The 72,089-nt window shown below is 40.9% G+C and overlaps 1 protein-coding gene across 1 annotated transcript; it reads right to left on the minus strand.

The window, feature by feature from the left end:
- Positions 1 to 3,966: 3,966 nt before the first annotated feature.
- LOC127574651 (cytochrome b5) lies at positions 3,967 to 22,792 on the minus strand. Its single transcript, XM_052023858.1, has 5 exons — positions 22,615 to 22,792; positions 10,151 to 10,279; positions 8,012 to 8,041; positions 6,880 to 6,911; positions 3,967 to 6,260 (listed from the first exon to the last, which is right to left on the minus strand). The coding sequence occupies exons 1-5, from the start codon at positions 22,738 to 22,740 to the stop codon at positions 6,179 to 6,181; spliced, it is 399 nt and encodes a 132-aa protein (XP_051879818.1). The 5' UTR covers positions 22,741 to 22,792; the 3' UTR covers positions 3,967 to 6,178.
- Between the last annotated feature and the right edge of the window lie 49,297 nt (positions 22,793 to 72,089).

Here is a 72,089-nt window from a genome sequence, read left to right on the forward strand (position 1 = left end):
CACCATTTTGTACGCAGACAATATCCAACCCCATAACTGGGGCTTTGGAAACAAAAAGCACATTAGGGAGGAGGTTATATTTAGATCAATCACAAAGTACATCCACTGTAAAATATTTTATTTATACACCAACTTCATTTTATAGAACAGGAGTGCCAAACTGAGGTTATAAGAGAGAAACCCTAGAATTTAAAGGCCTATTAATCTTGTATCAATGGTAGAGGAGTTACTTGTCTTAAGTTTTCAGTTCAAGTGCTCTGTATGTCATGACATGTAGAACTCTTTAAAGATTAGAGGCAGACTGTTCAGGAGTGACATCAGAAAGTAATTGCTTACAAATAGCTGTGAAACCACCATCGGACCAGGCTGGAGAGGCTGCATGGCTCACAGTTCCTTTGACCTTTTCTGGATTTGAAGATGGGCTTGGATGAATGAAAAGGAGAGGTTTAGCGAGGGAATACTAAAAAGGTGTCTAGGGATGGGGAAAAAGTGTTCTCAGAAGGGAGAAGGGGGAGACCAGATTGATTCAGCATATCAAAAGGTGTAGGATAGAATAAGGTCAGGGTCAGCTTCCACAAGTGAACACAGCAATATGGACAAAGGTTTTAAATCAATTGTGTTCAAGGATAGGAATCCAGGTCAGCAAGAGTGAAACTGATAGGCAAATGTTAGAGTTCAGAAATGAAAAGCTGGAGTTTATGGGGCATTGACAGATGAAGGCAAGTGAGGAGAGCAGTGGAACGATTAAGTCCAGAGGTGATGAAAGAAATTACTTAATTCACACATTAACAGGGCAGGAAACCAACAGTTTTGACAGTCAATACACATATGGTTCAAACATGACTGGCTTGGTTGTTCCATACAAGTGCAGAAACAACAATCTAAGGATTGTGGGGAAGAAAACAGAAGACTTGCAGACACAGTTGCTGCCAACCATTTACCACTTTGCCAACTGCACTCCAATCCTGAAGTTATGGAGGGAGTAGCTGAGGGGGAGGAGGTTTCACATGCTAGCAGGGTGTTGCAGGAGAACCCCCTACCACATGTGGGAAATTCACATGAAGTTGAAATAAATTGGTTCAGGAAAAAAAGGGACTCAATATTAGTTTTAAAAACTAAATGGATTTTAAAAAGTTTAAATGTTCCAAATCATTTAATACATGTAGTAGTTTAAGCATCAGAACAGTCAGAAGCATTGTCAGAAAGCCAATTACAACTTAGTTAAAAATCAAAGGTCTTAGTTTTATTGTTGATAAAACTTGTTCAGCTATCCTCAAGCACCACCCGTGGCCCCATCCTGCACCCCACCCTACACAAGATCCTATTATAGCTACTTCTACATGTACCATTTGTTTTTTCGTAATAAATTTTATAAATTGAAGATGGGTACCCCAAAGAATCAATAGCTACATAGCAAAATTTCACAAATTTAACATTTGCAAGTTGTGGAATACCCACAAACAAAAAGGTCTTCTCATCTATAAGCTCTCACTATGAAATATCAGGCTGGCATTATGCACCAGTTGCTACTGGAAGGAGTTTTAGGGCAAGCACGCTGTTATTTCACAAGCCAGCAATGAACACAGCTGTGGACTTGCCACTGCCTGTAAATTCTGGCCCATTATTTGATATTTTTGATTTCCTCACATGATCAGCCATGATCTTGATGAATGTCAAAACAGCAAAGGGCCAAATGGCCACCCCTTCCTATAAAATACACCAACAAAATAGGATTAGCATACCTCAGAGTCCAAAATGTTATGCTTTTGAATATTTAATATTCCTGGGGTCATAAATAATTAAAACTGGAGAAATTATTTCAGGTCTATGGACCTTAATAGTACAGGCGACCCCCATTTTACAGCAGATCAGATAATGAAAATTCACAAGTCACTAGCAAAATATTTGGGATATGGAATAAAAATCCACTTTAGAAATTTGTGAAGGTAAATAAACAATTCCTTCCCCCCCCCCCAACTAATTTATTCATTTCTTGACACATGCACAGACAGTTATGTGTGTTACGGGAAAAAAAAGGACTGTTTTCTAGGAACACACCCCCACCATGAGGTGGCAGTCGCCTGTATTGCAGTTGCTTTTGTATTTCATCCAAATGATGACCAAGCTTTTTTTTAAAAAAAACACATCTGCCACCTGCTGCTAGAAACCAAAACTACATGCAATCTCTGTTGATGAAGTAAACAAAATTTACTAAAAAAGGTTATCAAATTCAGGAACTACTTGCACAGGTTCAATAGTCATTTCTTACAATTCACAGTTCAGCCTATTAAGTGTAACGGGCATTTCATATCTCCTATTCCTTAGAGCACCCTATATAAAAATGTTGTAATTAATGTATGGAATTAGTTTAACATCTAGTGGCAAGATATAGTACTGTCATTTTTCCAATTTCTAAATTACACATTCCAGTGAAAGTTCTGTATTGTTAGAGATGGAATCTTTCAGATGGGATATTGATAGCTTTAGAGGAGTTTCACGCAGTATCTTAGCTGTTACGGACTCAGTGAAAGTCCCTTTAAGATAGAGAGTGTGTGTGTATGGGGCGTGCTTACGTCAATAGAAGATAAAGGACGTAATGATGTTGTTGAAGGGGGGGGGGGGGAGAAAAGAGAGAGGGAGAAAAAGAGAGAGAGAGAGAGAGAGAGAGAGAGGGAGAAACACAGAGAGAGAGAGAGAGAGAGAGAGAGGGAGAAAAAGAGAGAGAGAGAGGGAGAAAAAGAGAGAGAGAGAGGGAGAAAAAGAGAGAGAGAGAGAGAGGGAGAAAAAGAGAGAGAGAGAGAGAGAGGGAGAAAAAGAGAGAGAGAGAGAGAGAGAGGGAGAAAAAGAGAGAGAGAGAGAGAGAGAGGGAGAAAAAGAGAGAGAGAGAGAGAGAGGGAGAAAAAGAGAGAGAGAGAGAGAGGGAGAAAAAGAGAGAGAGAGAGAGAGAGGGAGAAAAAGAGAGAGAGAGAGAGAGAGGGAGAAAAAGAGAGAGAGAGAGAGAGAGGGAGAAAAAGAGAGAGAGAGATGCTAGTTTTCTCTATCGATTGATGAGAAACAATAACTGTCTGCCACTGAAATCCATGTATGGAAGTTGGAAGTAATCTGGTGGAGTTCACTTTGTTGCTGACCTGTAGAAGAAAACAGGTATTTGTGTGTGTGGACGACCACGATTCGGATGCTTTTCGGGGTGAGGAAGTCACTACCGAGTAAACACTGAAGGGTCACTGGGGTTCCATTGTGGAACATTTGGATTTCGTATTTACTCTCTCTATGTTTCTCTATGTCTACGTCTTATCTTCAGACAACAGTGGTTGTTGAAGAAGCCCTTGCTCATGTTTCACCTTATGGCTTGTGGAACTGAACTTTAAGAATCATTCCTGAACTTGGAGTTTGGGACTTTGCCACACACACACACACGAAGAGTTTAGTTTTGGGGTTAACGTTCAAGGTTTAACATTTTTGAATTCTAACATATTAACATTTTTACTTTTATTTTACGTATTATCATTAGTAGTGATTAATAAAATAGTTTTTAACACTGAATCATGCTCAGTGTTTCTTTTGTTGCTGGTTCGTGACATAGCTAATATTTCCCTCAACTGGATTAAGCAAGGCCTGTCCACAACATCCAAACAGGCTAGTAATATTCTTACCATAGCTTACAAATAGCAATGTATTTTCTTTAGCGTTGTCAAGGAGACCCTAAAAAGAATAATTTGTTTTCCCAAAGTGTGGCCTTGAAACTTATTTTACTTTAACAAATTATTTTAAAGCAATAAACTTTGTAAAGCAACACTTCTTAAAATTACAAGGAAGGTGCTCGATACTGCCCATGAAACAAACTCCACAAAGCATTAGCAGTGCAGGAAGGAAATTTGAGAAACAAAGTACAATGTGAACTGTTTAAAGGCACACAATTCAAATCTCACCTTCTGTTTCTGAAAGATAGAACAAGGGTGCTTTTAAAGTATTATATTACAGCATTTATTTACATTTCATCAGGTACACTGTTCTGTAGTAATGTTCATGGAAAATTACTTTTTGGCAAATATGCTTTGTTTTACAGCAACTGTTAGTTCAGAATGGCATTACTTTGCACATCACCCAAAAGGCATTGTCAAAAATCAAGACATGTTGAAGAACTTCAGCAATTCATCAAGAAAAACCTTCCAATGGGAACAATCTGATTATGATAATCAGACAGCTACAAGGATTATTCCCTCCCAAGTTACTTTGGCAACTCTTCTTAGTTAAATGTAATCACGTAAAGTTGTCCATTGGCTATTTTTCTCCCTCTGCATGCACCCCCTTCCCCTGCCAAAGTACACAGGATTTTAAAAAAGTTGTCTAACAACAGAGAGAACAAATGACAAATCAAATCCTATTCCTCATATGATATTCAAGCAGAACCCAATCTTAACCATCTATTGCAATAATAAAAACAGAACTTGCTAATCTTTCACATTTAGCAGTTCAGGGTCAAAAATCAATTGAATATTTTTTCTGATCCACACAAGTCTCATCTGTCAGACTACAGTAAGACCCACATACATAAATATCATTGCATCAATGCCCATTTGATACAATGAATACATATTATTTCCTTTATACAAAAGACTTTTGTGGAAAAAGTATTACTGAACTGCATTGAACCGGGAGCAATAAAATTCTTTGTAAGATATAGAACCTCTAGGCAAAGCCGCTGAGGTGCACAATTTTACCCAAGTGCAATTTTAACTAAGGGATTTATTCACTTGATGAATGAGAATGTGGAAGTGCGGCCACAAGGAATGGTTGCAGCAGACATTTAAAAAGGGAAGACCTGATGCTCCTGAGGGAAAATGGAATGATTATGGGGCAGTATGGGAAGACCATGAATTAGAACAGAGTACACATAACAGCATAGCTCAGTTAGAATAATTTGAGTAATTCTATCTAATTCTGTGAACAGCCCATTCATCACTATTAAAAAAGATACCCACCTATACAATTTGAATGCAGACAAAATCCATGCATTCATCATTCTGCATTCCCATAGAGATACATTACTCAGGTAAATGAAACAAGAATACAATGCAGTAGTCAATATCAAGCATTATTACTACGTGTACAAACTCTTGCATACAACATAGGCTCAGAAAATTCATGTTGCACTGATCTACAAGTTTAGCAGTGTTAATAGGTCAGTGTTCAAAATTAAATTGAATAGTTCAAAATTCACTTGACACTTTCTCCTAATTAGAAGGAGCAGAGCAAGTTATAATATTGTCAACATTTATTAAAAATCACAGTAGTATCAAAAGGCATCAAATGTATTTGAGTGGCAAAGTACAGATTATAAACCAAATGAGTAAATTTTCTTGTAACCGATACTAGGAGATAAAAAAGGGTAGGGGTCTGGGGCTATTTGTTACAATGGGATTTTTACTAACTCTCAAGGAAAATTCATGAAGGGGAGGTAAATTGAGGGATTATGGGTACTAGATGGGAAAATACAACAGCAGGTAGAAGTCACGCAGAGAATAAAAATGGCATAATCTAGCTAGGCAAATTCATTAGATCAAAACAAATATGATTTGTAACCACTGCACATAAAAACATCTATGTTATGGTCCTATTAATTAATAGAATTTCAGGTGCAAACCTATCCCTCAGGTTTCGTCAGTGTTTCCTGGGCAAACAACCAGCACTTCTCATGCATTCATAAGCAATTCATCCACAAAAGAACATTTTGGGCTCCAAGCAGTGGTCCTGGGGTAGGTTGCTAGGTGAAGATTAGCTTGAGCACTGGAAGTGGGCAATTGTCAGGACCATTACTTCCCCATAGAAAGATGCTACTCCTCCCCCCCCCCCCCCCCCCCCCCCCCACATACTCGAGGCTGGTACCTGCTATACTGCCATCTAATTTCTCAAGAGATTCTTCAGGGAAAAAAAAAGTTGGTTCCCTTATTAACCAATTTGAAGGACCCAAATATCAGCCTGGGGTGCTGACAAAATAGCATTCAGAGATATTGTCAATGGAACCAATACCTGTACAGAAATATGGGCATGCAAACATAACAATTTCTATTCCAAAATTCCTTCAGTGAAAGTAATAATTTGGCATTTCTTAATAAACTGATTTGCAACAGATTTCAAATCAATGCAAAGTAGTGCCAATATCCCTTCTGTGCGTTGTTCAGTGATCTGCGATGTAGATGCGATACAAGAGAGCCATAGTCATGCCTGCTATTGCTGGGATTATCCAACCATACCACCAACTGCATGAAAAGGAAAACAGACAGAATTAAAAACATAAAGGGCTGAACAAGTCCTTTCTTACAAAATCTAACCTTGTGCTTGCAGGTTCTTTCTACTGTAAGCAAACCATTGCCTTTCTGTTTATGAGTAAATGCAACGTCAAGTTTGAGAATAAAGAATTTATGACATTGGCACCATTTCTTCCCCCACCAAGGTGCATTGTTATGCCTAAGAACTTGCTTCTCAAACATTATAATGTACAGAGAACAAGTGTTTGCAATGCAAATGTCACATGGGTGCAAATGAATAAATCAAGTTTACCAGAAAAAAAGGAGTGAAAGAAATGAATTTGAAAGAAAAATATTAAAAAATTAATCCTAAAATTCATGGTATGGAGGACAATGTTGGTGAATTATTCAGAACCTGCAAGCAACCTAACAAATAAAACAAGTTTTTATTTATAGCCATGCAATAGCACAAATCAGAAGTCAGACCACACAGCAACATAAACATTGATAAACAGTACACCTCAAGCTTTGTTTATTATGGGAGGTTCAATGCTCCAATATGCTTTTTGGCAGAAAAATATTGATCATTAAAACAAGCAAAAAATTCCCTGATGGAGAGAGAAAAAAATACCTCAATTCGGCTGACTCTACAACAACTGGCTCCTGTAAGAGAAGGAAGGGGTCAAAGTTCATTAACAAGCAACAGCATTTCACCCAATTTAAAGAAAATAGAAAAGCCAACACGAGGTTTGGGAGTCGGGGGCAGAAAACAAAGAAAATACCTACTGCATGCACTCCACTCCCTTTTATGTTCCACATCATGCCAATTTTCTGTTTATATCGTAGCATTTAAAATCACTTGACAAGACAGCCAAATATTCCAGAAAATTAAATTCAAACTCACACTGCAAATAAGAATTCAGAATAATCCTCATTTTAAAAAAAGCTTCATTGGTTCTTCAAACATTTGTTTACCATTTCTTAGGAAAGGGAAATTGCTGTCATTATCCAGGCTGGCCCAAGTCTCCAGTCTCACATTAATGTACTCAACCGTTAACTGACTTCCAAGTGGGAGAGGATACCACTTGTCCAAGTATAGTGCTGTTGCAGAGCAGGCCAAATAGACAGCATTCCCACTGTCCCACCTCTGGGTAACCAAGGATGGGCAATAAAGGCCAATCACACCTACAAACCAATTTTTTTCTTCTTTTAAAATATAAAAAAAAATTGTTGTCTGTGATTCACACACAAGACAATTCTCCACTTTCCAAATGATTTCGTTTTCCATTCTCCTATCCCTCCCCAAAATCTTTGAAAGCAGTGTTGTGTTGTAGTAATATGAAACTGTTGTTGCAATGGCAATTGTATTTTGCACCAGTGCATCAAATTTCCTCTCAGGCCCTGCATGAAGTGTAATAAAGGACTGGCATTAATTAAATTGGGAGACCAAAGAACATAGGGGCCATGCTTTTTCTTTGCACCACTTTGACCTAATGTTCAACAGATCAAAGGCACCTATTGGCAATAACCAGAAATGAAGGAACCTACAAAGGATGCAGTCATTTAAAACCAAGTTGCATTGGAACAAGAACAAACCAGCGGGAAAAGGCCACTTGGCTTCTTAAATTAGCCTCATCATTGAATACGCTCACAGCCAAACTACCCCAGGCCTCATTTCCTCTTTCACACCAATTCTCCAATCTTTCAGAATTGTTTCTACTTCCGACATCCTTGTTCCAACAGAAAACAAAAGATCACTTTACCTTTGGCTTTACAAAAGCACCTCTGTCATCCTGGTAGAAGAAAATGAAATAAGTGATTAAAAAAAAAGTGTATAATACTTTAATCCTGATTGAACTGTGGGAAGCACAGTAAGCAACCTCAAGAACAGACAAAGTTTAGTAAGTTGGACAAGTGGATTTACATGGAAATTTAGTGTAGAGAAACACGAGATGATAGGCATTTGCGCAAATTAGAAAGCAGTACATAGAAAACCTAATGGAGGGCAGAAGTAGAGGATTTGATATCAATGATGCAATTAACACAGCAAAATGATTCGTACATTAATTTCCCTGTTGATTGTGCCTGTTACTGCAATTCATGGCCTTTTCAAAATAAACCATATCAATGTAACAATTTCCACTGATTAGTTAGTTGTCAACTAGACAAAACAAATTTAAGGAGCATCATAAACAGCAAGGATAGGAGGATTTTTTTTTTGAAAAACTACTGAAAACTGTTGTTAAGACAATTAATAGCCTTCCAAAACACAAGCTGTTTTTCAATATTTTAAAAGAAATAAATGGAAATTAAGGGATAAGAGGAGAATGGGACTAAAGAGCCAGTTCTTTGAGACACCACAATGGACTGAATGGGCCAAATGACCTTTTCCCCCATGTTGCAAAGTAATATTGATTCTGCATTGCAGCAGTGCTAAGTGTCACAGACATGAGAAAGAAATATTGCTATTAGACTTCAAAGAACATTTAAACTAAAACACTTTCTAAAACAGAATGCATTCAAATTTTTTCAGTGAATTAAATGCATACAGTATAACCAGCCATTCTCTGTCAACATTAGGGAATTCTAGGAACTTAGTTGGCTCTCTACACAATGTCACTGTTGCACTTGGAAAACAGTCCCCTAAATGATGAAATTGTGCTTGAAGTATATACACATCATTGAATAACAAATCTATTTAATATTTGGCCAATAATTCCAGCCTCCAAGTCAGTAAATTGTTATATGGGGCAACATCAAAGTCACTAGATAAGTGATACTTCTGGAGGCAGGTGACCAAACTGCAAGTCAGCAAGGAAGCACTACACTATGCATCTTTTTTTTTAAAACCTCAAATGTCAAACTGAGGCTCACTTACTTTCTGATGGATAGAGAGTTCTGCCTCCAGTGACCAATTTTTATATCTTCTCCCTCCCCCAGAAGAAAACAAAATTCACTAAATAAACAAATTATTAGACTCTGTCGGACTTTGCTCTAATGTTAGATGCCAAATTTCCAACATCACTAAACAGCAACACATTAAATACACCTCACTAGCTATATTCTTGCAAACATCCTATGTGGCGAAATTAACTATACTAATGCAAGCCTTTTTTGTTAAGACAGTCCCATCACCAGAGGTCTTAGAGTAGATTGTGAACTTAGATATCTATATTTAAATTTTCTTTTAAAGCTACCACATGGAAATATTTATAGCAATCAAAGAGCGTGAAGGCAGTTTGCCCATTAAGTACCATGGTTGTTACAGTGTGTTGCTCTGTCAGGGCACAAAGTTTGAAACCTCACCCACATTTGATAATCTTGGCCAGAGGAATTTCTCTTTCACCACCCCCCAGCTTATGCTCCAGAGAAATGGAACACAGCTGAACCCTCATTGGTATCATTCTTAGCTCCAGATTCTCAAGTTTTGCTTGCTTTACTTTTGTTCTTCACCTTATGTAGACCAGCTCATCCAAACTCCTGTATCAGCAACTCGCACTTAACCCCACTTCTGCATTACTGAACCACAGATTCCTAGCCACAGTTCCTCAAAATTAAATTCATAATTTTTGCATTCAAGTTTCAATTTATTTCTGTAACCTTCAGGTAAATAATACAACTTCTAAACACCATTCCAATAATGCTGACCTTCCACATATCACCTCACTTTGCTTCATCACTGGTGTCAATTCATTCAATCCCCCAAGACATTCATTGTGGGACAGTCCCCCAATTCTCACATTCTCCCCTTAAACTCTGACCAGCTGGAAAACTCTTAATTTCTTTCCCTCGGTCTCTGAAGTGTCATTATTCTACTTAAGAGCAAGCAATGATCGTTGCATATTTAAGTATAGTTTTGTTTAATCTGTGTAGCATTTTTGAGAAATTATTACAGAACTCACAGGGTGAAGCTCTCCTATGAGGTACTGCTTGGTCATTTCACGTGCATCAGTAGAATGTCCAACATCTTCAAAGGCTTCTGTAGCATCACCTCCTGCTTGTTCTTTCAGCACCTCTTCTCCACCTGGATGCTGCAAGACATGAAATAGATTCAGGATTAGTCATTTAATAGAATGATCTGCATTTATAAATGCCTCTTACCTCCCCTTCTGGATGGCCCAAAGCCTTTTTAAAAATTACTGTTTCAACATCAAAGAAAAAAAACTGGCAATTTACTCAAAGCAAGCCTATGATGGCCAGAAAACCTTTCCTCCCTCCTCCTCCTCCCCCCCCCCAATAACATTTGGTTGAAGGTTAAACTATTGTCTGGGAGAGTGGAGGCAACTCCTGTACTTCTCCCCTTTAAAGCACTACCAAGAAAAAAAACAAACAGCACCACCAGACTTTTTAATATCCGCTTGAGAAAAATGGGACCTAAACTCTCATTCCCTGATAACATCAAGGAAACTGCAGATGCTGGAAATCTGAAAAAAAAAACAGAAAATACTAGAAACACTCAACAAGTCAGGCAACATCTGTAGAAAGGAAAAACATATTGTTTCACATTCAAGACTCTTTATCAGAACTAGGAAAGAGGAACAAATTAGTTTACAGTAGCAGAAAAGGTGTGTGTGGGATTAGGGGGTGGGGAGAGAGCGCAAGAGGGAGTGAGAGCGTGACCAAAAAGAACCTCTCCGATAGGCTGGGCACATCCCACAGCCTTATTCTTTAAAGGAGGTACAACAGACAAAAGGAGCATGCTGTGCTTTTAATTGCAACATTAGGTCTCACCCAGTCAGAGATATTCCCTCACCACCTTCTTTAACTACTGAAAACTACATTGTTTTCCTTTTCCTAGTTCTGATGAAAGGGCCTCTTTCCTGAAAAGTTAAAATATATAGCATCCTTCTGACCAAGACTTACTTGCATGACTGGATACATGGCACATCCGTTACACTAGTCAGATCAAAACCTGGTGCTGAGGTTCATTTAAATCCAACCAGCAAGCCAAAATAAATTCAAGAAATGCTATACTTTTATTCCTGATGTAGAAGGCCCACGTCCCATTCAACAAGGACCCTGTACACCTGGAATACAGGCTTTACTGATATAGTGCAGTATATAATAATAATATAGGGCAGGCACTGTAGTGTAGCAATTAGTGTAACGCTATTCCAGCACCAGCAACCTGGGTTCAATTCCCGCTGCTGTCTGCAAGGAGTTTGCACGTTCTCCGTGTCTGCGTGGGTTTCCTCCAGGTGCTCCGGTTTCCTCCCACATTCTAGGAAGTTGCGGGAATGCTATGTTGGCACCAGAAGTGTGGCGACACTTGCAGGCTGCCTCCAGAACACTATGAAAAGATGTATTTCACTGTGTGTTTCAGTGGACATGTCACTAATGAAGATATCTTATGTGGTTAATGCACTTCTGGTGCTAAATGAATCCATGCACAAAATTGGTTATTATGTTGTTATAGAATTACTAGGCCTCAAAGCAGCATTTTAAGAAAAAATCAGACATTGCACAGGAAGGCAACTGAAATCGCTAAAGTTTGGCTTTACATGCACATACTTTCCAAAAGCCAGTAAGAGGAGAGTATCGTAAAGCCAGATATCAACAAAACAGAAAATAGTAGTAGGTCATTCAGCCCACCTTTACTCAATCCCTTTGGCATTAAGAAATACATCTACCTCCTTCTTGAATATGAACCTAATGGGAAAGAGAAATTTTAAAACAAGGATGGGGAGAGAAAGAGAAACATGAAGTGTTTTTCATTTTATTTGGCTTTATCTATCTGATCACCCCAGTTCCTCCACTTCCCATCCTCCTCCTCCTCCCCCCCATTCTCCCCCCCCCCCCCCCCAGCAAATTCCCCATAAATGTGTTAAATCCCACCCCAACACAAACAAGCCTGCTTCTAAATTTAAACACCAGCAGGGTAGGAGCATCCAAATAACCCCACACTGGAGAGATTGGTACATGAACATTTGGAAAAATGAGGGGGGGTGGGGTCAGATTTAGTCAGACATTTAAATATTAAATGTTAGCTCCCGCGTTTCCAAGGTCAGAGAAGCCCTAAGGGGGACTAAACGTTGGCAGAACTAGTGGTCAAGTCCTTTTTAGAGCAATGCTTGGCGGGGGTGGGGGGGGCAGGCCGGGAGGGGGTGGATTGGGAAGAACTAGAAAGCTCCTCCTGCCACAGCCTCAAGCAAATGTTTTGCTGTGATAATCCTATTTGCCCCCCCAATGGCAAAAATGAGAGAGCAAGGAAACCATTTTCCATTTGGAAGCAATTTGAAATATACTACCTGAAAAAAAGGTAGCAGAATCCAACTTTAATGACTAAATAAAAAAGGAGGAAGTTGGGCAAGTGCATTAACCACGATATTAGTAAAGGCTGTATTCTAGGTATACAGGGTCCTCGTTGAAATGAGCTTCAGTTTTATTTTAAATAAAACATAACAGTTCTCAAACCTTCTCATTCTCCCCACATCCACATAAGGGGAAAAAGAGTTGCAATGTTTTAAACAAGTCCATTCTTTTTCCATTGGACAAGCAAAGACAAAATAGAGCCAATGCCCTCCTTCTGTGCTGCATGTTTCTGTAGGGAGCCATCTTCAGAAGGCAAGAAATAGCCTTTTGAGAAGAGATAAGTGATAAATTCTTACAATTTGGGATTCAAAAAGGAATGACCCAATTCCTTGGGTGGTTGTTTATTTTGTTCAAAATATGCCTGACAGAGTCATGTCAGGATGACAGAAACAAACCTGAGTCCACAGTGTTATCAATCACTCAGTTACAGTCAGAGGAAACCCATTTACCCACAGGAAGAACATGCAAACTTCACATAGAGGTCATGATAGAATCCTGCATGCACCAAGTAAAATGGGCTATAAATTTTAAGATGAATTCAAAGAAACTGAACAGCAGAATCTCAAAATTGATTTGCAAAAACAACTCAAGTTTCTGGTAAAAGCTACAACATCAATAAGAAAAGGAATTTAATAGAAACAAAATCAAATATAGTGCCTTCAAAAGTGAACAGTTCAATGCAGTTTTATGATGTTTCCATTTTGAACAGCACAAAATATCTATGAGGTCAGGCAAGGAAATGCACTAACAAGACTTTGTTGTTTGAATTCAGAATTGGGCTTATACATAGAAGAGGGTAGTGGTGGAAATGTTATTCTGGCTGGAGAATGTGAACAGTGGTGTTCTGCAAGGGTCAGTGCTGGGACCTTCGATGGGTGGACACAAAAATTAGTGGAGATGTAGACAATGATGGAGGTTGTCAAAGGATACAGCAGAATCTAGATAATTTACAGATACCGGCAGAGAAATGGCAGATGGAATTTAATCTGGGCAAGTGAGAGGCATGCACTTTGGGAGGTCAAAAGACAAAAGGGAACATTTACAGTTAATGGCAGGACCCTTCACAGCATTAACATACAGAGGGATCTTGGGGTTCAAGTCTATAGTTCTTTGAAGGTGGCAACACAGTAGATAGAATTGTAAAAGCATATGGTGTGCTTGGCTTAATTGGTTGGGGCATTGAGAATAAGAGCAAGGAAATCACATTGCAGCGATTTAACTTTGGTTAGGCCGCACTCGGAGTGTTGTTGCCAATTCTGCTCACCCCATTACTCTTTCCAAAACTTCCACACATTCCTGTACAGAAGATTTTTTTTCAAATATATAAATACACAGTGGTAGGTGCCTGAAGCAGGCTGTCAGGGGTAGTGGTGGAAGTAGACAGGATAGCAGCATTTAAGAGGATTTTAGATAGATACACGAGTACACAGAGAATGGAGGGATATGAATCGTGTGCAACCAGAAGAGATCTTGTTTAATTTGGCATCGTGTTCAGCAAAGACATCACAGGCCAAATGGCCTGTTCCTGTGCCGTACAGTTCTATATTGTAAGAGTAAAACAAACTTCCCAGCCAAAAGAGATTTAGCTCAGTTCTAAATTTGAAATATCTTTTACACAAGGCTAAACCCAGATGCAGAATTAACATTTTAAAACAAAATATAGATCAAAGTACACTTTAGATAAAATCCAAAATATCCCAATAACAAGTCCAAGGTCCTTCCCAGTGCCTCACAACCAACATTTACTGAAGGATGATTACTTAGCATTGCAAAGGATCAGCAATAAACATTAACTTTTTCAGTACTCTACACCACAGAAATTCAAATGCAAGATCAAATCTGGATCCTAATGCAATCTGTTAGTTATTAATAATGATGTTGAAATCAAGAGAGCTTTCCACCCATTTCTCACAATGGCTTCAGGACATCTTTAAAGGGAGTTGAAACTAAAATATTTTACATATTTCACTACTGTAGATGTAGTTCACAAAGAATTCAATGTTTTTAATGACAGATAGACATTGCAATGGGAAAGCAGTAATACTGAAATTCTGGAGGAATGAGGTCTGTTTCAAAAAATAATATTCTTCATCTAAAGCCCTTTGTATAATTCAAAACTGCCAAGTGTGTCATGTTTACCTGGAAACCCATTCAGATTGTATATTCCCATCCAAACATTCAAAAACATGGACATGGTCTAAAAGATAAACTAATTTTAGATTCTGCTGAAAGCAAAACATTAAATTATAGAAATAGCTAACTCTTAAAAATAATCAATACTTTTAAATAAACTTTTAAAAGTTGAATCCAAATGTTGATCCCATACCACTATATAGTTAAGGAGATGATAGCACGTTTCATCTATCCTCACAACAATTTCTGCTCTTTTATGTTCTACACTTGGAAATGGAAGTATCAATAATCTAGACAAAAGAGTTCTAACTTCTGCCAATTAAGAAAGATAACAATTTAAAAAAATGCAAAACAAGTAAAAAGCCATTTATCCAAACCATGCCCAAGAGATTCAGTTAATGCATTTCTGCACAGACTTTCCAAATTTAATCTCTTCGTGGAAGTCAAGAAAATGATCAGAAAATGCCATAGATTGCTAAAAGGCAGTAAAATGGGCACAATTATAAAGTACATTATTCAATGACTAATGACGTTTGGTTTTAAAATTAAGCTATCCAGTAAGTCAGCCTAGGCATAGTATTCAATTGTTTCTAGGTTGTCCCTTATGCTAATGAGATATCAACAATAAGTGTCAGCCAATATGTTGGAGTTGGGTCATTGCAGCTAACTGCTTATTACACATAGTCAATTTGCTCAGAAAACAGTTCTCCCAACTAAGCCAGAAAATAAATGATATTTATATGCCAAAGGCAAAACAAAAAGTCAATCTTGGTCACTTACAGCAGTATATAAAGAAATCACTAAACTTGGAATTACCCTAAATGACAAAAAGGTTTAGAAGTCGAATTCCAGCATTCACTACATCAGTGGTTTTCAACCTGCGGACCCCCAGAACATGTCCTTGTTAGATGGCGGACCCCCAAAGCCCACAAAATCAACCAATCGATAATTCATGCAGACAACACTTAAATTACTGCACATAGGCCCTATTGAAATAGTGACTATTTCAATCACTGATAATTACCAGTGGTGTCTTTCAGTGTTCAGTTCAATGTGAAGGTTGTGCCTGTTTTGCACTGCAGAGTTTGTCCAAACGTGGTGGTATGTGCGACAAACATATGCATATATGTCATCCCCAATATTCAGTCTTGATCTGTATTTGGTTTTCATGGCAGTGACTGCAGAAAATGCTATTTCGCACAAGTAAGTGGTTGCAAATGGTAACAGAACATTGACGGCTTTGTTGATGAGCCCACCAGGGGATCAGCTGTTTTGGATTGGGTGCTGTGTAACGATCTGGAGGTGATTAGGGAACTAAAGGTAAAGGAACCATTAGGAACTAGTGATCACAATATGATTGAGTTCAGTTTCAAATCTGAGAAGGAGAAGCTGATAACTGGTGTATCGATATTTCAGTGGAACAAAGGAAATTACAGTGTTATGAGAGAGGAGCTGACTGAAATTGATTGGAAGAGTAAGCTAGCTGGAGGGACAGCAGAGCAGAAATGGATAGAATTTCTACAAGAAATAAGGAAAATGCAGGATAGATATATTCCAAGAAAAAAGGTTTTGCATGGAAAAAAGGCACAAATGTGGATAATGAGAGAGGTGAAGGCTAAAATAAGAGCAAAAGGGAGGGCATACAAGGAAGCAAGAATTAATGGGAAAACAGAAGACTGGGAAACTTTTAAAAGCCTGCAGAAAGAAACTAAGATGGTCATTAAGAAAGAAAAGATGAATTATGAAAAGAAGTTGGCAGATAACATTCAAAAGGATACTAAGTTTTTTTTAAAAACATATGAAGAGTAAAAGAGAGACACTGGTTGATAAAGGACCAATCAATAATGGTGTGGGAGAAATTATAAATGGATAATAAAGAGATGGCAGAGGAATTAAATGAGTATTTTGCATCGGTCTTCACTGTGGAGGACATCAGCAATATACTATATAGTCAGGGGTTTCAAGGAATGGAACTGAGTTCAGTTAAGATTACTAGAGAGAAGGTGCTAGGAAAGCTAAATGGACTAAAGACATAAGTCTCCAGGACCTGATGAGGTGCATCCCCGGGTTCTGAAGGAGGTGGCTTTAGAGATTGCGGAAGCACTGGTGATAATTTTCCAGGAATCGATAAACTCCTGCATGGTTTCAGAGGACTGGAGGGTCGCAAATGTGGTTCCGCTGTATAAGAAAGGTGGGAGGCAGCATAAAGGAAATTACAGACCTATTAGTCTGACATCGGTGGTGGGAAAGTTATTAGAATCGATCCTCAAGGATGAGGTTATGGAATACCTAGAGGTGCAAGGCAAGATAGGTCCAAGCCAGCATGGTTTCGTGAAGGGAAGATCCTGCCTGACCAACCTATTGGAGTTTTTTGAGAAAATCTCAGGTAGGGTGGATAAGGGAGAAGTTGTAGATGTTGCGTATTTAGACTTTCAAAAAGCCTTTGACAAGGTGCCGCACAAGAGGCTGATTAATAAGATGAGAGGTCATGAAATTACAGGTGGGATATTGGAATGGGTGGAGCACTGGCTGGTAGGCAGAAAGCAAAGGGTGGGAATAAAAGGATCCTATTCTAGTTGGCTACCAGTTACTAGTGGTGGTCCACAAGGGTCAGTGTTGGGGTCGCTTCTTTTTACTTTGTACATTAACGATTTGGATGATGGAGTAAATGGTTTTGTGGCTAAGTTTGCAGATGACACCAAGATAGGTGGAGGAGTAGGGAGCATTGAGGAGACAGGAAGATTGCAGGGAGACCTAGCTAGTTTAGGAGAATGGGCAAGGAAATGGCATTTGAGATTCAATGTTGAGAAATGTGCCGTTGTATTTTGGAAACAGAAATAAACGGGCAGATTATTATCTAGAAGGGGAGAAAATTCAAAGTACAGAAGTACAAAGGGACTTGGGGATACTCGTGCAGGATACCCTAAAGGTTAACCACCAGGTCGGATTGGCAGTAAGGAAAGCGAATGCTATGTTGGCATTCATTTCAAGAGGTATAGTGTATAAAAGTAGGGAGGTGTTGATGAGGCTCTACGGGGCACTAGTGAGGCCTCATTTGGAATACTGTGTGCAGTTTTGGGCCGCATATCTTAGGAAGGATGTGCTGATGTTGGAGAGGGCTCAGAGAAGATTTACGAGGATGATTCCCGGAATGAAAGGGCTTACATATGATGAGTGTTTGTCGGCTCTTGGACTGTACTCATTGGAGTTCAGAAGAATGACAGGGGACCTCAAAAACGTTTAGAATGTTGATAGGACTGGACAGAGTAGATGTGGCCAAGCTGTTTCCCTTGGTGGGTGAGTCCAGGACCAGAGGGCACAGTCTTAGAATTAGAGGGTACAGATTTAAAACAGAGTTGAGGAGAGATTTCTTTAGCCAGAGGGTAGTGAATTTATGGAATTCCTTTCCACATACAGCAGTGGAGGCCCGATCATTGGAGGCATTTAAGGGGGAAGATAGATAGTTATCTAGTTAGTCAAGGTATCAAGGGATATGGGGATAAGGCCAGAAATTGGGGCTAGAAAGGAAGTTTTGTTTTGCTCATGGAGCTTTTTTTTTGCTCATGGACATTCCCCCATTTCTCATTTCTTTTTCTCTTTCTTTTTGGAGCAGACTCGATGGGCCGAATGGCCTACTTCTGCTCCCTTATCTTGTGATCTTTGCTGGACAGCAGCGTATACTGCTGGGAACATGCTGTCCAGAATGACAACAGTGACATTCAGTTGAACTGCAAGCACAAATCCTGTCAGATGACAGTTCAGCCAACTCTTCTTGTTCACGTCCAGTTAAATCAGTAAGCATGTATTCAAACGGATTTCGAATCCAATCAAACATGCTCGTGTCATCGTCGCCGAAATACTCATGGAAATAATGTGACAGCTGTTGAATATGGTTCAAAACGGTGCTCGCAATGGCCTCTATCTTAGTCTTGTTCACTGTCAGAAAGTCAGCCAGCAACGGAAACATATCATAGACACCTTGCTCACATCTTCCCTTCCAGATACAGAGTTTTTTCTGGAAGGCATTGATTTTGTCATGCGTTTTCAGAACATTTGAGCCAGGTCCTTGCAATGATAAGATTTAAGCTGTTCAAAATGTTGAAAATATCTTCAAGATAAGCTAATCTGGCAACCCACGTCTCATCTGTCAAGAGCTGTGCCAAAGATCCGTTATGCTCATTTAGAAAAATGAGCAGTTCATCTCGCAATTCATATACACGCTGCACAACGCTGCCTCATGACAGCCATCTGACTTCTGTATGTAGCAACAAATGCTTATGCTCGGCTTCCATTTCACGGCATATGTTTTCAAACAAATGATGATTGAGCAGCCTGGCTTTGATAAAGTTAATGATTTTAATGCACGTGGAAAACACATCCTCAAGATTTTCATCCATATCCTTTGCAGCCAAAGCCTCATGGTGAATCATGCAGTGGGTTGCTGCTACATGTGGAGCTACTTCTTTCACTCGTGCGACTAGACCCGACTTCCGTCCCATCATTGCAGCAGCACCATCCGTGCATACTCCAATACACTGTGTCCACGCCAATGCCGGTCATACAAAACAAGTGTCAAGCACACGGAAAGTTCTTCACCGGTTGTACGCCCTGGGAGCACCTTGCAAAACAAAGTCTTCCAAAGCCTCTCCTTCCCAGCAATATCGAACATAAACCAACAACTGCGCAGCACTGGCAACATCAGTACTTTCATCGAGCTGAACTGCAAATCTGACTTGCTGAAGACGTGCTATCAGCTGGCTCTGTATATCTTCCGCCACATCGCCAATTCTTCTGACCCCAAGAAGAGATTTTAAGTGTTCTTCTGACTTCATTGAGCAACCCTGCTATTTTATATTGTCTGTCCTTAATATCCATTAGCATACTTGACTGCATTTGTCTATGAGATGAGTACCTGCAAATATTGCAAATGGGGTGAACTGTTTGCCATGAAGGCATTCAGCCTCTGAGATGGCATGCAAACAAAACCTTTTCACTGTATCTCGATACATTTGACAATAATAAACCAATTACCAAATGTTAATTCAAGCTACGACAGATGTTTGTTTGGCTTGAAAAATGAAGGCAGTGCATGGACAATGAGGAATAACATTCATATTTTGGCAAGACTTGAAGCTGATGAAAATCCTTACTAATTAAGTATTTAGTTCTAAATAAGTCCCATTTCCAATGTCTGCCTGGCACTGTCATGAACCAGCAACAAAAGAAACACACCGAGCATGATTCAGTGTTAAAAACTATTTTATTAATCACTACTTATGATAATACGTAAAATAAAAGTAAAAATGTTAGTATGTTAGAATTCAAAAATGCTAAACCTTGAACGTTAACCCCAAAACTAAACTCTTCGTGTGTGTGTGGCAAAGTCCCAAACTCCAAGTTCAGGAATGGTTCTTAAAGTTCAGTTCCGCAAGCCATAAGGTGAAACGTGAGCTAGGGCTTCTTCAACAACCACCGTTGTCTGAAGATAAGACGTAGACGTAAAGAAACATACAGAGAGTAAATACGAAATCCAAATGTTCCACGATGGAACCCAAACGACACTTCAGGGTTTACTCGGTAGTGACTTCCTCACCCCGAAAAGTATCCGAATCATGGTCGTCCACACACAAATACCTATTTCCCTCTACAGGTCAGCAACAAAGTGAACTCCACCAGATTACTTCCAACTTCCATACATGGATTTCAGTGGCAGACACAGTTATAGTTTCTCATCCATCGATAGAGAAAACTAGCAGGCTGGTGTCTCTCTCCCTTCTCTCTCTCTCCTTCTTCTTCAACAACATCATTACGTCCTTTATCTTCTATTGACGTAAGCACGCCCCACACACACACTCTCTATCTTAAAGGGACTTTCACTGAGTCCGTAACATTACCGTGTTATCAGACAGTGGAATGGCTTTCAGTTTTTGACTGGATTCTTTTCCCAGTACAACTTCGCACATATCTACTGCTGCAGGCAGTATAAGCTCTTCTCCAATTGTGTGAGGCTTTCTGGAATGTGCTATTTGTAATACTACCAAATATGATGCGCGAACAGCCTTCTCATTTACAGTGGCACAGGCTGTTATTTTGCCTTACTGCTTGAGGTACAGCTCCTTTTGCCGCTCAAAATATCCCTTCGGCTTACTGGCAATATCTGGATGCACTGTTGTTAAATGGCACTTCAATTTCACTGGTTTCATTGCATCGTTGGACAGTGTTTGCAAACACAACACAGAGGTTGTTCCGCATTTGTCCCCACTGCGATGAAGCCATGTGAAATGTATTCTGGATCGTACTTGCGTTGTTTTCTCTTTCGGTCACCCTTATCCCCTTCGTCCTCAGAATCTTCCCGTTTCTGGTCAGCTTTTCTCTTCAGAAATGTCTCCATACTCAGCAATACACGATGGACAGTTTAATTACTATTACTGATAAACAAAATTATCAAAACTAACCTAAAATTTACATGCTTGCACACTTTTTGTTTAACAGTGATGTCACTGTGGCATAAATACATGGTAAGTAAACAATATTATTAAGGCACACCAACAACGCCACTCAGTCTCACTAACACTACAGTGCACAACAGAATAGTAGTGAGTAGTGAACACTACTGACTACACAAATCGAATATTAAGCGGCAGCTTACCTGAAGGGAACACCTTCGAAGTCTCTAGGATTGTCGCCTATAACAGATAGAATAGATATGGCCGATTTTCTGAATAGTGGAAAACTGGAGCAAGCAAGTAAGCTATGTCTTTGTAACAGGTCGCTTTTCCATTTTTTTCTTGGCTTGCTCGCGGACCCCCTGGGGTCTGCGGACCACAGGTTGAAAACCTCTGCTCTATCTCACGCTGGGTGTTGTAAGGTCTATAGTATAGTCCCAGAGCGATTGCACCTTTCTTGTTTTTTTAAACTCCACCCACGTTGCCTCAGTGGATGAGCCCTCCAGTACGTCGTCTGAGTGCAGCCATAACATTCTCTCCGAACTCCTACTCCATTCTCCCTCTAATCACGGATCAAATAATAGAACTCAGTAGAATCGACTGTTTGGACCAGGAAAGTGGATATTAACAAAATACCCCAATTACTTCACCAAAAACAGTTCGTGGTATTTGTCAGCCAACTGTTTAAAGGTTATTTCCTTAGTCAAATCACAACACCAAAACAAAATCAAACCAAACCCTTTCTGTGGACATGTGGAACGGAGGGAGGTGGCACATTTCCAAGAGAAAAGTGTTAGCGAAAGCCAACTTATGTAAAGGAAGATACTGTGATATTTCTCCTTGCCTTCAATGGTATTTTACTGGCAGATGTACAGAAAATAAAAATAAGTATCAGTTGTGACTCTACCGTACCCAAGTATAGATACAGCATTACAAAAGGATAAGAAAAAGCAGGGCCAGATGAGTTTCAGCGCGTCAACTTTCGCAAGTCATTTACCTTCCATTGACCTCAAAACGTTAACTCTGTCTCTCCACAGCTGCTGTCTGCCCCGCCAAACGTTTACAGCATTTTATGTTTTATTTTAGGATTTTCGGCATCCTAAGTATTTTGTTTCAGGAAACTTGGAGCAGGATTTGGTTTGAGTGCAACGAGATATTATATATACATATATTACTCTCTTGTATCACCCGCAAACGTTCAGTAAAGGAAAACTTACTCGTCCATTAACGTCGTAAAGCGTTTTCCAAAATGGCTAAGATGCAGCACAGCTGGAACAGATACTTTAAAAGAACCATGCAAATCCCTTGCGGTTACAATTGAACTTCCAGATTACAAATTTCAGATTTATACTGTGAATTGATATAACGCACTGCACGACTGCTCGAACATTACTTCCACGTAAAGTAAATGTGAGGACCGGGGTGGGGAGTTGAGGAACAGGAGTTGAAGGAAAGCTGAACATTAAACAAAATACCTGATCCAGAAATTTGGTCACGTCATATATTTTGTTATTAACGTGAATCCACGGGCTGTTGCCAATGTTGTGCTTCTTCAACTCTTCCAGCCGGTAATATTTCACTTCCTCCTTACCCTCAGCCATGTTACTTCAACCAAGTCTAGTAACTTACACTCTGCAAATACCAGTAGCTCACCAAATGTCTCATCTTTTTTATTGGCGGTAACCGGGTTACTCCCAGTCTCAGAGCACCATTGGTTAATCGACGTGCTACTCAAATGACGTCACAATACCCGAAGTTCGAAACAAAAATCTCTTGCGTCTCTGCTCTACTTCTGCAATGTCTTAGTGCAGCTAAGGCTACGAGTGTCTTTGTGCAAGTGAAGCCCACCTCAATCTTAAATGCATTTAATAGAAAGTAGCTCCGTGAGTTAATATACGAAGTTAGGGATTTGTATTGCTTATCTTCCAAAAATTGATTGACAATAACTGTAAAAGTTCTTGTAGAAGTAATAACTAAAACTGCCAAACACCCGAAGCTATGTACAAAGAGACCTAGGTGTACTTATACACAGGTCACTATCCATCAACGTGCAAGAGCAGTAAGTCATGAAAAGGGCAAATGGCATATTAGCCTTTATTGAGATTACAGGAGTAAGAAAGTCTTATTGCAGTTGTGTGGGGCCTTGGTGAGACCACAGCCGGACTATTGTCTGCAGTTTTGGTCTTCTCGCCTAAGAAAGGATGGACTTGCCATAGAAGGAGTATAGCAAGGATTCAATAGATTGAGTTGCAGGGAATGCCATATGAGGAGCTATTGACTAGACAGGAATTGTATTCTTTAGAGTTTAGAAAGATGAGTGGAACTCCTTTCAGTCTTTACAAAATTCTTGACGGACTTGACAGAATAGATGTAGGGAGGCTATTTCCCCTGAATGAGGTGTTTAAGTCCCAGGGACACAGTCTGAGAATAAGGGGTACGCTGTTGGTACTGAGTTGAGGAGAAATCTCTCAACGCAGAGGTGGTGAATATTTGGAATTCTCTACCCCAGGAAGTGGAGTCATTATGATAATTCAAAACTGAGTGACAGATTTTTGGGCATTGTGAATTAAAGGATATGGAGATAGTACTGGAAAATAGGTTCTCGTTGGTCAGTGCAGACTTGGTGGGCCAAATGGCCTGTTTCACTGCTGTATGGCTATGTGACATTCAGTATAGACATCAATATATTTTTGGATATTCAGGGGATCAAAAGACCAAATGTAGTGGCACTGAGATAAAAAGATGGTGCATAAGGAACAAGGGGATGATGGGCCTGTGTTTCTTATGTTCCTTTCTGAAACTGTGAAATTCAATCTAGAGTCCTGAAGGCTCTAATGTGTCTTTTGCAGACATTTTAATATCCATCTCACAACTTACTTTCCCACCCATTTTTGTATCATCAGCAAACTTGGAAGTTGAAGTCAGGTTTATTGTCATATGCACAAGTACACATATGTATGCACAAGTGCAATGAAAAACTTACTTGCAGCAGCATCAAAGGCACCTAGCATCAGATATACAACAGTTACAAGAAACACATAAATTATACAAAATTATATAAGAAAGAACACAAGTAGAACAAAACAAAGTCCATTGTAGTGCAAAGTGGCCATAGTGTTACTATACTGAGGAAGTGATTTGATTGTGCAGGTTGAATGATTGAAGGGAAGAAGCTGTTTTTGAACCTGGGACTTAAGGCTTCTGTACCTCCTGCCCGATGGTAGCTGCAAGAAGGTGGCATGGCCCAGATGGTGAGAATCTTTGATGATAGATGTTGCCTTCTTGAGGCAGTGCCTCATGTAGATACTACTGATGGTGGGGAGAGATGCGCCCATGATATATTGGGCAGGCACACCAGTGTAGCGGTTAGCGTAACGTTATTACAGCACCAGGGACCCTGGTTCAATTCTGGCTGCTGTCTAAGGAGTTTGTACGTTCTCCCTGTGTCTGTGTGGATTTCCTCTGGGTGCTCCGGTTTCCTCCCACATTCCAAAGACGTATGGATTAGGAAGTTGTGGGCATGCTATGTTGGCGTCGGAAGCGTGGCAACACTTGCAGGCTGCTCCCAGAACACTCTATGCAGCAAAAGATGTATTTCACTGTGTGTTTCAATGTACATGTGACTAATAAAGATATCTTATCTTACTCTCTGCAGCTTCTTTCAGTCCTGCATATCCAAATTGTGGTACCAGACCATGCAACCGGTCAGGGTACTTTCAACAGTACTTTTGTAGAAGTTCGTTAGAGTATTTCATAACAAGCTGAACCTCCTTAACCTCCTAAGAAAGTAAAGGCACTGGTGGGCCTTCCTTGTGATTGCATCTATGTGCTGGGCCCAGGACAGGTCATCTGATATGTTAACACCCAGGAATTTAAATCTGACCCTCTCCACCATCGGATCCATCAATGTAGACTGGCACACGCTTGCCCTCCTTCCTCTTCCTGAAGTCAACAATCATCTTTTTAGTTTTACTGACACTGGGCGAGAGGCTGTTGTTGCAGCACCACTCAACTATGTGTCCTATCTTGCTCCTGGATGCCGATTCATCACCACCTGTGATTTGTCCAACAACAGTGGTGTTGTTGGTGAATTTGTACATGGAGCTGTGGCATTGGAGCTGTGCTTAGCCACACAGTCATATGTGTATAGAAAGCAAAGCAGGGGGCTAACCATGCAGACTTGAGGTGCACCTGTGTTGATGGTCAGCGAGGAGGAGATGTAGTTACCAGTCCTCACTGATTGAGGTCTGCTGATGAAGAAGTCAAGGATCCAGTTGCAGAGGGAGGTACAGAAGCCCAGGTCTTGAAGTTTGATGATGAGTTTGGATGGGATGATTGTGTTGAACCCCCTGCTGTAGTCAATGAATAGCAGCCTGACATGTGTATTCCTGTTGTACAGATGGTCCAGAGCAAAGTGAAGAGCCAGAGAAATCGCATCTGTTGTTGACCTGTTGTGTCATTAGGCAAATTGAAGCAGATCCAGGTCATCTTTGAGTTTGGAGTTGATTTGTGCCAACCTCTAGAAGCACTTCATTACAGTTGATGTAAGTGCTACAGGACAGTAGTCATTGAGGCAGGTGTTACGGACTCAGTGAATGTCCCTTTAAGATAGAGTTGTGTGTGTGTGTGTGTGTGTGTGTGTGTGTGTGTGTGTGTGTGTGTGTGTGTGTGTGGCGTGCTTACGTCAACAGAAGATAAAGGATGTAATGACGTTGTTGAAGAAGTCAGTTGAGGTCAGAGAGAGAGAGTGAGAGAGAAGGGAGAGAGACACCAGCCTGCTAGTTTTCTCTATCGATGGATGAGAAACAATAACTGTGTCTGTCACTGCAATCCACGTATGGAAATTGGAAGTAATCCGGTGGAGTTCACTTTGTTGCTGACCTGTAAAAGGAAACAGGTATTCGTGTGTGGACGACCACGATTCGGATGCTTTTCGGGGTGAGGAAGTCACTACCGAGTAAACACTGAGGTGTCGTTTGGGTTCCATCGTGGAACATTTGGATTTCGTAATTACTCTCTCTATGTTCTCTACATCTACGTCTCATCTTCAGACAACGGTGGTTGTTGAAGAAGCCTTTGCTCATGTTTCACCTTATGGCTTGCTGAACTGAACTTTAAGAACCATTCCTGGACTTGCAGTTTGGGACTTTGCCACACACACACAAAGAGTTTAGTTTTTGGGGTTAATGTTCAAGGTTTAACATTTTTACTTCTAACATACTAACATTTTTACTTTTATTTTTCTTATTATCATAAGTAGTGATTAATAAAATAGTTTTTAAACACTGAATCATGACTCAGTGTGTTTCTTTTGTTGCTGGTTCGTAACAAAATTGGGGGCTCATCCGGGATCGTTCCCCAGATTGACGAGGTTCGTCTGGGATCCAATCCAAAGATTGATGAGGGGGGTCTAAGTTTGAACAAATTGGGGTCTTAGTGGACGACTGATTGTGGTCGGTCTGATAAATTATATTTAATTGGCTTGTGTGTGTGGAAATCAGCAGCAATGGATATTTGAGGCATTTTTGGAGTCACCAACCCTAAAGGGATTGGAGGTGGCGAAAAAGGATGATTTGGTAAAAATTGCTACAAGGTTAAACCTTAAAGCAGTAAAGTGGTCTATGAAAAAAGCAGCTATTCATAGAATGATAGTTGACTATTATTTGGAGAAGGGAGTGTTTGAGGTGAGTGAGGTAGTCGAGTTTCCTGAGATTAAACCAGTGATTTCTGATGTGACTTCTCAACCAGTGGAGTTGGAGGATTTGGAGGAGGAAGAGTTAGAACAGTCAGAACAGTTTCCTGGGAGTGAGTCAGAGATTCCTGATGGCCAGGTGCAGATAGCAAAGACGGAGTTAGAACAAACGCGAATGAAGTTCGAGTTGGGACACAGGAAACTAGAGGCAGAACGAGTTAGAGGCTGATCTAGCAATGAAGCAGATGGACATCTTTCCTGTAGGTAGGTGACCAGAACTGCACACAATACTCCAAGTTTGGCCTCACCAACGTCTCATACAACTTCAACATAACATCCCAACTCCAATACTCAATGCCCTGGTTTATGAAGGCCAAAGTGCCAAAAGCTCTCTTTATGACCCTATCTACCTGTGATGCCACTTTCAAGGAATTATGGATCTGTATTCCCAGGTCCCTTTGTTCTACCGCACACCTTAGTGCCCTACATATTCACTGTGTAAGTCTTACCCTGGTTTGTCCTGCCAAAGTGCATCACCTCACACTGTCTGCATTAAATTCCATCTGCCGTTTTTCAACCTGTTTTCCTAGCTGGTCAAGATCACTTTGCAAGCTTTGATAGCCTTCCTCACTGTCCACTATGCCCCCAGGCTTGGTGTCATTCATGAACTTGCTGATCCAGTTTACCACATTATCATCTAAATCATTAATATAGATGACAAACAACAACGGGCCCAGCACTGATCCCTGTGGTACACCACTAGTCACAGGCCTCCAATCAGAGAGATACCCATCTACTACCACTCTCTGGCATTTCCCACTAAGCCAACGTTGAATCCGATTGACTACTTCATCCTGAATGCCAAGCGACTTAACCTTCTGGACCAGCCTCCCATGGGGGACTTTGTCAAAGATTGAAAATTTTTTGATTGTGATTGAAACTTTGACTTTGTGTTTGAAGATTTTTGAAGCCAGAGTTGACTTCATTGCGACCACTGCTGGTTGAAACTTGACAAATGGGAAATTTGATTGGAATTCCTGGAATCAATCTTACCACTGTGGGATGATTTCTGCACTGGTGTACAAACTCTGTGCCCCAACCCCAACTCTAAATGTCAGTCCTTCTTTCCCACTCTGATCCCTAAATCTTAGTTCATTCCCTCATCCCATCAGTCCCAATGCTTCCAACCCCAAACATGTCACAGCTTTGATTAGGCTATTAAGTGCTCAAACCCAGCTTGAGGAAAGGGAGCAACAAACAATCTGCTGGAGGTTCTCAGCAGGGCAAGCAACATCGGTGGCTGGAAAGGAATTGTCGACATTTCGGACCGAAACCCTGCATCAGGACAGAAGAAATGGGGTTGGACGGCACTTTTCAGTAGTTACACTAGAATATGTAGACATATTTTCCCTTCATAAAATAACATTGACTCTATCACACTGGGCCAAATCAATCCAGGAGACATCTCACAATGTATGCAAAGGCCTCAAACAACAAAGTAGGCTGCAGTGGTGCACTGCTGGGATCCCATGCCAGGAAGATAGCGATAGCCTTTGACAGGAGGCAAAGCTGGGGACAGAGACTCACCTCCTGACAGAGCTATTAAGGTTTCTATAGCAACACACACAAAATGCTGGAGGAACAAGCAGGTCAGGCAGCATCTATGGAGGGAAATGAACAGTCAACGTTTCGGGCTGCGACCCTTCAGCAGGACTGGAAAGATAGAGGGCAAAAGCCAGAATAAAAAGGTGGGGTGAGGGGGAGGAGCATGAGTTGGTGGGTGATAGGTGAATCCAGGTGAGGGTGGAGGTAGGTAGGTGGGGGGGGGGCAAAGTGGGAATGATGGGAGAAGCTGGGAGGTGATAGGTGGAAGAGCCAAAGGGCTGAACAAGATGGAATCTGATAGGAGAAGGTAGTAGATCATGGAATAAAGGGAAGGAGGTGGGGAACCAGAGGGAGGAAGGTGTCGGTGATGGGCAGGTCATGAGGATGAGGGAAGGGAAAAAGGGGTAAGGGGCCGGGGGATAAATGAAAACAAAAGGAGGGGGAAATGGGGGAGTGGTTACTGAAGTTAGAGAAATCAATATTGATGCCATCAAGTTGGAGACTACTAAGACAGAATATGAGGTGTTGTTCCTCTAATCTGCATTTAGCCTCAACTTGGCAGTAGAGAAGGCTGAGGACAGACATGTCAGCATGGAAATGTCAACTGTCTATTTCCCTCTCTAGATGCTGCCTGACCTGCTGAGTTCCTCCAGCATTTGTGTGTTTTGCTATGGATTTCCACCACCTGCTGTCTCTCTTGTGTATTAAGGTTTCTAACTGGTTTTAACTATCTCTAATACTTAGATACATCTAAAAACTACAAAGATTTTTTTAAATTATTGAAGAAAAACTTAAAAGATGTTCAAGATATTGAACTAAAATAATTACACTAAAATTTAAATAACTGAACCTGTTTTATGTGCCTTTTCCCATACAGTCTATTAAGACAGGAGTCACTATTCAAATCAATGGGATTGCTGTTTCCACATCATGCCTGGTTGGCATGGGATTGGAGAGGCATTCCCCTGATGGGCAGCAGGTAGTAGAGTTCCAATGACCCAGGTTCAATACTGACCTCTGGTGCTGTATCTGTAGAGTTTGCATGTTCTCCCTGTCTCTGTGTGGATTTCCCCCAGGTGCTCTAGTTTCCTCCCTCGTCCCAAAGTGTGCAGATTGGTAGGTTTAAAGCGACTGTAAAATGCCCCTGGCATGAAGGTGAGTGGTAGAATCTGGGCTAAGTTGATGGGAACGAGGGAAAATTAAAATGGTTTGGGATAGGATTAGTGTAAAAATTGATGCTCAGTAGTCAGCATAGATTCGGTGGGCCAAATGGCCTGTTTTTCCATGACTCTATAAAGCAGGGAAAGCAGAGCATGAACAAGCTCTGAGAACTGAATGACACAATGGATTAACCAATGCACTGGCATCTGTCAATCAACATTTCTCAGATTTATAATGTGTCCATGTTTGCAGTTTTCCTTTCTGATGGTACTGGGGAATTTTTAAAGATGACAACCAATGCATCCACTCTCCCTGCAGCCATACTCATTTAGGATCAGAGGAACTGTTAACTTCTACGCAGTTCTCTAAGTTTTGTCCTCTGGTCACTGATTCCATCCTTTTTGGCTACTTTGGTGTTGTATTTGACCCCAAGATGAAATTCAAAGCACAAATCTAGGCCATCATCAAGACCGCTTACTTTAACTTCTTGCACACAGTATCTCAAGGAAGACATGCATTGAACTCCTCATAAATCAATTTTGACCAAAAATTGACCAAAACACCAACCCAGCATGCCATGAAAGACCATAGGACCTTTGTTATAAGCAACTTAGAAAATCAATATCAGATTTATTATCACTGATATATGATGTGAAATATGTTGTTTTGCAGCAGCAGTATAGTGCAAAGGCATAAAAATCTATAAATCACATAAATAAATAGTGCGAGAAAAGAAAAGGAATAATGAAGTTGTGTTCATGGATCATTCAGAAATCTGATGGTGGAGGGGAAGTAGCTGTTCCTGAATTGTTGAGTTTGGGTCTTCAGGCTCTTGTACCTCCTCCCTGATGGTAGTAACAAGAAGAGGGCATGTCCCAGATGGTTAGGGTCCTTAATGATAGATACTGCCTTCTTGAGGCACTGCCTCTTGAAAATGTCTTCGATTCTGGGAGGGTTATGCCCATGATGTAGCTGGCTGAGTCTATAACCCTCTGCAGCCTCTTGCGATACTGTGCATTGGAGGCTCCATACCAAGCTGTGATGCAACCAGTAAGGATGCTCTTCACCGTACATCTATAGAAATTTGTAAGAGTCTTTGGTGACATACTAAATCTCCTCAAGCTGCTGGTGTGCCTTCTTCATGATTGCATCAATGTGTTGGGCCCAGGATAGATCCTCTGAGATGTTGACACCCAGGAACTTGAAGCTGCTCACCCTTTCCACCACTGACCCCTCAATGAGGACTGGTGTGTGTTCTCCCAACTTCTCCCTCCTGAAGTCCACAATCATTTCCTTGGTTGCAACACCACTCAACCAGCTGATCTATCTCACTCCTGTATGCCTCCTCATCACCAAGGTTCTACCAACAATAGTGGGTTTGTCGGCGAATTTATAGATGGCGTTTAAGATGTGCTTAGCCACACAGTCATGAGTGTAAAGAGAGTAGACCATGGGCTAAGGACACATCCTTGAGGTGCACCTGTGTTGATAGTCAGCGAGGAGAAAATGTTATTGCTAATCTACACTGACTGCGGTCTCCTGATAAGGAAGTCGAGGATCCAGTTGCAGAGGGAGGTACAGAGGCCCAGGTTTTGAAGCTTAGTTATTAGTACTGAAGGAATGATGGTGTTAAATGCCAAGCTGTAATTGATAAACAGTAGCTGACATATGTCTTGCAGTTGTCTAGGTGCTCCAAAGCAGAGTGTGGAGCCAGTGAGATTGCATCTGCTGTAGACCTGTGGTGGTGGTAGGCAAATTGCAGTGGGTCCAGGTCCTTGTTCAGGCAGGAGTTAATTCTAGCCATATCCAACCTCTCAAAGCACTTCATCACAGTGGGAGTGAGTGCTACCGGGTGATAGTCATTGAAGCAGCTCACCCAGCTCTTCTTGGGCACTGGAATGATTGCTGCCCTTTTGAAGCAGGTGGGAGCCTCAGACTGCAGCAGTGAGAGGTTGAAGATGTCCTTGAATACTCCAACCAGTTGGTTGGCACAGGTTTTCAGTACCTAGCCAGGTACACCATCAGGGCTTGTCGCCTTGCGTGGGTTCACCCTCTCGAAGGATGTTCTAACATCGGCCTCTGAGACCGAGATCGCAGGGTCATTGGATGCTGTGGGAATTCGCACAGGTATGGTGTTATTCTCCCTTTCAAAGGGTGCATAAAAGGCTGCCACTTGAAGAAGTTTCAATGAAAGGTTCATTCTGTTCGTAAACAAGATTTACCCAAGGACGCAATTTATGTTGTCTGTGTTCTCTACAGTCTGACTGCCAAAAGGATTGCAGTAAATTAGGAATTTTTCAAAGTGGTGAATAACTCAGGCTCTTCCCCATCAAAACAACTCTTTAGTGTAAACTGATGACACAGGAATACTTGGAGTAATTTGGTTAATTTGCATGGATTTATAACAAACTCCTTGTTCCACCTGCTAGAACATTGAGGACATAACATTTTGCTCGCCATATCCTAACTTACATCAAGTCCATTCACTCATCACTCCTGTACTTACAAATATGAGTTAAATGATGGGATAGCCTTTCCATTTCAGCACCAACACTTATCCTCTGCAGAAGTCCAGTTTTCCAGTGCTGGTGTCAGCCCAGGGGGCATCCTTCCTCCTGCTCCAGTCAGCTGCAGTTGAGTTCTGATGGACATCTTATGGAGTCTAATGGGGCAGTGCTACCTTGAACAGCCTTCCTATCTCTATAACCTCTGTCATGTAGGCAACTTTAACAATGGTAGGGATAGAGAAGATGTGGAAACTATTAGTACATTAAAAGTAATCGAGCTAATTCTGTGAATCCAGCAAGGTGCCTGGGCTGACAGTCCCTGTTTGGTATTCGGCCAAGCCAAACTGTTTGGAGTTGAGCTCCCAGAGAAAGTTTGCTCTGGGACCATGCTGGAACAAGTAGTGTGGGAGAGGAGCAGGTGGCCAACAATTTCAGAGCAATGGAAGAAATGCCCCAATATCACAATTTTAAAATCCTGGCTCTCAAATCTCTTTGTGGATTCCTTTCCATCCATCCTTGTATAATAATTTACACTAGCAGCGTAAATTGTTGTTGTAACTATTCAATAATCAAATGATATTCCCACATTTGACTTAATTACAATACTAGACCTCTAAGTGGCATGTTTGGCAAACAATCAACTCCAACCAATGAACTGTAGGAGGACTTCAACAATTTTCAACTGAAACATGCAGCTCATCAAGTTTGTTACAGGCAAATGAAAAGCATTGTTAGGATCTAAAATATACAATTTTAACTGATAAAACACCACCAATGGCCTATTTGATGATGGAAGTTTGGAGCCAACAGGGACATGTGATGAGAGAAGTAGTAAGCAGTGAAAGTATTTAAGCTGTCTGAGCACAAATCTGAGGCTGGAAGGCCAAATCCATGTTGTGGTCACCAAGATATAAAGGAAAAGGAAATCACCATAAAACTGATTTCTAATGTCAGAGATGTGAGTCTTGAGAAAAGGTTAAATTGAAAGCTTGTAAGGAGGTGAATAATAAGACATCTAATTTAAGATTTTCTGCAGAACATAAGAGTAAATCCGAAGTCCTGATTTGTTACCTTGCAGCTGCAGGCCAGTGGTCTTTGGAAGAAACTATGTATTGGCAAGTTCAGGGCTGATGTCAAGAGATACTTTTATGTGCAAGAACTATTAATGTCTGAAATGGTCGTGTGTGTAATATTGAAGGTAAAAATTCTGATACTGGTATCATAATTTTCAATGGAACCAGATAACCTTGTTCTGCTCTACTGTGGAGTTCATGAGCAAGATACTGAACTGTTATTATATCATTGGAAGTGGCTTTCCAGTTGAAAATATGTTTACAGAGTACAATTACTATCTTTACAGAACAAATCTGCAATTAGAATTCACTCTGCATTGGAACTTTTGACACACATGTAACCTATGATGCAATGTTATTCATAACCACAAGCCAGATAATAAGAAAAAAAATACAAAATGCTTCCTATATTAATAACACAATTTAACAGTAAGTAATTCCTGGTCAAAATAAGGGAATACTTATTTACATGGTGACTTGCAAACAGTGTCGCTGCATGGAAATCTTCAGAACTGAGGATAGTTAACATCAAATTCTCAGAAAAATCAAACCAACTTTTTTTTTTCAACAGCTCATTTCATACTGAGGAAATCCTCCACCACGTCATGTGGCATGAATATTATGCAAAAGGAGATAGAGTCAACAGTGTGGTGCTTAAAACTGGTATCAATGAGCTACTGTGTGAGACAGACTAGTATTTCATCACAATCTGTAGCTTTGTGACTTGCCATATCTCTCACTTTACTATCACTGTCATGCCCCAAGATGAACCATAGCATGACGAATAGTTCAGAAGGGTGTTCTGGGAGCAGTACCAAGTATACTGAAAAAATGTGGAGTAAAATTGGTGAAGCTGCAACACTAGACATGTGTGCTAAATAGCAAAATCAGCGTGCAAAAGACAGAGTTAAGCGATCCCTCAACTAAAGCATCAGATCAAAGTTCTGTGGCAATGCCACATTCAGATTTGAATGGCTGTGAAGAATACCATAATCAGTTAATGAGCAGCTCCAAGAATACCTTCATTCTCAGCAATTGCAAAGCCGGCACGTGACTGCCAAAGACAAAGCTGAACCATTCTCAGCCAGAAGTATCAACTGGATGATCCATCCTGAGATCCCCACCAGCACAAGAAGTCAACTTTCAGTCAATTTGTTATCAATTCAGTCCATGTGTTATCCAGACACTGCAGGGAGCAGCTGACAAAGACAATGATCACAGACAATATTGTAGCTGTGGCCCTGAAGCCTTTAGCTCCAGAGCTAAGTGGTGTTAATACAATTACACCAGAATATTCATCAATTTCCTATCCAAAAGAAGCATGACAAATCCAATCTTGCTAATTATTATCCACTCAGTCTATTTTCAAACATCAACAAAATTAATGGAAAGTGTCATTGACAATGCTATCTAATGGCACTTTTTTGTTACTCATTCAAGGGATGTGGGCTTCACAGGCTGAGCCAGTATTTAATTGCCCATCCCTAATTTCCTTTGAGATTAATAATTGCCTGATTGCCCTCACTGATCAATAACCTGTTCACCGACGTTTAGTTTAAATCTCACGAGGCTCAGCTGCAGACCACAAACATGGACAACAACTAAAATTCCAGAGACATGCGAGCAACAGCCCTTGACACCAAGTTGGATTTGAGCAAGTGAAGCATCAAGGAGCCCTGATAAAACTGGTCAATGAGCACCAACAGGAAAACCCTCAACTGGCCGGGTTTAAATCCTGCATAAAGGAATAAGTTGTGTTTGTTGGAGGTCAAATAATTTGCTGTACGAGATCTTCAGGGCAATGCTTTAGAACCCACCATCTTCAGCTGCTTCAATAATCTTCCACCGAAAGGTCAGAATGGGATATAGAATGATATAAGTATTATAGTACTGAAGGAGGACTTTCAGCTCATTAAGTACATGTCAGATCCTTGTGGGACAACCCAGCTAGTCTCATTTTCTTACTCTTTCCCCATAACCCTGTGTACACATTCTGAATAGTAGTGAGTTGCAGATCATTTCTTTTTGAAAATAGCTTTTCCTCACTTTGCCCTTAATCTTAAATCATTACTTTAAATCCTAGTCCTTGAACCAGTCACTTATGGCAAGAGTTTCTCTAATATTTACCCCATCCACTATTCTGTAGCACATTTAAAGGAGGACAAAAATGTTGGGTCTTGCCATTGACACTCACATCCTGTAAATTAATAAACAGAAGTATTATTCATATGCATATTTTGGATGGTGCTCTGAGCCCACGTCTATTGCCGTTTCTTTCTTTGTATTTCCTAATCCTGCTCATTTCTTCCTCAGTCTTTTCCCTTTCCTACCACCCAATTACACCAACTTTCCCTTTCCCCTCTTTGGCACTTTGCATCTCCAGAAACCACCATAATTTATCGGTACTCCTTTGGTCAATTAATCGATAGCCCCTGGTTTGAATTATCCTTATATACGATCTACCCTCTGCATCTCTTTCAGCATTGTCTGACCATGGAATATAGCAGTCTACACCATTCGGTCACAGAAGGCTACTTGGACTGAAAGACCAGTAAGTTTCAAGTAGATCGGAGGTCACCTTTCCCTGTGTTGATAATTTTCCAGCACCAGTTAATGTTTGTATCAACATGCATTCCTAGGAACAACCTGTTGAGCACAGGGTCCAATGTTATGCAACTATTCAGGATGAACCTTGAAAAAGACTATTGCATTGCTTTCTTGTCCTTTTTGGCAAATGCACATTTGGGAAGGAGATGAATGATGGTCTTCTTCCCAGCGCAGCCACCTCAATAGCAGGGTGCACTGGTGGTAAGACTCTAGCGGAGCTTTAAGAATCTGATGGGGAGGGTTCTTCTCAACATTAGCCAAGCATGGTCTTGATGCTTCTTTGAAAGTTCTGGTGATGAGGCATTTTGCCAAATGGCTTTGACAATTTGCTCAGATTCCACCATTTCCTTTCCCCACATGACTTCAAGGATAGCCACACCAAGCGAGAGAAAGTCAATAGTTTCCATCACATCCAACAAGAGGTGATGAGAGAGATACTAAAATCTGGGCAGTCTGTCAACATCGAGAGATTTGTCACCAGTCCCTGGCAATGACCCCACTCACAGCGCTGCCAGGGTGTGGACCCAAATCCCGAATCTCAGCACCAAGCAGTTGCACTGCTTACCCTAGCCAGACCAACACCAGCCCTCATTGGCAGACTTTGCACATTGCCTTGGCGCTTCATTCCACATCAAGCCATGAGGCAACAAGGTTCACTTAACAATTTCTTCATTATAGGGGCACCAACAGAATGCTGAGCCCTTAGTCTGATTCCCAGCACAATTTCATTGGGGAAGGCAGAGATTCATGTGAGGTTCCCTGCTTGGCAATACTGTTAGTAAAGGATCTCTGGACCCCTTTCATTGCTAGTTCCATTAGTGTTTTCATTCTGGGAATGCGTCCTGAGTGGTAAGTGAAGACCCAGTGCACATGATCAGAACTATCTACAATGGATGTGAGTTGCAAAGGTTTTCCTAAGTACATCTCTAATAAACAAATTAAAATCATGCTTGAATAAATTGATTGATGCAAACCTCTCTCTTGTGATTGAACCTTCTACATCTAGTCTATTTCTTAAATCCATGGATTACCCAATTTATTTATTCTTTGTCAACAATTTTTACAGAAAAGTAGTTTTGATAGGGAAGAATTCTGATCTCATCAGCACCTAGTGAATACTTATCAGTTGCCATGATAATTCTGTGGGCAGTTATACCACAAAAGCTTTGTGCAGAAGGCCAGTTTATAAGCACAGTTCACATGGGGAGATAGCTGCCACAAGTAGGCCTTAATCAGGCAGGAGAGAGAAGAAAGCTGAAGCGAAAACTGAAAACATTGGGGATAATCAGCAAGTCAGACATCACCTATGGAGAAAGAAACTGAAATAGAGTTAATGTTTCAGGTTGATAACTCTTCATTAGAAAGAAGAGCTATTGTCTTGGTTAGGCAGAGGTTTGGTTCAGTCAGGATTGCTGGCCAAGATGATAGGTTAGATGTGCCCCACAATAGAGAAGGTTTCTGGAGAAGACTATTCTGACATGATACACTATTGGGCCTATCACAGAGACTCCATAACCTGAGTTGGAGCAAAGAGAAGTCCATGTCCAGCTTTTCTCATGAACTTGTATCGAGCCAGGAAAACCATTCCTATTTTGGTGCTCGGCTACACCAATGCTCAAGAAATATGATGCCTGATGGAGCAGGTTTCTGCCTCAGTTGACTGCACCAGAACTCTGCTAATTATGAGCGAACAGCAGGATCATCTCCAGCAAGAACGAATTGCTATTAATAGACATCAATGCAACTCTCAGGGAGTAGACTGTCACATTCCAAAAATTATTTACCAGGCTTGGAAGTGGTCTGGAAACTATGGTGATTATAGTGCAATTTGAGCAGCTGCAGATACTCACACCATTTTCTGACTGGTCCCTTACAAGTCCAATTGGCAGAACATAGATTGAAAGTCCTATGTCAGAATCTCTCCTGTGATCTCAGGCTTTCAAGGCACTGTACCCAAGCCTGCTTCCTCAGATGCAGGTACAACATTTGAAACTCTGATCAAAGGTCAGAAGCTCAGCATGGGAATTCTGAAAGAACATCTGATTCTCCCTACCTTCCTGCAGCCAGATGGCAGCCAAAGAGGCACCACTGCATTGTATTGGTAGGGTTATTAAACTTGCTTGAAAGTCATGAAAAGGAACACCAATGGAGATAACATTAACAAACAATCTGCTGGAGGAACTCAGTGGGCCGAGCAGCATCTGTGAGGGAAAGGAATTGTTGGCATTTCAGGTCAAAACCATGCATCATAATTGAGAGTGGAGAGGGGAGATAGCCAGTATAAAGAGGAGAGGAGGAGCAGTGAAACAGATACCTGTGGTAATTGGTGGACTGAGGATGGGTGTCCACATTGGGGAGGTGGGGGGGGGGGGGGCGGAATGGGAGACAGAGGCACATGAATGATAGATGGAGGCAGACAAAAAAGGAAGCAGATGGAGCAGTGGGGGGGTGGGAAGGAGAGGGTGAAGGTGGAGATAGATGCTGCAGAGTTATAAACAGGAACACAAAGGCAACCAGTGCTGGAACCATTAGGGGAGAGGTGAATGGCAGATGGAACCAGGAAGGGAAAGAGGGGTGGGGGGGGGGGGGGGGGTGTGAAATATGTGTGTATTGGGTGGGAGGATGGAACCAGGAGGGGGAAGGAGACAAAAATGGGAGGACTGGAGAAAGATCAGGAGTAGGGGTGAGTGAAAGGGGGAAAACACATTGAAGGGGAGGGTTACCTAAAACTGGAAAACTCAGTGTTCAAGTCATTGGGTTGCAAACTATCCAGGTGGAATATGAGGTGTTGTTCCTATAGTTTGCATTGGGCTCACCCTGGCAGTGGAGAAGGCTGAGGATGGACAAGACAGCGTAGGAATGGGAAGGGGAATTGAAATGGCATGCATCTGGGGGCTTGGGACGGCAACTGCAGACAGAGCTCATATGCTCTGCCAAACAGTCACCCAGTATGAGCTTGGAGGATGTGCAAGTGAATCTTTGCCTGGAAGGGCTGTTTGGGCCTCTGGATGGTGGTGAGGGAGGCGATGTGAGGACAAGTGTTGTACCTCCTGCGGCTGCAGGGGAAAGTGCTGGGGATCAGGAAGGGTTGAGTGAGGAGGGATGAGTAGATCAGGGAGTCACAGAGGGAGTGGTCCCTCCAGAAGGCAGAAAGGGGTGGGGGGAGATGTGGTTGGTGGTGGGATCTCATTGCATCTGATGGAAATGATGAAGGATTAGAAAATGACTAATATTGCAATATTACCAAACAAAAACTACTCAGCAAGTCAGGAAGCACTTATGGAAAGAGAAACAGAGATAAGCCTTCAGGTCAATGCCCTTTCATCATAACTGGGGGTAGTTAGAAATAAAATAAGTCTAAAGTTGCAGAGAAAAGGGAAAGAGACAGAAACAACACAATGAATGATCTACAATAAGGTGGAAGCTAAGAGTGATTGCATGACACGTTTGATAATGTACTTGCTGAAAGAGATTGGTGTTTGCTAATGAATAAGAAAGGTATGTCTCGTAAAACGTGAATAGAAGGAGGCAGATTCATCGGAAATTTCCTGAAGAGAACAAAGGGGAAAAAATGAAGGTTGGGAATGCGAGGTTCAAGTCTAAAATGTCTAATTGTCTGAAATGGCTAATTCCAGTAATCATTGCCATATCGATAGTATTTCTATCAAATCATTTTATGTTAGACAAAACTTTTTTTGTTACATTTATGGAGGAAATGCTACTTAAAGCAATTTAACTTACTGATCAGTGTTCATGCTTTGAGTTCCTCATTTCCTTAGTATTAAGACTTAAGAAAGGTAGATCAGGCAATTGATTTGGTATGTTTGTGCAGGTGTGACTTCAAAGCATGAGATGCACATGGATGGATAAAGCACCCCACAGCCATGAGCATTGTGTGATTTGTATGAAATGTTTAACAGGAATTTTCAATGTAAAGGATATTGAATCTGGCTATAGGAAGACAATCTAGCCTTTCAGGCCAAGTGCCCACAAAAAGTTAGCAAAAATCATTTACAGAATCAGGCATTAGAGATCAACCTATGCTTTAGTATGGAGCCACCAATGTGGTGTCTCTTACAGTACTGTTATTTGATGTATGCAAGAAATGTACACAAATACAGATGTTTTAAAAGCTTATATTCTTTCCATCATTTAGACAGCAAAATTGTAACACTGCCACTGACACAACCCATGATAAGTCAAATCCGTTAAGCAGAACCATTTGCCATTTGGATAAGTTGCCTTCAAAAATGTGATAATAATCTTCATCGTCTTAACCCACTTCAAAATGCCAAACATCAGAAGGTTACCATTTGTGCCTGGCCAGTTGAGAAATTTATGTCAATCACAAATTATTTTTGAGAGAAGATTTACAAACGAGTAGAGATTAATGCATTCTTGGAAATGATAGAAGTTAGCACTCACTTTTAAGACTTATACATGAACTATAGGCACTTGCGTGAGATAGAAGAGAACTGGCCAATATCTGTGGACATCAGCAAGAAATCAATGGTGCAAAGTACACTGAAACATACTGGAAAGAAATTATGTAAAGAATAATGGATACACATTATCCTTACAGCAATAATTATTAACAATTAATATTGCAACATGCTTTCTTGGACAAACCACAAATAAAATTAAAGTTTTGCCAGAAATGAAATGGCCAGCTGTATAAACATAATACCCTCCTTTGAGACTTCTATAATCTTTCAACTTGATCAGTACATAAGCTAATTCTGCCTTTTGGCAGATTTCTATTTCTAAAAGTAATTATCCCAGGTCAGAGATCAGACTGACTCAGAACTCATAAGCACGGTTATATCCTCTTACCTCCCAAGCATCCTTTTGTTGATAATGGCTGTTATGAATAAATACAAATGTATTTCCAAATTTACATGCAGTAATATTTCATTCAAAAAATGTGATAAGCATGTTCTGTTTTTGATAGTGTAAAATATTACAAACGCATTTTTACCGTGTTGATGAATATATTAAAATACAATGTTCAAAAACACATAAAACATAATAAACTGATTGCAAAAATCAGTTCTATTAATTTCTGAAAACGCTGGAAACACTCAGCAGGTCAGGTGGCATCAGAAGAAAGGGAGACAGAGTAAACATTTCAGATCAAAGACACTCCATCAAACTGAAACATTAATTCTGTTTCTCTTTCCACAGATGCTGCCTGACTTGTTGCTAGGATTTTCTGCTTTAATTTCAGACTTCCAGAATCTGCAGGTTTTTTTGTGTTCTATTAATTTCTCATCATTTAACAGTACTACTGTTAGCTTTCTTAAAACCTGCCCGATTTGTGATTAAACGTTTGAGTTAAATCTATAAGGAATATACCTAGGGGTCCATGTTTGACGCAATTTTAATTCCAGTGTTTCAATGAAAGTGGCACAACCCTCCCTGCCATCGAGGACATCTTCAAGAGGCAGTGCCTGAAGAAGGCGGCATCCATCATTAAGGACCCTAACCACCTGGGACATACCCTCTTCACGTTACTACCATTGGGGAGGAGGTAAAGGAGCCTGAAGACCCACACTCAATGTTTCAGGAACACTTCTTCCCCTCCACCATCAGATTTCTGAATGGTACGTGAACCCATGAACACTACCTTGTTATTCCTCTTTTGCAGTACATATTTATTTTTGTAACTTACAGTAATTTTTATGTCTTGCACTGTATTGCTGCCACAAAACAACAAATTTCATGACATATGTCAGTGATAATAAATCTGATTCTGAATAATCCAAAGATTTAATCTTCAAATACTTGGAATTAGAATCAAAGTAAGAATTCTTTGCATGGATTTAGGATCTCCAAAAGCTGTGATCTGCTTTAACAATGTTTCCTTTTATGTTCGGTAAGGGAGACTGAGAAATGAGGTCTGACTCCCCAGCTACAGGAGGAAATAGCAAAGGAAGTCAAAAGCAGGCATGCGTGTAGCTATACTACTAGAATTAATGCAGGAATTACCTCACCAGCCTAGGAGAGTTTAAACCTGTACTCCATCTGGAGTAAATGACTGGAGATAACCTTCACACATTTAAGTGGATCCAGGTCTTTGGATACTACTCCAGTCATGTACCCACTCAGTGATGTTGATTAAATTCCATTAAAGGGTCATTACCATCTTCATATGGAGAACTTATAACATTCTTACCCTGCTTGTGCTCATTCTTCTCTTTTTCTCCTGCAGTCTTCAAGTATGCAGCAGAATTTGAAAATCATAGATGACAACTCAGTCATTCACCAGCACACACAATTCATACATGCTATGCACCAGCGTAGATAATCACAGTGAGACAAGCAGGCAATGGCAGGTGGTTGTAAGAGTCAGCAAGGGACCCTTGAGTAGTGGTTCTTTAAACTCAACTTAGGTGGGCACAGTAGCACAGTTAGTAGAGCTGTTGCCTCACAGTGCCAGAGATCTGGGTTCAATCGCGATCTCCAGTGCTATCCATGTGGAGTTTGCACATTGTCCTTCTGATCACATGGGTTTCCCCCTGATGCTCTATTTTCCTCCTACATCTCAAGGGCACATGGGTTGGTAGATTCAGTGGCAACTGTAAATTGCCCATACTGCGTAGGTGAATGGTAGAATCTGGGGATGGGGGGGGCGGGGGCGGAAGTCTATTCAGTGTGTACTCCATGATTCTATAACCGAGTCAAGACAGTTACCACATCACAGGGAGTGCCGACAAAGATTAATCATTGAACAGCAGCAGATTTCTATGCTCACTGTCTACAAAGTAAAAGAGCTTGGAGATCTCCACCTCCAGTACCGATAAGTGGATGGATGGTGCATGAAACACGGGATGGCGTTTACTTGCATGGTGTCGGTGGGTCAACTGCATAGACTCAAAGACAATATAGCTCTGTGCAGGAAAGTTTCCGAAATTTTAATATTTTTATGATAATATAATGATAAAAATACAATAAAAATGTATAATAAATAAACGCAACATTTAATAGGATTACCAAAGCCACGTTCATCTGCATGGAACTACTCTCCAGCACAATGAAGACTGAAGATGATGCAAAGCACATGACCATCCAGGACTCCCACTAAAGGTACCTCTCACCGCTCCATCGCCCTCCCTTTCAGTGAGTAGCCCAGAGGTGGCTTTATCTCCCTGTGACTGCTACGGGTGGTCGACTAAGACCTTCTCTCTGAGGCCGCGGGTTGGCGACGCATGCGCGGTCCGAGGGGGTCCCGTCGTCACACACCTCGGCCGCTCGCGGCTGGAAGGTGCTCCGGCGGTGGCGCCATTTGAGGGGGTGGGGCTGCGGCTGCGGCTGTGAGGAGAATCGGCTGCAGTTCACGGAGGTGGGTTGGGAGTTTATAGTATTATTGTACAGTGCTTCCCATTTTGGATGATTTTAATTGTATTCCTACCTTTTTTTTAACGCTGAGGTGGATTCCATTCTCACTTGGCTTTGGTTAGTGGGGCTGGGAGAAGGAATGGCCCCAGTGTGCTTTTATAGACGAGGTTTAGTCTTGATGCAAGCGGATTGTAAGCGTTATGGGCGATTTTTGGTGTCACGGTTGTCTTCTCAGGTGGATGCAAAAGATCTCACTTATTCTAAAGATGAAGGGAGCTACTTTTACCAAAGCAAATTATGTGGTCATCTTTCTGTCTGGGAGGGTGCAGTGTGCCATTCGACTGCCATATCCCCTGTAGTACAACAGTGAGTGTAGTGTGCCTTCATTACCGCATCAGTCCTTTCTCCACTGAAAAGTTCTTCAGAGAGACAGGAGAGACTGCAGATGGTGGAATCTGGAGCAACAAACAAGCTGCTGTTTGAACTTAGAGCAGCATCTGTGGGGAAAGGAAGCCCTGCATCAGGACTTTATGCAAATATTTTGCACTTTTGTTTACCTTGATATTTGACTGCTTCCATGCTGCCTTTAATGGACTATCTTCTTCCCTCCATAGGTTTCAGCTTATCCTACCCAGCACTGCCCTGCTCACTTATTAGGCCTTTTGTTGCCTGCCTATTATACCCCTTATGCCTTTTGGTACTGGTGTCTTTGTCTTTGGTTTCGTGTCTGGGCCTTGCTCCTTCTCTACTATTTTACCCCAGCCTCAACTCAATAATGCCTTTTCAGCTTCTCTTTGCCTCACGTTTTACAATTCAACCCTCCTTAAGATCCACGTTTATTCAGTGAAACCTTTAGATGAAGGGTCTCGACCTGAAATGTTGACTGTCCATTTCCCTCCACAGATGTTGCCTGACATGCTGAGCTCCTCCAGCATTGTGTTTATTGAAGCCTTTACCCTATCAAACCCTTTTCATCATAGTGTCTAATTTCCATGCCTCTGAAACATCTTTAGGATGGTTCATTCAGTAAAATCTGCTGTATAAATGTGCACAGTAAATCTTAACAATTTAAAATATTTATCATCATTTAAAATTCTGTTTCACAGACACATCAGAGTTCAGTACCTGACAAGATGAAAGAGAATTGTAGATTTCAGTCTTTGTTCTTCATTGGTCTACCTGATCTTCAAAAGTTATGTGGCATAACTATGGTTTTAAACTGTGATGATGCTGATGCAAAAACTTTGCAGACTATAACGTGCAGGTAATTAAATTTAAGTGGAACTATGAGTATTTTAAAGATAAATCATTATTACTGGTTTAATGCCATTTTCTGTTCTGTACATTTGTAAAGTTTTTCTAAATTGGGTAGAAATTCAATTTGGAAGAGCATATAGATTTTTTGAAGGTGAAGTATTAAAGTCAGCAAAAATATATTTATTTGGAAGCTGGCTTGTCCCTATTAAACTCTATGCATAACCTTCTTGGGTAAGCCAGGTTACTATGAACATCTCTGACTCATTTGGTATGATAATTGATCTTCCAGGGTTCCTGAAACTTACCATTACAACTAAAGTCAGTCAAAATGGAAAATGGATGATTAGAGGTCATGCAAATTCACCAATATTCATTTCTTTGTCATCTTCCAGTGGGAAATGATTTGTTTAAAATGCTTTCATTTGTACATCTTGAAGGTTTCTTGAATAGTCCCTTGGTTGCCTTGTGCTGGGCCTCAGTGGGAAGTGTTGTGGATATCAACCACAGCAACAGGTTGTTGATGGATCTGCAACTGGATAGCAGAAAGGCGACTGCAAATGAGTGTAAGTAATAGGGCACACAACCAGGGGCGTAGATTCCTTGATCCCTTTGAATGGCATTGTTTCCAGAGGCACAGGAATGATATCTGATAATAATGTAGATATCTGCAGGCACCTAGAAGATTTGCTTGCTGCTGCACTAGCCAGTTACATTGTACTGCTAACTGCTGGAAGTCGCCACATCTGTCATTGTTTTTGCCTCCAAATTTTTCCAGGTCTCTGCTGGATGTTTTTCCAGGATTTCTAAATCTGTGGCTTACAGACAATATAAAGCAGCCACTTTCTGGGCTGTTAGCAAGATCCAGTTGCGTTTATTCAGTAATGTCAACTGGAATGAATTTGCTACTATGTTTGAATTTCAGACTAGATCCCCAAAAGTGCACAGCATCATCTGGTAATTCATGTACACTGAATGAGGAGTATTTTCATAGTAGTTTCTTTGCATAGAGTCATATATATACAGAACCAGGCCCTTTGGCTCATTGTGCCTATGTTGGCTATTGATATCTATACTGATCCCATTTGCCAGCACTTGGCTTATCAAATTACCTTTTCATGCCAACTGTGATGCTTTTGTCTTTGCGAATACCATTTGCCCACCTTAGGCCTGTATTGTTCTATGCCCTTCCTTTCCAAGTACCTGTCCAAACATCTTTTAAACCTTGTAATAGTATCTGCCTTTACCACTTCCTCTGATAGTCATCTCTGTATGGGGGTTAAAAAAAAACTACATCTTATATCTCCTTTAAATTTCTCCCCCCACCCCCGGGAAAAGAATCTGACTATCCTCTATGTCCCTCAATTATATAAACCTTCATGAAGGTTCGCTCCTCAGCCTCCTGTATTCCTGTGAGAATAATCCCAGCATATCCAGTTTCTCCTTATAACTACAGCCCACCATTCCAGGCAACATCCTGGCAAATCTAGCCATGGCATTTTAGGTGTTCATTTAAATGGTTTTCATGTTGTGAGAGTACCTGCCATTTGTCCTAAAGCAGATAAACATGTTGTTACTTTGCCCTGGAAGCAGATTTAAGGGGCAACTGCAAGGAGACAAATGAATACTTATTTTAAATTTGGCTGACAGCACCAGTGAGATACAACTACTGGATAGCTTAAAGCAAGTGGTCAGCATAGACAAGGTGTGCTTCTGGTCCTGAGACAGATCAGGAGATGCCCTTCAAACATACCAGCAGAACTCTGCAATAGATTTGTGCATTGGTGGGGTTTGCATCTGTGAGGAGCTCATGATAAGCAAATATCCTTTGTGGATGAACCTGAGAAGAAGCAGGAAGGTGGGGACACCACAAGCATTCCTGATAAATTGTGTTAAAACATGTCATTTAACACTTGCCTACTCTTGCACTGGAAAATTAGAGTCACCACATCTTTTGATTCTCTCCAGAAACTCCTCTTTCTCCTGTCCCCCATTTGGGTCTTCCTGTAGGAAAAGGGTGAATAACATGATAAATAAGTGATGCAAGAAATTCCTGAAAAATAATACTACTGAAAAAAAGACTTCCACAAGTAGGCTTAAATCATGCCGACTGATTGCAGACTGCCTGTTAGGGCTGTTAGTGTCCTAGCAAATTTGGAACTTGTGCGGAGGTTCCGTTTCATGGTCAGGCTCCCCAATGAGTCTGGTGGTGGAACAATGCTGTAGTGGAGATGGGGGCTAGATGTATTAATCCAGACAATGTGGATTTGAATGGGGTCACTAATACATGGAAAATTGGTGTACACTGTTTGAAGATTTTGAAATCAGTGTTTTTTGTTGTTTAACTTAATTATATTAGTAAACTTAAATCATTTAACCAATTTAAATGGATTTTAAATAACTCCACCATAATGTTGATTTTGGAATGTTCTTAATAAGAAAACCTTCAAAAGGCAAGTTGTGAAACACTGCCAGAGCATTTGGGGGCTGGGCTTTGAGTCTCAGTACACTCTGTGCTTTCCTGGATGTCTGTCATTTTGACCTACTGCATCTAGAAAAGTGTGGGTGGGTAAGAGCAGCAGATGGAGAGTCTGTGTGGTGGGCCAGGTCCAGGATGATCCAGTCCATTATATTTTCTTGTAAACTCTTGTTTAAAAAAAAAACAAGCAGTACTTTTAATTCATGTACTTATAGCACATTACAGCACAGTCTCTTCAGCCCACAATGTTGTGCTGACATTTTGTCCTGCTCCAAGATCTATCTAACCCTTCCCTCCCACATAGCCCCCCCATTTCTCTATCATTCATGTGTATACCTAAGAGTTTCTTAAATGTCCCTAATGCATCTGCCTCCACAACCTCTGCCAGCAGTGCAGTCCATGCACCCACCACTCAAAACTTACCTGACATCCCCCTACACCTTCCTCCAATCACCTTAAAATTATGCCCCTTGTGTTAGCCATTGTCGCACTGGGAAAAAGTCTGACTGTCCACTTGATCTGTCTCTTATGTTGTACACCTCTCAAGTCACCTCTCATCCTCCCCTCTAAAGAGAAAAGCCCTAGCTCACTCAACCTATCCTCATAAAACATGCTCTCCAATCCGGGCAGCATCCTAGTAAATCTCCTCTGCACACTTGAAAGCTTCTACATCCTTCCTATAATGAGGCAACCAGACCCGGACACAATACTCCAAGTGTGGTCTAAGCAGACCACAACATCACTTCACGGCTCTTGAAACTCAGTACCCTGACTAAAGGCGGCCAACACACTATAAGCCTTCTTAACGACCCTATCAACCTGTGCAGCAGCCTTGAGGGATCCGTGGACATGGACCCCAAGATCCCTGTTCCTCCACACTAAGTCCTGCCATTAACCTTGTACTCTGCCTTCAAATTCAATCTCCAGAAGTGTATAACTTCACTTTTCAGGGTTGAACTCCATCTGCCACTTCTCAGCCCAGCTCTGCATTCTATCAATATCCTGTTGTAATCTACAGCAACCATCTACACTGTCCACAACACCACCAACCTTTGTATCATCAGCAAACTTACTAACCCACCCTTCCACATCCTCATCCAAGTTATTTATAAAAATCACAGAGCAGGGGTTCCAGAACAGATCCCTGCAGAACACCACTGGTCACTGACCTCCAGGCAGAATATGCTCCATCTTCCACCACCCTGTCTTCTATGGGCAAGCCAATTCTGGATCCATACAGCCAAGTTTCCCTGGATCCCATGCCTCCTGACTTTCTGAATAAGCCTCCAAGAGGCACCTTATCAAACACCTTACTAAAATCCATGTACACCACATCCACTGCTCTACCTTCAATGAGCTTTGTCACATCCTCAAAGAATTCAATCAGGCTCGTGAGGCAGGACCTGCCCCTCACAAAGCCATGCTGACTGTCCCTAATCAGCCTGCGCTTCCACAAATGCCCATAAATCCTGTATAAGAATCTTGTCTAGTAATTTGCCCACCACTGAAGTCACTGGTCTGCAATTCCCAGGGTTATCCCTACTCCCTTTCTTAAGGAAAGGAACAACATTTGCCACCCTCCGATCATCCAGCACTACTACTGTGGCCGGTGAGGATGCAAGGATTGTCACCAAAGGTGCCGCAATCTCTTCCCTTGCTTCCCATAATAACCTAGGATATTCCCTATCCGGCCCCGGTGACTTATCTATCTTAATGTTTTTCAAAAGTTCTAGCATATCCTCTTTTCTCACATCAAGATGCCCCAGCATATTAGCCTGTCATACACCATCCTCACAAATGTCAAGGTCTCACTTTCTGGTGGATACTGAAACTCTAGTCATCCTCCTATTCTTCACATACATGTAGAACACCTTGGGGTTTTCCTTGATCCTACTTGCCAAGGACTTCTCATGCCCCCTTCTAGCTCTCCTAAGTCCATTCTTAAGCTCCCTCATGGCTACCTTGTAACTCTCCAGACCCCTGCTTTCTAAAGCTCAGGTAAGCTTCTTTCTTCCTCTTGACAAGACATTCTGCATCTCATCAACCACAGTTCCTTCATGCTACCATCCTTACCCTGCCTCAATGGGACAAACCTACCCAGAACCCCATGCAAGTATTCCCCAAACAACCTCCACATTTCTGCTGTGCACTTTCAAGAACATCTGTTCCCAATTTACACTCAAGTTCCTGCCAAATAGCATCATAATTCCCCCTCCCCCAGTTAAATATTTCCCATATCATCTGTGCCTATCCCTCTCCAAGGCTATGGTAAATGTCAAGGAGTTACAGTCACTATCTCCAAAATGCTCTCCCACCGGGAGAGCTGACACCGGATCAGGCTCATTGCCTAGTACCAGGTCCAGTATAACCTCTCCTCTAGTCAGCCTGTCCACATAGTGTGTCAGGAATCCTTCTTGAACACACCTAATAAATTCCATCCCATCTATTCTCTTTACACTAAGGAAGTGCGAATCAATATTAGGGAAGTTGAAATCACCCATGACAACAACCTTATTTTTTTTTAAAAAACACCTCGCCAAAATCTGCCTCCCAATCTGCTCCTCAGCATCTCTGCTGCTATTGGGGGTTCTGTAGAATACTCCCAATAATGTGATTGCTCCCTTCCCGTTTCTGACTTCCACCCACATTGACGCAGTGGATGATCCCTCCAGGACATCCTCCCTTTCTACAACTGTGAAACAGTACCTGATCAGCAACCTGTCCCTTTTGAAACATCTAAATCCCAGAATATCCAGTAGCCATTCCTGCCCTTGCGACAGCCAAGTCTCTGTAATGGCCACCATGTCATAGTTCCATGTACTTACCAATGCACCAAGTTTATCAGCCTTGTTCCTGATACTTCTCACATTAAAGTAGACATACTTCGGCCCATCCAACTGACTGCAATTTTGCCCTTTCAAATGCCTATCCTTCTTCAGTCTTCCTACACTCTGCATCTACTTGTACACTGAATGAACCAATCTCTGACCTATCACTCTGGTTCCCGTCCCCTTGGGAAACTAGTTTAAACCATCCCCAACAGTTCTAGCAAACTTGCCTGCAAGAATATTGGTTTCCCCTCCAGTTCAAGTGTAACCCATCCCTTTTGTACAGGTCATACTTTCCCCAGAAGAGATCCTAATGATCAACCGATCATTGCCCCCACATCAATTCCTCAGCCACACATTCATCTGCCAAATCATCCTATTCTTACCCTCAATGGCACATGGCACAGGCAGCAATCCAGAGATTACTACCCTTGAGGTCCTGCTTTTCAGCTTCCTACCTATATTCCCTCTTCAGGACCTCTTTTTCTGCCCATGTCATTGGTACCAATGACACCTTCCCCTTCAGAATGTTGTGGACCCAATCAGAGACATCCCTGGTCCTGGCACCAGGGAGGCAACATACCATCTGGGAGTTTCTATCATGTCCACAGAATCTCCTGTCTACCCCCCTTACCATGGAATCCCCTATCACTACTGCCCTCCTCTTCTCCCCCCTTCCCTTCTGCATGACACAACCAGGCTTAGTGCCAGACCCTGATCACGGTAGCTTTCCTCTGATTTTCCCCCCCCCCAACAGTATCCATAGCAATATACCTGTTATGGAGGGGAACAGCCACTACCTGCCTATTCTCACCCAGCTATCTGCCTCCTGCAGCTTCAGAGTGACTGATTCCCTGTAACTCCTCATTATTCCATAGGAGCCAAAGGTCATCCAGCTGCAGCTCCAGTTCCCAAAGGAGCTGCAGCTGGATGCACCTCATGTAGATGTAGTTATCAGGGAGACAGGGAACTTCCACATTTCAAGCTGAACACACCACTGACCCTGGAGCCATTCTCACTACTCTGTCCTGGGACTAGAGGGAACATTACAGCAAGGAAAGAAAGGAACTTACTAGAGACTTGCCCTCTTATAGATTTCTCTCGCTCTCGCTCTCGATATAGATATCTCACCTCCCTCCCTCTACTTACGTTTATTTGCTGCTGTTAATAAGCCAATCAACTGGTAACAATTTGCAAATGTGCCTCGTCTAAACTCTTGCAAGGTGAAACTCACAAGTTCAGGCACAGAGACTCACTTTTTTCAAAGGTCCCACTCCAACTCCCAACTCTGCAAGGTGAAACTCAGAGACCTGAACAACTTGAGAACTCTTTGTGAGTTACCCCTGAACAACTTCAGAAGTGCAGACAGGTCTCAACTTCCCTCATCTTGAGATGGTCTTGGATATCTAACATTTTACGGATCTTGGAACTTGTGACAGCTTCACATAAGCAGACGCAAGCTCTGTCATCTTGCCTAAGGAGGGGTGTTGGGGATGATGGTGGCAATAAAAGGTCTCGCCAAATCTACTCAGCTCCAGACATCGCAGTCCAAACATGAATCCAAGAGCTAAATTCCAAAAGTGAGGTGAGGATAACTGTCCTTGGCTTCAAGGAAGCATTTGACCAATTATGACATAAAAAGCACCTTAAAGTGATATGTAGGCATCAATGGACTCATACCTTGTGCAGGTGATGGCAGTTGTGGTTGTTGGACATTAATCGTCCTTTCCCCAAAGCATTGTTTCAGGAGTTCCTTACTGCAGTGTTCTAGGTCTAACTAACTTCAGCTTCTTCAGCAATGGCCTGCTTACTTCATAATGTCAAACCTGCTGAGGACTTGAACATTGTGCAATTGTTTCTGACCTTAGGATGCAAAGGAGGTCATTGATACAGCAGCTGAAGATTGTACGGCTAGGGCAGGATCCTAATGAATTCCTGCAGTGAGTTTCATGAAGCCTTGTTCGACATGACCACATTGGTGTTTTGTGGAGCAATTCAGTTAGGAAAATAGTGGTATAAACTGATATCACATAGGAACGTTATCACCTTGAGTGTATTGTCAATAATAAGTTAAATGTTTGGTTTCAGTCTTGCGGGAATAATCTGCAAGATTCTAATGCTGGTGTTCCTTTATCAAAGGACACTTCAACCTGCAGGTCAACATCTCATTCTAAATTCACATCATCGACTCTTTGGAGAACCTTCGTACAATCATTGCATCATTTGGAGCAGTGTCCGAATAAGGGACCGTGACAGCATTATTTATTATTGAGTAATGTGCTGTATCAATGGTTTCTGAAAATATAGAATTAAATGAATCTATTATATTGCCAGGTGATGAGTTCCTGTGTGTCACTGAGACAGGCGTCACCAGAAAACATCTTGCCTTAAGCCACAGGTACAGCAGCTGATTTGTGTCAATGGTTTAGTAAAACAAAAAATGACATGAATTCCCCCTTGAATGTAAAGTTATATTCCTTGTGGGAAGTCATTATGAACGATTTGTGTGGTGCCATTCACTGTGGAGTAGCAGCACCAAGGGCAGCACTGTTTTAATTCATTAACACTTGAATCATTGTTCCCAGTAATTATAATAAATATTAGAACGTTATTTTAATAAATCTATTAATGATTTGTTTTAAGCGAAACACTCCTTAAACAGTATGTTTTTAACACCTTGATGATGTTTCCTGTGAAAGATAAAGAGGTTTGGTAGGCTAGCAGAACACCATATGTCCCAACTTACCCCAGACTCCCTTGGATGCAGCAAAGCTGTTGGTAGGTGCCTCCCTTTCACTTGGCAGATGTGCAGTTGTGTTGGATGCTCATAAGAAGTTCTTATCCTTGATGGATAAGAAAAGTGTTTTGTCTGAGAAGTAGTGGTGGGGGAGAAATGCTACTTTCACTCCAGAAAACATCCTTGTATATCTCCTCTGGACTCCAGAATGCAATCGCATCCTTCCTGTGATGTGACCAAAACTTTACACAGTACTTGAGCTATGGTCGAACTAATGTTGTACATATTCTAGAATAACCTTCCCTGCTCTTTTATTCTGTTTTTGGCTCCTAAATGATGTATCTGTGGCCATATGCTCCAAGGTTCCTCCTCACTGCTCAGTATCCTTGTATTTCTTGTGTAATGACCTTTTTTTTGCACCACCTCAAAGGCATTACCTTGCACTTCTCTGGATTAAATTCCATTTGCTACTTTTCTGCCTAACTCGCTAGACCAGCTATACTTCCCACAGTCTAAAGTTATCCTCCTTGATGTCAGTTTTTGTATTATCTGCAATATTTTTTGTCACATCTCCTGTGTTTAAGTCTGAATCATTACTATCTACTACAAATGGCAGGGGACTGAGTTCAGAGCCTTTGGAACCCCCATTTCCAGTTGCAACAAGAAACATGTCAACAATTGCCTTTCCTTTTTTTTGAATTCAACTTGCCACTCTCTTGGATCCCATGGTTTTTTTTTAGACCAGCCTGTCATGTGGGACTTGTGTTACGGATTAGGTTGCTATTTGGTGAATGTCCCTTTAAGACATAGTACAGTTTTGTGTGTGTGTCTGTGTGTGAGTGTGTGTGGCTTCATTACGAGAACAGGAGATAACGAAGTGCTGACGTTTTGGCAGTCAGGAAAGAGAGAGAGGAAGAGAGAGACACTGCCTGCTGGTCTCTGTATCGATGGATGAAAAACAATAACTGTGTCTGTCACTACAATCCACGTATGGATTTGTGGAGTAATCCAGTGGAGTCTATTTTGTCGTTAACCTGTAGAAAGAAACAGGTATTTCTGTGGATGGCCACGTCTCAAATGCCTTTCGGGGTGGCAGATACTTCGGAACAAAGCAGTGGAGATCATCAGTGACTGAGGTGTCATATGGGTTCCATCGTGGAACATTTGGATTTCATAATTTCTCTTTATTCTCTCTCTACATTTTCTCTTCAGTCAACGGTGGTTTTGCAAAAGCCTTTGCTCATGTTTCACCTTATGACTTGCTGAACTGAACTTTGAGAACTATTCCTGGACTTGGAGTTTGGAAATTTGCCACACACACACTTGGAGTTTAGTTTTTTTGGGGTTAATGTTTAATGTCTAACATTTTTACTTATTATCATAAGTAGTTATTAATAAAATAGTTTCTAACACTTATACATGACTCGGTGTGTTTCTTTTGTTGCTGGTACGTAACACTTGCTAAAATCTTTGCTGAAATCTGTGTAGACTACATCAAGTGCACTGCACTCATCGATGCCCTTTGTTATCTTCTCAAAAAATTCAATCAAGTTAGTTAAACATGTTCTTCCAGTGACTTCTTAGGGGGTCTTTTTGGATTGAGGATGACTTACTTCCACTGGTTTTATGAGTTCTCAGGTGCCTAATGAGGCCAAAGTGGGAATTGCTGACTCTTTCACAGATGGGGTGGGGGGTGGATAGTGGATAGTGGTGGTGGCTGATGGGCAGGCAGGTGGGTAGTTTAAGAGGCTCCTATAAAAGGCTTTTGTTTGCTCCTGGTACATGGCCTTCAGGTTCTCAGTCCTGTCACACAAACACCACTGCCACTTTGAGTGGATGTGTCAGAGGTTCCCAGGCATCAGTAGAAAAAATTTGAGGAAGTTTTGATCACACACTTGAATATTTTTCTCTTTCCACCTGTTAATCTCCTCCAACACAACTTAGAATAAATTGTCTATATTGGAGTCTGGTGTCAGGTATGCAAATGACATGGACCACCAACATAGTGGAATGAGTGTAACTACTGCCTGAACAGTGAGGATGTTGGCCTGGAAGAGGACCCTGACATTAGATCACTTATCCTTCCAGAGTATTTGGAGGATTTTGTGGAGACAGCATTTGTGGTATTTTTCTGATAGCTTGAGGTGCCTGTTGTAGCTAGTTCTGGAACAAATCCATGCTGATTGTTCTTGATTAATCTGAGCCCTGCTCTATGAAGATTTATTCTCTACCCCAGAATTGATTCCAACAGTTTGCCCATCACCAAAGTTTAACTGGCCTATAATCTTCTTTCACCATTTCCTGAGTAGTTGAAGAAGAAATAATATGGTCAGAGATCTTTCAATTACCTCTGATGCTTTATTTAACAGCGTGGGTTATATTTCATCTTGGCCTGGCAACTTAGCCACTTTCAAAGGTATTAAACCCCTTAATACTTACTCTTTTACTATGATTCTCCAATACTAAATACTCTTATTCCTTACTGACAACATTGGCATCTCCTACTCCGCTACTACCTACCACCACCAGCCACCGAAATGGTAAAGAGATCTGTGAAGTATTCTTTAATCTTACCTCTGTTCTCCACCATCACATGATGGTTATCTATTTGGTCCCCAATCTACTGGATTCTTGATAATTAGAGAAGCTATAGGCTAAAGGAGACAGATTTTCTAAGAGGGACATAATAATGGAGCTGGATGAAATCATTGCAAAGGAGGGTGTTCTCTATACTGAGGCAGCAATTCAGTGTGATTAGCAAAAATTATCTGAGACACTCTGCATAATCGTATTGAAATATTTTGAAATTTGTTCCCTCTTCTTTCCTGATTCAGCAGCAAAAGGTATTCGTAGACAAAGGAGGCACTTTACGTGTGTTAGTTATTTTTAAAAAATACAGAAGGGAAACAGAATACTTATCAACCAATCTGATACAATGCTGGAGGGAACTCCAGGTGTCCGGCAGCCTCTTCTGTAACCTCTCTACCTTGTGTCAGTCTGTCCCTCAGGCTGGGGTCGCAACCAGTTAGCACTGGTGGTGGCCCCAGCCCAAGGCAAGAAAAGGGGGCACAAAGGAGTAACCCTTATTTATACTCTTCAAAACCTCTACCCTAGTACTTTTCCATTCAGTCTGCACCTCTTACCTCTCATGGCCTTCGGCTTAGATACATAGCTTAAAAATAGAGACATCATGTTTTGCAGAAGAATGTTTTCACCATTATCTAATCTCAAGGCGATATACTCCCGTACATTCTCAAAACATTACCACATTCCAAGCTGGCACCACTTTGTCTTACAACCACCATTTTTTGTTACATGCTTTTGCACATACCAAGGAGGAATCAAATATGACTTATGGAAAATTTAATTCTCTCCTTGCAACAATGCAGGCTTGTGGGCAAAAATATTATGGTCTCAAGAAATGTCGAGTTGAGCTCTGCAACTCTCCTAAATACAGTTCATTGATGCTGCTGAACTGAAACGTGCAGACACGCACTCCTTCTCATGCACACACACACACATCCTTCCTTTCCACCCCATGAGGACACATACAGTCTTGCACACTCTTACTCCCAACCCTACTGATTCACATGCATGTAAGTAGATGCATGTGAATCAAGCCTATATACAAAGCATACCATCTCTTGGCAACAAGAGCAAAGTTTGATTTCTCCAGTTAGGCAAAGGTTTTCAGTAACTGAAAGGAGGCCACCAGGATTGACAGGAAAGCCCTATCTTTGTGAGTAGAGGGGTCTCTGAGAACCAGTCACTTAATGTTTATTTTCCTCACCTGATTTATTCGTAAAATTCACCTTTTACAAAATATGTATCGGTTTATTTCCTCAAAGGTGGCTTGCACCTAGCTTACATGTACAATTATATTGTCTTTTGCTCTTGGCAGGGTATGAGGAGAAGTTCCCTGTTTCTCTCTGCCATTAACACAATCATAGGCACTCATGATAATAGAGAAGGAGAAGCAGCAGCTGCCACAGCAACAGGGACAATCTCATGGAGTAGAGGAGGTTTAAGAGGATAATTAATGAATGTGAGCACAATGTACCATTGCGCCTGACACTCTGTGGCTCCATGCCAGCATTGCGAGAGTCATGCAGCGAGGGAGAAACACTGGGCACTATTGAGCTTCGTGTGCCTGGACATGTCAGCAGTCTAGGAGGATACTTCCACCTGGTAGTGCATCCTAGAGAGCTATGAGAAAGAGACAAAGAAATTGGTTCAGATGCACAAATGGTTGGTATGTTATGATTCCTGCCTGACTGCATGCAGGAGATAGATTACTCCATGCTCCTTACTCTTCATCTCTCGCATACGGTTTTGCAGAACCAGGATAACATCACTTTCACTCTGGAGCTTATATGCTCATTTGTGCAAGGTTCTTGCAATATTCCCATCATTCAGTGGCTACTGGGTCAGATGGCACCTGCCATGGCGACACAGGGAGAGACCACAAAGTCTCGGTGACTCCAGGTAGTCTTAAATAAAATCCAAATAGAACTCGGGATCCTGCCACTCGGGACCAGGTTGGTTCTCTTCAGGAACAGCCAGCTATTACTCATGAACACTCTGTTATTTTCATTGAGCAGCAAACTGCTACCCATGATCAAATTGTTACTCTCCAGGGATTGAGTGATGCTACCCTGGAACAGTTAGCTGTCTTCCAGGAACACAGGGAAGCAACATATGAACATGTTGATCTTCTCCAGGAACAGTAAAATGCCACTTGAGCATTGCTTTCATACAGGAATGGAGATATGCCACTCATTATTTCATGTCTATTCCCCAGGGACAGAGAGATGCTAATTGGCTGTTAGCACATTTCCATAGTGAATAGAGTCTTGCTTACATGGAGCAGAGTCCTGACTTATGGGAGAACATGGAATAAACAGAGAATAGGTATCTGTGAGTTGGAGTTCTCAGCTGTTTCTACAGGTAGTTGTGGAGGGTTGAAGCAATAGCAGTGTGGTCTGGGTCACAGCAGAATGGGATGCCATTGTCTACCCAATATCTTGCGGTCAAGGATATGCTTCCACTTCATTTTGTGGGTTCTCAAGTGGCTGATGAAGTGGGGGATCCACAGACTCTGACATGTGGACAGAAGATATGACTGGAGGTGGTTTTCCCTTGCTATTTTTACTCGCTTTCCACATGTTTTCAACGTAGAGATTCAATGTTGTCAGGGCTAATCCAGATGCCCCTCTATTTTGAGTGCTATCAGATGGAGAGTCTCGTGAATGTTGCATTGTTTTCAAAAAGGCTTTGCAAGCATCCTTGAATCATTTCCTCTGTCCAGATGGATATCTCTTCCATGATAGAACTTGGAGTGGAGTGCCTGTTTGGGGAATCTGGTTCACTGAAATGAACATAAGGCCCATTTGTTGGAGCTGACTGAACGTGATTAGAGCCCTGATACTGGGGCATTAGCCTAGGAGAGGATGCTGATACAGTTTGCTTATCCTCCTAGTGACTTTGGAGTATTTTACAGAGACAACATTGATGGTACCTCTCCAGTACTTTGAGGTGCCTATTGCAAAAGTTCTATGCTACAGGATCACTGCTGATCAATAGACAAGGAGCTTTATGCCAGGCAGGGTCTTGATCTTTGAACATGCTTCTGAAGGCGAAAGGCTGTGGTGATGCAATAGATGCAGTGGGAAATTTCATCAGGATTGTCTGCCTTTGATGAGAGGTGGCTCACGAGATATGGAAAGTGATCCCAATGCACTACCTTTAGTGCAGCAGAACTGTGACATGCAGTGGGCACAACCTGTTCTCTCATGCTCTCTCATGCTTCAGTGAACAAGATGACAAAGACTTGGAGCTTGGCTTCCGAATGAACCCATAAATCAGCATCACGAGTGTACTGTAGCTCAATGACTGAGAATAAAGTCTTGGGCTACATAGTTACTTATACCCAAAAGCCAGTCATCCAAACCGCACTTTCACTTGCTGAACGGGGAACAGTTTGAAGTCCATTTGTCATGGGCAGGAACTTCTCATTGCCATAAGTCATAGATGTCTGCAGAGCCTTCTAGGGAAAAATTTATTAACAGTCAAGTTGCAGCCACAACAAGGCCATCAAAACTAACACACAAAGTAATCACCAGGGAATGTCACTAGATTGATTTCAGAAGTATTTTCTTCATTAAGTTTTCTCTCAACTATTTAAATAAATTTTTGCACTTACAAAGAATGTTTTGAATATATGTTTCAACATGTACTTTTTTTACACAACACTATGATCTTCCATTGACTCTGTCTACACTTCCCACTGTCTCGTGAAAGCAGCCAACGTAATCAAGGACCCCTCGCACCCCGGTCATTCTCTCCTCCTAATGGGCAGAAGGTACAAAAGCATGAGAACTCATGCCATTGGGCTCAAGGACAGCTTTTATCCCACTGTTATAAGACCATTGAATGGACCTTTTTTATGATAAAGATGAAGTCTTGATCTCTCAATTTACCTTATCATGGCCCTTGCACTTTATTTGTCTACCTGCACTGCACTTTCTCTGTGACTATAACACTATGTTCTGCATTTTGTTTTTTTCTCCTTTTGTACTACTTTGATGTACTTGTGTAAAGAATGATGTCTGGATGGCATGCTAGCAAAAAGATTTTCACTGTATCTAGGTTAATATGACAATAATAAACCATTACCATGGTGTAGGACTATCTCACTCTGGTGTTAGAACTTCAGCTTCATGAAGTGAAGGTCAAAGCCAATAACATCTGTCATAGAGATGCATTTTAATCATAGAGTCATACAACACAGAAACAGGCCCTTTGGCCTACCATCTATACTAATCTCATTTACCATCACTTGATCCATAGCTCTCAATGCCCTGGCGATTCAAGTGCTCAAGATACTTTTTAAATGTTGTGAGAGTACCTGCCTCACCACCTTTTTAGGCAGCGTGTTCCAGATTGCAGCCACTCTGGATGAAAAATGTTTTTCTCAAGTCCCCTCAAACTCGCCTTAAAAATGCCCTCTGGTTCTCGATGTCTCCGTTCTGGGGAAAAATTTCTTACTATCCACCCTATTTATGCCTCTTATAATTTTATATACCTCTATTAGGTCCTCTATTAGCCTCACCTACTCCAAGAAAAATAAACCCAGCTTATCTAATCTCTGTTTATAACTGTACAGTAATAGAGTGAATGTCTGCCTTTGCTGAGAAGAGTAAATATACATTTTACTGCATTTAGCTTGGGCCTTGGTGATTGAGTATGGTGTACAATTTTGGTCTTCTAACAAAAAAAAATGCTCGGGAGGGAGTCCAGCAAAGATTCACTGGACTGGTTTCTGGAGTGGTAGATTTACCTTATTATGATAAATTGAATGAACTATTCCCAAATTCTCTTAAAAGTTTAGAAGAATGAGAGGTGATCTTATTGAAATGCACAACATTCTAACAGGCATTGATAGAGTGAATGCAGGGAGCCATAAAGTTGTTCAGCACAAAAATGGGCCCTTCAGCCCAACTGGTCCATGTTGACTGTGAAGTCTAACTATGCTAATCCTACTTGCACACATTAGGCCTATATCCCTCCTCTTTCCTATCCAAGTACCTGTCAAAATGCTTTTTGAACATTGCAATTGTATCTGCCTCTACCACTTCCTTTGGTAGTTTGTTCCATATAACCACCACCTTCTGTTTGAAAGCAGTGTTCCTCAGTCCTCTAAATTTCTACCCTCTCACCTTAAACCTATTCCCTTTCATTTTCAACTCCCTCACCCTAGGAAAAAGACTATCTCCCCTATCTACGCCCCTCATAATTTTATAAACTTCTATAAGCTCCACCCCTCAGCTCCTATATGCTATTGATAATAAACCCAGCCAATCAATCTCCTTACAAGTAAAGCCCTCTATTCCAGGCAACATCTTGGTGAATCTCTTCTGCATTCTTTCTAATGCTACCACATCCTTCCTGTAATGTGGCAACCAGAACTGTACAAAATACTCCTAAGTGTGGCCTGAGCAGTGTTCTGTACAGCTGCAATGTGACATCCCATCTCTTCTGCTCAGTGCCTCAGCCTATGAAGGTAAGTATGCCGAATGCCTTCTTCACTATCCTGGATCACCCGTGACACCATTTTCAGGGAGCTATGAACTTGCACCCCAAGGTTCCTCTCTACAGCAACACTCCTGAGGTCCCTGCCATTTACTGTATGCGTCCTAGTCTTTGATGTCCCAAAATGCATTACGTCACACTTGTCTGGATTAAACTCCATTTTCCATTGCTCCGCCGAACTTTCCAACTGATCTATGCCCCTCTGTTTTGTTTCACAACCTTCTTCACTATCTCCCACTACACTAATTTTTGTGACGTCAACAAACTTATTAATTGGTCCATGTACATTCTCATGCAAGTCATATATATGACAAATAACAATGATCCCAGCACTGATCTCTGTGGTACACCACTGGCTATATACTTTAAGTGAAAAAAACAGCCCTTGATCACTGCCCTCTGCTTCCTATCACCAAGTTAGTTGTGGATCCAGTTTTCCAAAACAGCTAGAGATCCCGTGTGCCCTAACCTGAACCAGCCTACCAGTGAGGATGTTTGTCCTGGATTGGTATAAGGTATGACAATCTCAGAATGATAGGTAAGCCACGTGGAACTGAGGTGAGAAATTTCTTCACACAGAGGGTGGTGAATCTTTGGGATTCCCTACCTTGGAGGATCATGGAAGCACATTCATTGAATTTATTCAAAATTGAAATCAATAGATTTCTGGATACTAAGGAAATCAAGTGATGTGGGAAAATGCAGCTGAAGTAGAAAATCAGTTGTGATGTTGAATGATGGACCAAGTTCAAAGGATCAGATAGCTTAATCCTGCTCCTTTTTGTGTTCTTATGAATTCACTTGACTGTTATGATCTTCATATTAATGATTTAGTAGCAAAATTTCAGTCACAAGCAATCTACTGCCTCAACCTCATGACGTTTGAGAGGATATCATGGTGATCTTTGCCTTGCTGTGTCTATGGAGAAGCACGTGTTATCAATACATTATAGTGAATTCTCAGACTATGGATATACAACATTAGTTTCTGATGTGAGGTTAACCCACTGACTTTCAAAGCTAAGGGAATCATTTGAAGTGCTGCTATTGCTCGATATCCTTTCATCCTCTGGTAACTAATTTCACAACTAAGTCAATATGCCAACCACTGATGAGAAGTAGGCTGTCCAGTAAGACATGTTTCTAGAAATTTAGGAATTGTATTTTGTTGATATCCAACATTGGTGTCCTCAAGTTATCTTTGTTTTTATAGCTGGTATGCAGATACATCATCTCACGGAGATATTTCATGTTTCACAAAGCCTTGGCAAAGCACTGTCTGAAGGAAGCACTCCTGGCTGCAAACAAGGCTTCAAGAATATGCTGTATGTGTTGAATCTCCTCATTGCAGTGTTTTGTACGGTCAGCTTTGGCTCTGCTTGGTTTTTATTGCTAGATCAGCCAATCTGCTGTGAGAGTCACTAATGAATGTTTAACCCAGAGATCTTTGCTGATTGAGTATTAACATTTGATTTCTATTCAGAGAGTGAAAATAAATTATCCTTGTATGGAATCTGGAGCATTATTTCGCATTTGTGTTCCTTTGAGACTTAAACTTTATCATACCTCATTGCCAGTTCTATGAGTATTCTGACTGGGCAATAGTTTCTTGGTTTCACCCTCTACGTTTCCTAAATAACAATAATATGTGCACTTTTCCAACCTAAAGAAATCAATTCTGAATTAAGAGAATTTTGGAAGTTTATAGTTAAAGCTTAAAGTTATAGTTTTCACCTACTTCCTTTAAAGCTTGGGCTGAAACCATTCAATGTTTTTGGCCTTCTCATTATTTCTCATAGTATGCTAATTTAGAAGGAAACTAAAAATGTGCAATTTGTTAATACAGACCATTAAAAGGAATGTATGAGGCATAAAGTCTACTTGTGCCTGTGCTGTCTGTAAACATGTACAGCAAATAAAGCTAATTATGGAGTGCAATTTTATGCAAGTAGGTTGTTTTTGCCACTGTCTTCTGCAACAAATGAAGGGACATTAATAGTAGGCAGCTGCCTTCTCTGGTTTGTTTGTACCAAACATCAGGTCATCAATCAAAATGGAACTTTCAGTACATGGTACATTATTCTTTCACAGTATTACAGAAATGTTAACATTAACTGATTCTCCATTGTTGTACATACAGTATGTGTTATCATCGAAAATCAAAAACTGCAGATGCTAGAAACAACTCAGAAGGTTAGGCAGAATCTATGGAAAGAGAGAGTTAATTCCAAGACAACATTGCTTGCCTCACAGTTTGGGGAATCAAAATTTTACCGTTCTCGATAAGAGATTCAGTTTTTTTAAATTTATTTGGTGGAGTATCAAATACACTTGCATCACTGTTGAATGATTCTGCCACAGTCATTCAGAATAAAAGTATGTGTATAATAAAGGAAAAAAATCTGAAGAAGAATCTAAAGTTTTTTTGCAGAGTTTTTCAATCATATGCTTTGTTTGAATACATGGTGGTGCTAATTGCCACCATGGCAGTGTTATTTTCCAATATACAGTCCATCTCAGGGTTACAAACACCCAATTTATGGATACTTCTACGTACGAATGAGTTCTCATAATATTATTAAATTCAAAAGTCTGTCATACATACAAAAATTCATTCCTATGAATGACAGAACTAGTTTCCTCTCTCTGTCCACTTTTAGTAATTGTTCTTTCTTATCAGTCTTATGTGCTTCTGATGACATTCATTACAGTACTGTGGAGGTATGGCTATCATATTGAGTGATTTTTGTCTGTTGACGAATTAATGGACAAAATCAGCTTTTGGATGTCTGTAAAAACAGAACCAAATCAATACCCAGGGACAGACTGTGTCCAACTAAGAATTAAAATCTAACCTCTAAAAGTACTTCTAATCATAAGATTCTAAATTTTGGAGAGCGACAATAGCAATATCTATGCTGCTTCCTTTTCCACTCCATGTCACCTTGCTCCTTCCTTGCCAACCACACCCTGCAAATTTCCTGCACTTAAAGGTACACCTGACAGGTACATATTTTACTTCAGATGTTGGGGATGGACTGACTAATCCGTGAAAGGTCTTTAAAGAAATAGATCTTGTATGCTCCTGTTTATTCTAAAGACTTGCACTGCTTTGTAAACAAAGCAAAATTCCCAGTCTGCGGAGATGTGTAACATAAATCCTTTGAATCTGATTATTTACCTGTGGATCAATATCATTGTAAATTTCTTACTGTTTGTTTCTCTATGAAATGTTTTCTTGAGTCCTCTTCCAGTACAGTTGAATTGTAACTTTGACATTTAGTAATGCAGCTATTACAGAAAACTTGAATAAATAATGTGCACACTTTTCGAATTACCGTTTTATCACAAAAATAAGATTCCTAATGAAGAAAGCCCCTTTTTATTTCTTGCAGGGAATTGCTAGTTCTTTATCCAGAAGTTCTTGCTGCTCCAGGAGAACATAAAGAAATTATAGTAATAATGCCCGTGAGTATGGATTTCATTGTTACTGCTGATGGATTTTGAAGATAGGGTATGTATATTTAATATAATAGATTTGTAAACCTGCAAAAACTAGTTAAATATAGTCTTGAAAAGTTGCAGATATGTCAAAATTTGATTGTGCCACTAAAAATTAAGTTCATACCTAAATCAAGTCATTGAAAGTAGACTCTTTGTTATTAGTTTATAATACCATGAAACAGTTTAGGACATCTTGCTAGATAAATGCAAGTTCTAACTGAAAAGATTACTTTGTTTCTGTTTCCTACACTCCTTGCAAATAGTGGGGTTCTATTTAGATTTGTAGTTGGAAGAATCAGAAGGTATTAATAGATTGAGTTCAGTATAATTGGGCATTTTGTAGGCAAATGGAAGTGAATGTACCAGGTTGGCCATTGGTAGTGAAGTTGCAAGACTTACAAGATTGCACTTTTGCAAGTTTGGGTAATGCTAAATATACTGATTGTTGTCCTGTTTCCATGTCAACTGGCAGCCAAGCGAATAAGCCATGCTTTTCACTTCTTCAGTGTGGTTAAAGAAATGTTACTGAAACATTATTGGTGCAAGATAAGTTCTCTTTCCTGGCTGGTCATTGTACATTTGGCTCTGTAGGTCAGGATACCTGGTAGAAGCTGCCAACTCATGTAATGTAAATAATGTTGTCACTTGGCTTGATGGTAGAACAATAAAAATTTAATGATCTCAGCAGATGTCCCAAGGTAGCTGCCCTCATGATGCCTTGTGTTGATATGATGTATTGAATTTTAATGCTATACCCTTATGTTAGTATTGCATTGCTTTACATCTTCCGATTTTTGCCCAGAATGCAACAGAATATAATTCCCTGTACAGGTGACCCCCGTGTTATGGCCGTTTGGCTAACAAAAATTCGCCCGTGCAGAATTCACAAACCACTACCCAAAAATTTGAGATATGGAATAAAATTTGCTGTCATGGAACTTGTGGAGAATAAAAGGCAAATAGATATACATATTTTACTAAACTTGTGTTTCTTAAAGCATACGCAGATGACACGGCTTTGCGTTACCTCTCTTTACATACTGAGATGTTGGAAGGCTCCTATCCCCCTATTGTTATGTGATCAAGACCACTTTATTTACTAAAGAAAACAATGCCAAAATTCTGCAGGATATTCCCTAATTTCCCTTTTGTGGTTAGAGAGATTGAGGATGCATGTTTGAAGGTGCTTTTATCAGTTCCCTGGCCCATACTTTCATATGATCTATGTTTAGGAAAAGAATAACAATGATTATAACACTGTCAAAGTTGGAACACTTTTTCTAAAGCAGGCTGACACATGGATAGTCTTGCACACAGTTCTTATCACAGATGACTAAATTGAAAGAGGAAGTAGGCCTGCAGAGCATGAATATCTCCAACAATTCTTGTCCTTTTCAGCACATGAAATTGCAGCATGTTTTTTTTAAATACTGAACTAGTTAATTAAAGCCAGTCCGAACTGATCATAACTCCCAAAATAATGGTGTATACAGCATTGGCAGGCTCCTAATGCCTCTGAAGTGGGCTAGTAGGCAGTGGATTGTCAAACAGTGGATGTAAAATACAGGTTTGCCAAAATTATCCAAGATTTCTCTCTTTAAGAGAAGTGCCCATTCCAGATACCAGCTACTCTTTGTGTGAAAAACATATCCCTCAGGTCCCCTTTAAACTTCCTCCTTCTCACACTTAATCTTCCTCCTTCACACCTTCAATCTAAGTAGTAGCTTAATGAATCCCAAAACTCTAATTAGGTCTACTTTTGTGCATTTCTTTTATTTTTATGTGGCACCATTAACACTGTAAAACAAGGGCTTCATCGAACCTGCCTCAGATAAAATTTGGCACTAGGCCTTTAGTGATATTGGGCATAACAAGTGAAGACATAACTGGCAAAGATTGAGTAAAAGAACTGTGCAATGTAGGAGGACAGAATTGGAGGAACATGTTTTTCAATGGGTTGCAGGACCTGGGAGATCAGAGATGCAATTTGGAGTGAGGCCATTAGGAGATTTGAACAAAAGCAGAGGAACTTAAATTTGAGGAGTTGCTAGGCCAGAAATGATTGTAGATCATTGTTTCGACACTGTGCCTGGGAGCAGGTACAAACATAGATTATCTGGGGAAGATGTGTCTTTGCACAACATCACGGTTGTAATCTTTGTGTGCAGTTCTGGTTGCCACATTATAGGAAGGACGTGATTAAGCTAGAGAAGGTACAGAAAAGAATCACAAGGATGTTGCCTGGATTAGAGATTTGAGTTATCAGGAGAAATTGGATACACGAGGTTTGTTTTCCCTAGAGCAAAGGAAGGCTGAGAGGTAACATGATAGAGGCATATAGAATTATGAGAGACATAGATTGGGTAGATGGCAAGTATCTGTTTCCTATGGTAGGGAGTCTAAAACTAGGCGGCATAGGTTAAAGGTGAGAGGGAGGAGGTTTAAAGGGGATCTGGGAGATATATTTTTTACACAAAGAGTAGTTGATATCTGGAATGAGCTGCCAGAGGTGGTGGTGGAGGCAGGAACAGACGCTTTATAACTGTATCTCACCAAGCATTGACTACATGTGCCAGCCAGAAGGTTTCGTAAACCATCTGTTCCTAGAGGGGCCAAAGTGATGTAGGGTACAGCTGGGGCATTTTAACACCCAAGTGCCAAGATTTTTTGAAGTTTACCTGTCAGCAGTTGACCTCCCACCATACTTCAGCTACTGAGAGATTCTATGGATGGCATACCAGATTACTTACATTGAGGGCACACAGGAATTATTACAACAACCGTAGATTTAATTTATCAAAATAAATCTGGGTGACACTTCATGTGTGCAATGTCAGGAGAGAGTTCTTGTTTTTAGACTACACGTTGTATTCCATGGTTACAGTTTGCTCACGTATTTTTTGGAGTTGAGTATTGTGAAAAGGTAGGGAAGACCATGTACATGTAAGTGGTATGTTTCTAGGAAGGATGATTTAAAGTACAAAATTTGTGGTTGGTAAATATGGGTCAGCAGCATCTTATGGAGAATTAGGCTCAGAGCCTTTCGGCTTTATTGGATTCTTCCTGCAAAACTGACACATTTTATTGTGCCTCTTTGTGCTTGGGTTCCAGCCTCTCATTGTGCACTGTACAAAAACCTCTTAGACATGATGCTCACGGAACGGATATGAAAGAAAAACATATTATGCCAATATAATTACATTTGCTTATGTCTTATATTTATCATGAATGTGAACATATGAACGTATATTGTATATTTGCAAATTTTATGGTATATTTTTGGAGCAAAAGATTTGTACCTAGACTGAGGAATTAAGGTAGGGATGAAGTATGTATTGAATATTCACCTTGCATGACAATAGTTATAAAATATATAATTGGCACTGACATTGCCGAAGTAATAGATAATAATAATAATAATAAATAATAAAACAGATCGCTAAAAGTTGCTTTTATGTTTTTTAGATAGTGTTTTACAAGACAGGAAATATTCAGGCATTTGTTCAAAAACACAGAGGAAAGGTAAATTGCAGAAGATAATTGATCTTATTAGTGAAATCAAGTCAGATATATTTAAATAGTAATTTCATGTATACATCAGTTCACTGGCAATGTTTCACCGATATTGGATGCTACACTGGTACCCCATTTAGCACTTGCCACATACAGTGCTGACTCATTACAACAGCACACAACATGAGCGGATGTCATTTTAAAACTACAGGGCTGCATACCTGTGAGGGCTCAAACTAGAGGACCTATAACTATTTTTGATAATGTTGATTCAGAAGTAAATATTGACCAAGAAGCTAAGGATAATTTCTAAGGGCTATTGCCAGAACCTGGTGCAAATCCTTGGCCTCCTCTGTTGTTCCTCCAGCAATGCATTGCCCCATGACTTAATGTATGATCAGACCACCTTTGAAGACTGGTGTTGAGTGGACTCTGGTGAGCAATGTGGTCTCTCAGCCCTAAGATGTGGGTTTCTCAAACTCTCTATCCTGGTAGGGTTAGTGAGTATGGACTATTTCTGGGGTTTGGAAGCACTCTCACCACACCATTGCATGTGATAGAAGCTGCTGTCAACTACCATTGTGTGATTTCCAAGCTGGGGAGAGGACTGTAATCAGACAAGGAGGGGGAGACATCAGCTTCCATCACCATCAAGTGGTAGTGCAGAAACTATAGGTGCTGCCAGTTCTCATCTATGGTCAACATTCACTGTGGGAGCCAGTGTGCAGCTCTGCACCCCACATCTCAACACCTACATTGCATGCCCTGGCTAGTTCAATGCCAGCCCTCACAGGCAGTTTTTCCACACCAACCTTGGATTGATTCATTGCTGGATTCATGTTCAATTCATGGCATGTGTAGCAGTGGACGAGAAAGGGGTTTGTGCCAGCTTTCTGGCACAGCAGCACTGTTACTAACAATTCTCTGTACATAATGCTATAATGACTGCTTTTAGGTCTAATTTCAATAGCAATCTTATTCCATGGCAACACTTCCTGAGCACGAAATAAGGTACCAGTATTCTGGTGAATTTGCTTACAAGTGGCTTACAAATTAGGCGACATGGTGGTGCAGCTAGTGGAGTCAATGTCTTGAGTTTGCACAATCTCCCTATGACTGTGTGGGTTTCCACTGGGTGCTCCAGTTTCCTCCCACATCCTAAAGGTGTGCGGGTTGACCACGGTAAATTACCCCTATAATGTAGGTTAGTGGTAGAATATGGGGAGAATTGAGGAGAATGTGGGGAGAATAAAAAAGTGGGATTGGTTAATTAGGAATTGGTTTGTTATTATTGTCACATGTACCAAGGTACAGTGAAAAACTTGTCTTGCATATCGTTCATACAAATCAATTCACTACACAGTGCATTGAGGTAGTACAGGGTAAAACAATAACAGAATGCAGAATAAAGTGTAACAGCTACCGAGAAAATGCAGTGCAGGTAGACAATAAGGTACAAGGTCATAATGAGGTAGATTGTGAGGTCAAGAGTCCATCTTATCGCACTATGGAGCCATTAAATAGTCTTATAACAGCAGGATAGAAGCTGTAGAGTTAATGTAGGATTGGTGTGGGTGGGTGGCTGATGATTGGCGTGGACTCGGTGGGCTGAAGGGCCTGTTTCCATGTTGTATCTCTCTGTGACACTATGACCCTAACACTTATATGCCTACATTTTAAGTCCTCATTATCAACCAGTAGTTGGACACTTCTCTTGCCTTCAGTTGGCAGCACTCTTGTCTTTGAGTAAAGAGAATGAGAATTGAATTCACAAGGCAAAAACACAAACAGAATTCTAAGTGGTTACTCCAGCAGAGCACTGAGGAATTTTGCACTGTTGGAGAAGCCAACTTTTGAATGAGCAGTAAAACCAAGCAACCATCCACATGTTCAGGTGGGCATATAAAATCTATGAGCACTATTTCAAAAGAGGGCAATGTTCTGACCAATATTTGTCCCCAGGAGTTAACTTTGATGTTTGATCAATATTTATTTCTCAATCAACATCGTCAAAAATAGATTATCTGATCATTACACTTCGTGGGAGCTTGCTGAATGCTAATTGGTGCAATCTTCCTTCAAAATAGTGGCTTCAAAAGTTCAGCTTCATAAATAAAGACTAACTGGGACATCTCAAAGCCATGAAAGATGGTACATAATGTAGTACTTTTGTTCCTTTTATGCTTGCTACCATTCTCCTTTTTGCTTTTGTCCAAGTCCATCACTCTTTACTTTTTTTAACATGTGAAGTTCTTTATGATGGAATTCAGGAACTTGATCAAATACTGAAGTCCCAATATTCTGCTGTCATTATAAGGGTCATGTTTTGTAAATTTCAATGCAAAAAAAACCTATAAAACACTGCAGTTCCACATTTAATGAAAATAGGTGCAATGAATAAATGCAGACATTGATGGGTTTGAACTGGCAGGTCTATTCTGTTTATCCCATACAGCACAATTATAGATTGTAAGACAGAACTTATACTCCACAGGGACTGTGTGGTGATTACTTCTATCAATGCTATGGACGGATATATCACTGGTAGATTGAAAACAAGGTCAAATAGCTTTATCCCTCAAATTGGTATGGTCATGACCTGCTGCAGACTGAGTCTGGTATCAGTGTCCTTCAGAACCTGGTCAACTTTGATAATGATGGTGATATCAATCCACACTTGGTGCCTCTGCTACTTTAAGTACTACTTACAAGTATTCTTATTCATGGAGGAGTGTTGATTCATCATCTAAGGGAGGACAGTCTATGGTAATTGTACAGATGTTTCTTTAGCCATGTTTCATCCAATGCCATGAGAATTCATGGGGTCTGGAATAAATGTTAGGAATTCCGTAACTACTTTTTCTTCCCTGTATACTACCTTCGCATCTCCTCTAGTTTGTCTTCCAGGTGGGGCAAGACGTGCCAGATTCCTCAATCAGAATTCCTAGGTATGTTGACTGTAGAGTAGGGTTCTCTGAAAACAATTATGCTGGGCTGCTGTGTGAGTAGTTTGTGGGACAGCTCTCTCAATATTGGCAAGAGTCCCCAGATGTTAGTGAGGAGTTGCACCATGATCTGGTACAGCAATTCAAATGCGCAGGAGTGTAAGAAGCTGCAGAGAGTAGTGAACTCTGCCCAATACATCACGGGCACATACCTCCCCATCATTGGTAATATCTACAGGAGGCACTGCCTCAAGAAGGTAACGTCCATCATCGAAGATCCCCACCATCCAGGCTATGCCATCTTTTAACAGCTACCATTGGGCAGGAGGTACAGAAGCCCAAAGTCGCACAGCACCAGGTTCAAGAACAACTACTTCCCTTCAGCCATTTGTTTCTTGAACCAACCGGCACAACCCTAATCACTGCAATAATAGCAACACTATGACCACTTTGATCACTTTGCACTCAAATAGACTTTATTTCTTTTTGTTCTAATTGTGCTCTTTCTTGTAAAACTGTGCTTTATTTACATTTAATTAACATTTTTCTTGTGAATGCTGCTTATATTATGCTATATGCCTGTGATGCTGCTGCAAGTAAGTTTTTGATTGCACCTGTGCATACTTGTACATATGACAAACTCAACTTTGACTTTAGAACTTTAAGGCTTCTTAGTGTGTCAATGGCTGAGTTTAATGTACTAGAAGATCATAGGTATAGTTCATAAGCTGCAGTCTACGAGTTGAGCTCACCTGGGGCAGTAATCGGAGTGCTATAATTGGCTTGACGTTGGTTTGCTTACTGTTCCACTGAAATTTGGAAGATATTGCAGAGACGGCAATAGTAGTATCTTTCTAGTGCCTTTAAGTGCAATAGGTGGTCAACATCTCAGAAGCTTTTAGAAGGCAGGGTTCAGTGATGTCTGGTAGACGGTGAGTTATGTGCCACGACTGAGGGCTTATCTTCAAAGATTCTTTTCCTCAATTGACCAAAGGCTGTGCTGGCACATTAAAACCAACAATGAATTTTATTACCATAGTCTGCCTTCACTGAGAGGTGGCTTCTGAGCTGTGAGAAATGGTCCATGTCCAGGATTTTGTCAAACTAACATCAGTGTCTTCTCCCAGGCCACCATTTGCTGCATTGTGACCTTAGCTACACTCAAATGGCTTCCTCGGGCAGGACATGATGTTTGCATGCCTGACTCCAAACTACTGAAAGAAACACTATTTTAAACTCTGTTACAGGAAAATATTGACAATTGGATAGAGGAAAATATTAAAGGATGTGGTCAAAGCCTCCTTGAAAAATAGCAGCATCTTTGCTGAGTCCTGGAGATCCTTGGCCCAAGACCACTGAAGGTGGAGAGGGAACATTCAAGAGGGTATGGAGAAACTCAAGTCCATGTATTGAAACACACAGAAGCTCTGCAAAAGGAGTGGACCTCAAATAATACCCACCCACATTCTGCCCTATTTCTGGAAGAGTCTCTGTTTCTCACACTGGCCTCCTTGGTCACCTTAGAGTGCAGAGTCAAAATAAGCCATCCCTGATCTTGAGGTACTCTGTAAGTAGTAAGAGGATAATTGGCCTCTATCACCTGAGCAAAATCACAA

The sequence above is a fragment of the Pristis pectinata genome, chromosome 9 (genome assembly GCF_009764475.1).
Source record: "Pristis pectinata isolate sPriPec2 chromosome 9, sPriPec2.1.pri, whole genome shotgun sequence".
Classification (NCBI taxonomy): Eukaryota; Metazoa; Chordata; class Chondrichthyes; order Rhinopristiformes; family Pristidae; genus Pristis; species Pristis pectinata.

Excerpts from the sequence above, each read along its gene's own strand:
- LOC127574651 (XM_052023858.1), bottom strand. The coding sequence starts at position 22,740 with ATGGCTGAGGGTAAGGAGGAAGTGAAATATTACCGGCTGGAAGAGTTG. Across the intron at positions 10,280-22,614 it reads TGACCAAATTTCTGGATCAG|CATCCAGGTGGAGAAGAGGT; the intron begins GTATTTTGTTTA and ends CATGTCTTGCAG. Across the intron at positions 8,042-10,150 it reads TCATAGGAGAGCTTCACCCT|GATGACAGAGGTGCTTTTGT; the intron begins GTGAGTTCTGTA and ends TTCTTCTACCAG.